At 38.1% G+C, this 72,089-nt stretch overlaps 1 pseudogene; it reads left to right on the forward strand.

Moving 5' to 3' along the window:
• Positions 1-22,210: 22,210 nt before the first annotated feature.
• On the forward strand, positions 22,211-59,071 carry LOC138378794 (ATPase WRNIP1 pseudogene; annotated as a pseudogene).
• Positions 59,072-72,089: the final 13,018 nt, after the last annotated feature.

Here is a 72,089-nt window from a genome sequence, read left to right on the forward strand (position 1 = left end):
ACTGGCCCTGCTCTTTTGATAATGGAATGTCAACTTATGGTGTAGGTATACCAGAGCCAAAACTGCAAGTCATGTTGCCTGGGCATGTGCAACAGAGAAAGCTTTGGCCTCTAATGACACCCACAACCAATGTTTCATCCCCACAGAACAAAGAAGACCAGAACATGACTGAACCTTGAACTCTGGAACCCCTTCAGAAGTGAGGAGTCTGTTGACCAGGAACATCTTGTGCTAAAATGTCTGCCTCAACATTCCTTACTATAAATGGTCAAATTTGAAGCCCTGCAATCAGGCCCTGCCAAGCCAAAATTCCTAATACTATCCCTTGTTAAAACTTGTCCCAGACCCCCAACTTGAGGAGACAGATTTGAGCTGTGCCTCCTATTTCCTCAATGGTATCCTTACAATAAAGCTTGCCATTTCTCAAAAGCAGGTGTCATAGTTATTGGCTTCTAAGCTAGGTGGGCTGTGACCTCATCACTCTATAACACCATGAGTTCCTATGTAAGCAAACTAGAACCCAGCTCAGTATAAATGGTCACATTCTAGGATTATACAAAATCCCCAGCAAACCTCTAACTTGGGGCTTTCCCAAATAATGCAACTGAACCGCTTTAACCAATCAAATATTTTCTTTGCTTTGATTTTATGTTCACCTTATAAAGCATTCCTCGTGCCTCTTTGTTTGAGCCCATTACCACTTGAAGTCTGGAGCTACCTGATTGATAAATTGTGAATGCTCAAGTAAACTCTTTAATATTTTAATGTGCCACAGTTTCTCTTTTAACAGTCAAACTTGTAAACCATTCAAATGTACTTTAATAAGAGAAGAGATAAATACTATGGAACAGTCATACAATGGAATACTACTCTGCAAAAAAGAATAATCAATAGACACACACAATATGCACATATCTTCTAAGATTGCATTTCACAAAAGGAACTCGATGTTAAAAAGCACATATTGTGTGTGTACATTTCATGTGTTCATGTGCTTCAAAGACAGATACATAGATACAGTCAAAAGACAAGATTATAAGAAACTTAAAGATGCTTGGCTTTTGTTAGTGATTATGGAATTGACCAATATCTCATGCTGTAATATAATGTAGAATGGGTGTTCCAATGAGCTAAGAAGTGGAGGTTGGGTTTTAGGCAGAAATTGGCTTTAAAAATAGAAGAAACAAAGAAAACACAGATTGGTCATTTCAAAGTTTCTTTCCTTCTAAGAGTAAAACAGAGGATACTTCTTCATCATGCTCTCTAAGGTAAACTGGGCCCCTTCTGCTTGGTTGCTATGAATTTCTGTTTGTTTGTTTGTTTAAACTGGACCATGTCAATTTGATGAGTGACTTCATTCTGATTTAGTCTGGTCTGTTGGGGCCTAGTGTAGGAATCTAGTCCATAGTGATGGTCCATCATAAATTTCATTTAATGGTATATACACATACACATATATATACATGTTTCAAGAACAAGCAAATTAATTTATGATTGAAATAAGAATGATATTTTGGCCAGGCACGGTGGCTCATGCCTGTAATCCTGGCACTCTGGGAGGCTGAGGCGGGTGGATCACTCGAGGTCAGGAGTTCGATACCAGCCTAAGCAAGAGCGAGACCCTGTCTCTAATAAAAATAGAAAAAAAAAATAGCGGACCAACTAAAAATATATAGAAAAAATTAGCCAGACATGGTGGCACATGCTGTATTCCCAGCTACTTGGGAGGCTGAGGCAGTAGGATTGCTTGAGCCCAGGAGTTTGAGGTTGCTGTGAGCGAGGCTGATGCCATGGCACTCTACCCCGGGCAACAGAGTGAGACTCTTTCTCCAAAAAAAAAAAAAAGAATGATATTTCAATATTTTTTTAGTAGGGGTGAAGGATTATCTGGAATGAGACAAAAGAGAATTTTCTGGGGTGATGGATAGATTCTATACCTTTATTAGATTGATAGCTACATGAGTATATGAATTTCTCAAAAGTTACTGAATTACATACTTTTGATTTGTAGATTTTATTATGTAAAATTATTATATAAAAAATTACAGTGCTAAGAACTTACTTGCATTATCAATGTAGTATAACCCAATGATAAATGTCTCTTTTTTCTGAAAGTATACAATAAGACATTCAAATCATGTGAGTTATATGGAAAATATATGAAAAAACTTATAGGGTAAAAAAATACAATAACCCCATTAAAATTGAGCAGAATACATGAACAGAAGTTTTTCAAAAGAAGGTAGACAAAAGGCCAACAAACATATGAAAAAAATGCTCAACATCACTAATCAGGGAATTGCAAATTAAAACCACAATGAGATATCACCCCTGTTAAAAATGTTTTTTATTAAAAAGCCCCACCAAAAAAAAAAATAGATGCTGGCATAGATGCAGAGAGAAAGGAATGCTTATATGCTGTTGGTGGAACTGCAAATTAGTACAACCTCTATGGAAAACAACATGGAGATTTCTCAAAGAATTACAAGTAGACCTATCATTCTATCTAGTAATGCCACTACTGGGTAATTACCCAAAGGAAAATAAGTCATTTTATCAAAAAAATTACACCTGCACTCAAATTTTTATTGCAGCACAATTTGCAATTGCAAAGATGTGGAATCAACCCAAGTGCCCTTCGATGCATGAGTGGATTAACAAAATGTGCTGTATGTATACCATGGAGTACTATTCAGCCATAAAAAGGGTGAATTAATGCCTTCTGTAGCAATTTATATGGAACTGGAGACCATTATCCTAAGTGAAGTATCTAAAGAATGGAAAAACAAACACCACATTAACTCTCACATAAATTGGAACTAATGGATGGGTACACATGTGCACAGAGGGAGGTAAAAGTCACTGGAAATCAAGCAGGGGAAGGGGCAAAAACCTACTTAATGGGTACAATGAACATTAATTGAGTGACAGGTACACTTATAGCCCTGACACAAGCAGTACCAAAGCTATAAATGTAACAAAAATTTTGTAGCTCCTTAATATTTCCAAATGAATGAATGAATGAATGAATGTAAAGAGGCTTGGCCCTGGGGCAAGGTAATTCACTTTTCTATGGATTAGTTCACTCATTTGTAAAATGGGGATATTAATATTAATAGCAATTGCCTTATAGTGTTATAAATATTAAATTAGTATTGTAAAACTCTTTAAAGACACTCTGGCACATAGTAAGTGCTCAGTAAATATTAGCCATCGTCATCATTATTATTATAAAATAAATAAAATATATGGAAAACCTTATGGGGTTAAAAAAAATGCACCACTTCTCTTTCTATTGCCAATCACAACTTCATTGCATTTTGCATTATTTAAACTTTGATATACATATAGATAGATAAATAAAGATAGGTATGTATATATATAAATTCACAAATAGACAAATACATTTTGTTAAAAATCAGTTAAGAAACATTGCTGGCTGGGCATGGTGGCTCACGCCTGTAATCCTAGCTCTCTGAGAGGCCAAGGCAGGCAGATCGTTTGAGCTCAGAAGTTTGAGACCAACCTGAGCAAGAGCGAGATCCCGCCTCTACTAAAAAATACAAAGAAATTAGCTGGGCAACTAAAAAAATATATATATTGCCTGTAGTCCCAGTTACTTCGGAGGCTGAGGCAGGAGGATTGCTTGAGCCTGGGAGTTTGAGGTTGCTGTGAGCTAGGCTGACACCATGGCACTTTAGCCTGGGCAACAGAGTGAGACTTCGTCTCAAAAAAGAAAGAAACATTGCTGATCTTGGTTTGCCTAATTTGATCTTCAGAGTCTTGAAGAGACAGTTAGATGCTATTAAATAAAATATTATGTATTAAAATTACTTGGAGAAAAATAGAAAAGTTTATGAAATTTATAAATATTACATAAGGAGACACATAGCCACAATTTAAATGTATAAACATGTACTATTTATCAAATTAAATAACACATGATCATGAAGGTCTGATAAAACAATCCACATTTTTCACTAAACAAATAGTAAAAGCCCTTTACAAAATATGTTTAAGGAAATGTTTTCTGTTTTTCTCTGTTATGGGTTCTAACTCTTCTGTTAGTTTTGATTGATCAAGTTCTGCATATGTAAGCCCATCTACTACATCATATAAATAAGGCTGTTCATTTCCATTATATTTGGACCTATTTGAAAACAATGTTATTTTCCTTGGTTGGCCAGTGGTTATTTTTTACTCTAAAGTGACATGATTTTATTACAGTATTGTTTATAAAAGTTATACTCTGGAATTCTTTGAAATGTGCTGGCTGACTTTGTGCTTAATCACAGACAATGGCTCTTTTGTGATAAGTTTTATAACTCTGATACAAATGCATGTTGCTCTCTTAGACTACATTCCTCTACAATTAGGGTAGAGGAAAGGGAACTTTGAAATAGGTCTTGCACTTAATGATAAAAGAAAGTAAGCACCACAAAACCAGTGCCTACCTCCAAAGTGAGGTATCACAAGAATGGAAGAATAGGCACCACATGTACTCGCCATCAAACTGACACTGATCAACACTAAGGTGCTCACACGGTAGTAATATTCTTTGGGGGTAGGGGGTTTGGGGGTGAATAAACTCACAACTAATGGATGTAGTGAGCATTGCAGCAGGGAAGGGCACATCTCAAATCATGGTTGGGATGTGGCAGAGTCATAACATGTAACCAAAATGTTTGTACCACCATAATATCCTGAAATAAAAAAAACAGTGCCTAATGCAAAGACTGACAGAAAACCTAGAGAATCTAATGCATTCATGGATTTGTTAATATAATTCATAAGCAAGAAATCTTCATATTAATATAATGGGTGAAATTGATACTCTTTAAAAGTAAAATTTACCATTGAAACAATATAGGCCATTGCATATCAATGTTACATATGCTTATTTAATGCCAAATTGTAGTTTGTTTATGTTACATCTAAATTTGTTATTTAGTATCTTGATGCTTCTGTTATGAGGCCTTTGAAATGCTATGCATACTTTTCATATGACTGTCCTATTTTACATGTGATTTTTGAATATTAATTCACCTCAAACCTTATTTGGCAAAATAGGGGAATAAACTAAACTTATAAAGATGATATCAGAATGATATATTTTGGTAATTATATGAAGTCAACAGTCAAAGGCAATGGTAGCATACCATCTAGCCTGTAATGACTTTCTCTCTTCTCTTTATTATTTAGTTGTCATTTCAACCACAGCTTCTGTGTCAGTCTCTAAAAGAGATCTCTGATGCCCAGTGTTTGATGCATCCCTTCATATGTGATTATGGGTATTTGATGCTTGCCTATGTCATTCCTTGCATTGTGTTAATTAAGAGATTAGGCTCTACAGTGTTGACTTCATCAACTGGAGTTTAAATCCTCATTCCATTAGGTTCTCTCTCTGTGTTCTTGGGCAAGTTATTGAAACTATTTCTCAGACTCTATCTTAAAATAATGACATGAATATCCATTCCCTAAGTTTATTTTGAGGAATAATTCAGCAAATATTTGTAAAATATTTAGATTATTATTTCCTAAGCACACATTAAGATTTTAATCATTTTACTTAAATATCATAGTATTGACCATTTCTTTTTCTTAAGTCTGTCACACAAGATTGAACTTTTCAAATATATGACCTTTCACTTAGGTAGCCACAAAATGAAATAAAGCAACACACATAGTAAACACTTAATCATATTTTAAATGAATAAGAACATACATTCTTTCTTAAAGTAATCTAAATTGTAGTACATTAAAAAGTATCTCATAAAAGGTAGTTTTTTTTAAACCAAAGATTTCTATGCATCAATATGGGATTATGGGACTGCAGAGGCAAGAATTGAAAGATTTAGCAATTCTTGAATATTTAAAATATTTTTATGTATATTGACCAATTTTATGCAAAAAATTAATCTTACCTTTTATACACATGAAAAAATTAAGTACTCATAAAATATTGAATAGATTGAGCATATTTTTAAAGAGTTCTAATTTTGATTTCTTCACAGTAATTGTTTCTCAGTTTTTATGTTTAATGTGAACTTTTATCAACTTGGGTTGGATTATAACTTTTGACTGGCAGCCAAAAAGATCATAGATTACCAGGTTTCATGAAAATAGAATAATCTGGGCACTGAAACTTATTCTTAGATGAAAACTTCATAGAATATACAAACGTTTGCCAGTAATGCCTATATAATGTTTTGTTCATATCTTAAGATATTTTATTTTTATTTTTTTTTATTTTTGAGTCAGAGTCTCACTCTGTTGCCCAGGCTAGAGTGCCATGGTGTCAGCCTAGCTCACAGCAACCTCAAACTCCTGGGCTCAAGCAATCCTCCTGCCTCAACCTCCCGAGTAGCTGGGACTACAGGCATGCGCCACCATGCCCGTCTAATTTTTCTATATGTATATATATAGATTTTTTAGCTGTCCATATAATTTCTTTCTATTTTTAGTAGAGGCAGGGTCTCACTCTTGCTCAGGCTGGTCTCAAACTCCTGAGCTCAAACAATCCACTTGCCTTGGCCTCCTAGAGTGCTAGGATTACAGGCGTGAGCCATGGCACTTGTTTTTGGTATCATGGCCTAAAATCATACCATGTTAGAGAGAGCACACTAACTTCATGTTTAGCAACAGCCCTCATCTGCTCTACTGGCTACATTATCAGCCCTAGAACCCAAATTAAAATCACAATAACTTTCTTTTCCAGGCCAACAAATCAGATTTAGAGGGTGGAAGAAATTGGCCAGTGAAAAGATGCTATGCTAAAATCTTACTACAATCCTTAATTATCTTAACTGCAGCTCATACCAAGTAGGAGCAAAGAGAAGAAAGATTCGAAGTGCCATCCTACAGCAGTTGCCCACGTTTAGGATTATGAAACCACAACTTTGTCAAGACAGTGATTCGCCTTCTATGACTTTTTCTCTCCACCCATTCCCTTTCTAACATTTTCCAACACTAACAGGACAAGAGCCAAAACAAAAATTATCTACTGGGTAAGTCAGATGGTAAATTACTGCTAATGGACCTTGTCATGAGCATAATGGACCTGGATGATCATTATGATTCTAATAAGTAAGGGATCTTTTGCCCAGGTTTTGTTTGTTGTTTTTTTTTTAAAAAATTATTAGGGGTACAAAATAGTTGTATATATTTATGGGGAACATTTGATGTTTTGACACAGCTGATTTTTAAATATCTAGTTGATTTTTAAATACCCAGTCCCTGAGCATGGGTAAAAATCCCATCCAAATGCATCTCCACTAAATATAACTTTCACTATGTGTGAAATTGTGTGCTTGTCTACATTAGAAAGAAAATTTGGGTCAAAGAAATGTCTACCACCTTTAGTGCATGTTCAATTCCATACCACACCAATAAAGCAAAATCACAATAAAGTTTTTCACACAGAGAAAGAGAAAAAAAGAATGTGAAATAGTTTTTATTATTTTATAGAAACAGAAAAGAAAATAGTCTTGTAATTTCTTTCTTATTGTTCCAAATTTCAACTGATGATATTGGTAACATATTTGAAAATTAAATTATAGAATTAAAAAGATACCCAAATATAATTATAACAATGTTTGCTTAATTCATTTGAAAATTTGATATACCATATGCTGCTGTCTAACTTATCACATATATTTCCAATTTTTTTAATTTATGTATTTTGGAGATGCCCCTACAGTTTTCTCACTTAATGAAAAATTGTTCAACATGCTATACAATAAAGAATATTGATAAACCTGAAAAGTGGAGTTCTCCAAGATCAGGTATAAATTTATTCTGTTTTTCTACATTGCATCTTGGCTAAAAAAAAAAAAAAAAATACATATATATGAAAAGGTAACTTTTATCTTACCAGGCAAAGTTTTCATAAATCCAAGGAATTTAGAATCAGAAAATTTCATATAAGTTCCTCCTCTGGCAATTGGTAAATATACATATTTGGACAGGTCTCTGCTGCACTTTCATAAAAAAATAACTGAAAACATTGAGTTTTTCACTATATTAGGTGACAAAATGTACATGAATTTCTACATGCTTGACATGGGGTAGGTCTTCAAATTGACAGGTATCTAAAACAAAGCATAAACAAACAAACAAAAACAAAAGAACATCTTAATGTAAGTATTTAGGGGCAAAGGTGTTAGAAAATCCCATGTGAAGAACCCCATCATATGGCACAGATTGGGACCGTCCAGGCTTCTCAATTATCTCTCCATTTTCTGATGCATCTGTTGTTCAGCCTGTCTAGTCTACACCCCCGTTTGTCTTTAACTTGTGATCTATATCATGGAGAACATTAGTCTTGAGGTATTTATCTTTCTCCTCAACTTGAAAATCCATGCACAGATCTTTATTTTGACATGTGCTTAGTTTAGGTGACCACTGCCTATCACTGGAAAATGTTACAACTTGTTAACTGGCGCCCCTACCTCCAGTCTATTGTCTTCAAATCCCACATCACTAAAATCTAATCTTTGCCCTGTGACCAGAGCGGTGTTTCAAAATGCAACTCTCGTTCTATTATTCCCCTTCTTAAAACTTTTAATAGTTCTCCATTGCCCTACAAATACAATCCAATCACTTAGCATAATACACAAGCCCTCTATAAATTGTCTTTTACTCTTTTTTCATCTATAACATCTTCTCTCCTCCTATGCAATATATTCAACTAAATAACATGCAGGGGCTAGAAAGAGTTATGCCATGTTTCTCTCTCAGCTCAGTGTCTACTCGTCCCTTTTGTACATTTTCATCTACTTAACTCTTACTTCTTCTTGTAGGGTTCGCTTAAACATTTTTCCATTTTTAAAACTGGGTTCAGTGTCCCTCATATGTATTTTCACAACATCATCTATCTTGCTAGAACATATGCTATACTGCAATAGCCCATTTTCTTTTTTCTACCCTCCAACAGACTATAGAGGTTTTGAAGGCAGACACAGTATTTTATAAGCATTTAGAGCTCAATAAATATTTGTGAATTTATAATGAGTTTGGGTTACACAAAAATATGTACTTGGGCACTACTGTGCTGTCAGTCCTTATGAAAAAACTACTAGCACAGAACCTTCTTCTGAATAAGTTAATTAAGAAGGGTCATATTTGTTTTTGTACAAAATAGGAAAGTATGACTTACTATTTGTTTTTAAGATATATTTTTCAAGAAATATCAAATATCTTACCATTCATATGACAGCTCAGTTTAACACTATCTGAAATTGCTGTTGAGCAGAACAAAATTTTAAATGCCATAAAAGTATAAAATGGTGACATATAAATTCTTTATAAACTCATACACAGAATAAGAAAAATGGACTGCTTAGAAAAATAACAATTGCCTGAGAGAGTCCAGTGGATCCATTTCTAATGAGTTAATGTCTATAAGCACCCTGCAGAAAAATTGGCTTATATAACTGCTTTATACAATTGAAATATATTTGCAAAAGCTCTAACTAGCAGTTGTAAAGTGTTAGCTTCTTGACCTCTTTAAAAATAAAATTGATTTTGTTTTATAATTTTACTTTGGCTCAAAGCATCTAAAATTTTTCTTTGGTGTTTTGTTTTTCTGATAAATTTCACAATGAAACATATAAATATTTCAATATGTTTGTATATGAGTGTATATATATGTTAAAATATGTATATGCAGTGTATATGCCTATACATATAAAGTTAGCTTTTAGAATTAATATAAAATTTTTTGACATCTTAATAATTTGACAATAAATGTTTCTTGCAAAAGAAACTGACAATGAAGTAAAATATAAATTTTGAGAACAAATATTAGACTTCTAATCTACTTATAGGCAACCAAATTATACAAAATTTAACACTTAGGATAAAATTTAGGAGCAAAATGTAGAAAACACAACCAACAGGGACTTATAGAGGACTAATTTCCCATCCCCCCAACAAGAAACTCAAAGGAAGGTGAATCCTTGAATTAGTTTTCTAGTTCAATAAAGTCAGAATGAATGATTCCCCTTGCCTTTTCCTCATGTTCTTGTCGAGCTGCAGACAAAACATTCATCTTGAAGATCAGAGTGAAGTGATAAGCATTCAGTGAAGACATCTGGTACTTTAGCTGAGGAAATAAAATCTTTCAGAGGGTCCCGAGAAATCCTGATGCATCTCATTGATAAGGATTGTTTCTTAGGTCATAGCTAGATGCAAATGAGATAAGAAAAGTCAGCATTTTTAACTTTTTTCAAGAGAATGTCTTTCAGCACAATTGCAGTATTTTTTTAAAAACAATAGTTTCATATTTTTTCCCCACCCCCCCTTTCCCGAGTCAGCTCCTTCAAGTGTTACCACTCCCCAAACGGTGCGCAATGCACTCATTGTGTAGGCATACCCCCATCCCCTCCCCCACCCCCCACCTCAGTCTGATGTCCAATTGGTGTCGTTTCCAGATTTGTATTTAGGTGATGATCAGGGAAACCAATTGTCTGGTGAGTACATATGATGCTTGTTTTTCCATTCTTGGGATACTTCACTTAATATAATGGGTTCCAACTCTCTCCAGGAGAACCATAGAGATGTCGTATCTTCATCATTCCTTATAGCTGAGTAATATTCCATGGTATACATATACCACAGTTTACTAATCCAATCATGTATTGATGGGCATTTGGGTTGTTTCCACATCTTTGCTATTGTGAATTGTGCTGCTATAAACATTTGGGTACACGTGCCTTTGTTACAGAATGACCTTTTTTCCTTTGGGTATATGCCCAGTAATGGGATTGCTGGGTCAAATGGCAGGTCTACTTGAATCTGTTTAAGATACCTCCATAATGCTTTCCACAGGGGTTGCACTAGTTTGCAGTCCCACCAGCAGTGTATTAGTGTTCCTGTCTCTCCACACCCACGCCAACATGTGTTGTTTTGGGTTTTTTTGATAAAGGCCATTCTCACTGGGGTTATGTGATATCTCATTGTGGTTTTGATTTGCATTTCCCTGATGATTAGAGATGTTGAACACTTTTTCATATGTTTGTTAGCCATTTTTATATCTTCTTTTGAAAAATTTCTATTCATGTCCTTTGCCCACTTTTTGATAGGGTTGCTTGATTTTTTCTTGCTGATTTTCCTGAGTTCTAAATAGATTCTTGTTATCAGTCCTTTATCTGATGTGTAGTATGCAAAAATTTTTTCCCATTCTGTAGGTGGTCTGTTTATTCTCTGGACTGTTTCTTTGGCTGTGCAGAAGCTTTTTAATTTAATCATGTCCCATTCATTTATTTTTGTTGCTGCTGTGATTGCCTTGGGGGTCTTCTTCATAAATTCTTTGCCTAGGCCAATGTCTGTAAGAGTCTTTCCTACATTTTCTTCTAGAATTCTGATTGTATCACGCCTAAGGTTTAAGTCTGTTATCCACCGTGATTTGATTTTTGTGAGAGGTGAAAGCTGTGGGTCCTGTTTCAGTCTTCTACAAGTGGGTAACCAATTCTCCCAGCACCATTTGTTGAATAGGGATTCTTGTCCCCAGGGTATATTCTTTCCCGCTTTGTCAAAAATTAGGTGACTATATGAGGATGGTTCTATATTTGGATTGTCTGTTGTGTTCCACTGGTCTGTGTCCCTGCACTTGTGCCAATACCAGGCTGTTTTAAGAACCACGGCCTTGTAGTATTGTTTGAGGTCTGGCAAATTAATACCTCCCATTTTGTTTTTGTTGCTTAAAATTGCTTTTGCTATACGGGGTCTTCTTTGATTCCATACAAAATGTATAATTATTTTCTCTATGTCTGTAAAGAATGATGTTGGTAATTTAATAGGGATTGCATTGAATCTGTAGATCACTTTGGGTAGTATAGACATTTTAACAATGTTGATTCTTCCGATCCACGAGCATGGTATATTTTTCCATCTATTTGCAAGTTCTGCTATTTCTTTTCTCAGTGTTTCATAGTTTTCCTTATAGAGGTCCTTTACCTCTTTAGTTAGATATATACCTAGATATTTTATTTTCTTTGTTGCTATTTTGAAGGGTATTGAGTCTTTAATTTGGTTTTCCGATTGACTGTTATTGGCATATATAAATGCCTCTGATTTGTGTATATTAATTTTGTAGCCTGAGACTTTGCTGTATTCGTTAATCAATTCCAGGAGTCTCTTGGTTGAATCCTGGGGGTTTTCCAGATATAACATCATATCATCAGCAAAAAGTGAGAGTTTGATCTCTTCCTTCCCTATTTGGATTCCCTTGATTCTGCCCTCTTGCCTGATAGCTCTCGCAAGGACTTCCAATACTATGTTGAAAAGTAATGGAGACAATGGGCAGCCCTGTCTGGTTCCAGTTCTAAGTGGGAGTGCTTTCAGTTTTTCCCCATTCAGTATGATGTTGGCTGTGGGTTTGTCATATATGGCTTGTATCATTTTTAGGTAGGTTCCATGTATGCCTATTTTGTTAAGCGTTTTTATCATAAAAGGGTGATGAATTTTGTCAAATGCTTTTTCTGCATCTAATGAGAGTATCATATGGTTTTTGTTTTTGCTTCTATTTATGTGGTGAATTATATTTATAGATTTACGTATGTTGAACCACCCCTGCATCTCGGGGATGAAGCCCACTTGGTCGTGGTGGATTACTTTTTTGATAAGTACTTGGATTCGATTTGCTAGTATTTTATTGAAAATTTTTGCATCTATATTCATGAGGGAAATTGGTCTGTAGTTCTCTATTTTTGTTGTGTCCTTTCCAGGTTTTGGTATTAATGTTATATTGGCTTGGTAGAACGTGTTGGGGAGAACTCCATCCTTCTCAATATTGGAGAATAGTTTATGTAAGATGGGCACCAGTTCTTCTTTGTATGTATGGTAAAATTCAGGTGTGAACCCATCTGGACCAGGGCTTTTCTTTTTGGGAAGGTTTTTTATTGCTGTTTCGATTTCAGTTCTTGATATTGGTCTGTTCAGGTACTCTATTTCTTCCTGCTTGAGCCTGGGAAGACTATGTGTTTCTAAAAATTTGTCCATTTCCTCCACGTTCTCCAGTTTGTGTGCATAAAGATTTTTGTAGAATTCATAGATGATATCTTGTATCTCTGTAGCATCGGTTGTGATTTCTCCTTTCATGTTCCTAATGGAGGTTATTAGAGATTTTACTTTTGTGCTCTTGGTTAGTCTAGACAGAGGTGTGTCTATTTTGTTTATCTTTTCAAAGAACCAACTTTTTGTTTTATTAATTTCCCTTATAGTTTCTTTGTTGTCCTTTTCATTTAGTTCTGATTTGATCTTAGTAATTTCTCGCCTTCGGCTGGGTTTGGGATCGTTCTGTTCTTCTTTCTCCAGCTCTTTGAGTCTATTCGTTAGGTTGTCTATTTGCATGTTTTCTGTCTTTTTGATATAGGCATTTATGGATATGAATTTTCCTCTCAGGACTGCTTTAGCTGCATCCCATAGATTTTGATAAGTTATATCTCCATTGTCATTTAATTCAAAGAAATTTTTGATTTCCATCTTGATTTCTTCTTTTATAGAATAATTATTCAGGAGAAGGTTATTTAGCTTCCATGACTTTGAGTAAGAGTGAGGGTTTCTGTTTGTGATCATTGTTGCTTTTATTCCGCTGTGATCTGAGAAGATGCATGGTATAATTTCTATTTTTTTGAATTTTTGAAGACATGATTTATGTCCTAGGACATGGTCAATCTTAGAGAATGTCCCGTGAGCTGATGAGAAGAATGTATATTCTGTGGACTTTGGGTAGAATGTCCTATAGATGTCAGCCATGCCCATTTGTTCTAGCATTCTATTTAGGTCCATTATGTCTTTGTTTATTTTCTGTTTAGAGGATCTGTCCTGTACTGTCAGTGGGGTGTTAAAGACTCCAGCTATTACAGTATTGTTATCTATCATTTGGTTGAGATCTAGTAAGGTGGGATTATGTGAAGAAACCTAACTTGAGAGTTATTGGCATTCCTGAGGGTGAAGAAGATAATAAGGAAGGGTTGGACAAGCTATTTGAAGACATAATCGAGGAAAATTTTCCAGGCCTTGCCAATACTCTAGACATACAGATTCAAGAAGCTCAAAGGTCCCCTGGGAGATTCATAGCAAATAGGAAAACACCACGCCACGTAGTCATCAGGCTGACCAAAATATCCACTAAAGAGTCCCTTCTCCGAGCTGTAAGGAGAAAGAAACAAGTAACTTACAAAGGAAAACCCATCAGAATTACGCCAGATTTCTCAGCTGAAACCTTACAAGCAAGAAGAGGTTGGGGCCCCATTTTCATGCTTCTGAAACAGAATAATGCCCAGCCTAGAATCTTGTACCCAGCTAAGCTAAGTTTTCTATATGAAGGAGAAATCAAGACATTCTCAGATAAACAAAGATTGAGGGAATTCACCAAGACAAAACCAGCCCTCCAAAGAGAATTACACACGGATCAGCACAAGAAAGATCCACGAATGTAAAACTACTCAAGAGCTAAAGATCAAATTCCAGATACCACAATGGCCCAGGAGAGAGAACATCACAATGAAGTTCTACCCAACAAGCTGAACAAAAAACTGTCTAACTTATCAGTTGTCTCAATAAATGTGAATGGCTTGAACTCCCCGCTCAAGAGACATAGACTGGCCCAATGGATAAAAAAATACAATCCAAGTATCTGCTGTCTTCAAGAAACTCACCTAACCTCCACAGATGCATTTAGACTGAAAATAAAAGGATGGAAATCGATATTTCAAGCAAATGGTAACCAAAAGAAAGCTGGTGTGGCAATCTTAATTTCCAATAACTTAGCTATCAAACCAACAAAAATAATAAAAGACAAAGATGGCTACTACATACTGATTAAAGGCACAATTCATCAAGAAGCCATGACTATACTCAATATATATGCACCCAACCTAGGTGCACCTAGATTCACAATTGCAGTATTTTAACCTTCTATATTCTCTCTCATGTTTTGCTTGATAAATAAATAGTACAATATCCTGGTGAACCAAAAGATGACTGGTGGAGACTATTGAACACATGAGACATGAGGAGAGGCAATGCCTGCTGCTGAGGCAGCCACCACTGGGGAAACAGGATGAGCCTCGGGTGAATGCACCCCCTCCCCACTGGCTATTACATTCCAAGTTGCTCACAGTAATCTGGTAGGGCTGGATGTCAGACTGCAGGAGTTGAGGAGATTTTAAGATACATAACAAGGGACACCCTTGCTCCTCCCTTGGTAAGATTATGAGCTGCTATGCCATACTGTAACTCAGTGCCAGCTTAGTTTTTATGGTTGATGGTAGCACCTATCCCTCCTTTGATGGAGGGACTGAAATACAAGCACTTTGGATAGACTAAGTCAGTAATAAAATTCTCCACATCAACAATCCCATTGTTGGGAAAGCAACAGTCCTTCCAGGATATATCAAAGACCTTGGATCTAAATCTTGCAGTTGACCAAGATTGATTGTCTAAAGAGCTGAGCAATAATTTGTTTCAGTAGAGTGTTGCAGGAGGCCAATCTTCTTCCGAGAGGCTAGGGTGCAAGGGATAAGTTGATTTTGAAGGAAACAATAAAACAATTTAAACATGATATTTTTAAATATCAGTTTTCTAAAAAAAAAAAATACTTTAACTGATTTTAATTATATTACTGTACACCAAACATGAATACTGGTACATATAAAAGGTTTTGTGTTAAAATTGCTCAAAATTTCATCTGTTTTGATAAAATTTTTAAAATGTATTGCAGAAATGCATAAAAATTATATTTCTGGTTTCTGTGAAAGTTAAAAGCTTGTATATTGGAGAAATGAAATAAATCATGCTACACTGAGAAAATGTAAAAGAGAAAAGGAAAGTAACATTTTCTTATGCAGCATTAGTTTAGAATTAAAGTCATCTTCCTTTACTGAGACACCAATATATTTTAATTTATGGTATGAGTTTTATATCACTATTATTATGATTAGTTATCAAATAATCACTATCATAACTATCTAACTAGTTACTAAAAACTAACTTTTAAAATGTTATTAAAATGGTTGTTCTCCTATAATTTAACTAGTTCCTAATAATGTTTGTGTCAATCTTAATTCAAGTCTCCAGTTACTCCTTGAAACTTTAACAAAAGTATATATGATTAATTCTGGTTTTGCATATACATTACAAACAGCGTTAAATTTCATTGACATTCCCTAGAGAAATATGATCTTTATTATCTTAGCATAAATCAAAATGGCCACTAAAGAAGCACCGTAAGTCATTACCTCCTATATTTAATAACTTGAGGAGATGTAACTACAATTTTTAGTTCAGGCGAAATGGCTTTTTCCCTTCAAATAAATGATACTCTCCTTTGGAATACTGAGTATCTTGTTGAATTGTTTTATTACCTCTTTTTTTTTTTTTTTTGGAGGCAGAGTCCCACTCTGTCACCCTGGCTAGAGTGCCATGGCGTCAGCCTAGCTCACAGCAACCTCAAACTCCTAGGCTCAAGCAATCCTCCTGCCTCTGCCTCCAGAGCAGCTGGGACTATGTGACATGCCACTGTGTGTGGCTTGTTTATCTTTTGGATATCAGCCCAAGCATTATTTCCTCATAAAGTTTTTATTTTTAATTGCATAATAGTATATTATCTAACTGTATTGCTTTTCCTAAATCATCTTTTTCAGTCAATAATCACCGATACAAAAGTGTGATATTTTGATTACTGTCCTCTTAGCTGCCCCATGTGAAGCCCATAGCTGATCCTGGCTGTGATAGAAGACTCACATCATTCCTACCAGAGCATTTGGTCTGATCTCAGTAATTAGTTTGTTTGCTTTGTTGATTAATTCCTCCTTTTTCCTGAAGTGGAATTAGAAAAGAAAATTGAACTATGAAAGGACTGGTTTATAAAAATAGTGTCTGTCCTACTATCTGATCTGAAAGCTGTGTGCATCACTATTGAGGTGGTACAATTTAAAATATAATGTCTTGAGCCCAGAAAGCTAAGGGAGAGGACCCTTAGTTCCGCCAGCTCACCAAGGCAACCGATAATGTTTAAAGTCTCTTAGTAGCCAAATTCTCACAAACTCACTAATGTTTCTTCTTCAAAAATGCATTACCCAGTTACCTTTTTTTTTTTTTGCTCTATGGTGACAATAATACAAAATGATCTACCACCAAGTCATTGTAGATCCTTGAACTTATAGTTTTATCTCTGTATATTTTCGTATCCACTTCCAGCAAAAGAAAACAAATAAAAAATTGAAACACTTGGATATCCTCTTTAAAAAAATACTAAATCATATTTTTACCTTTAAAATTCTTGAATGATAAAAAATTTATTATTTTAACCATTCTTCAGTGTACTTTAAGTGCATTTACATAGCTGTACAAATATTATCACCATCAATCTCCTGGGCATTTTTTATCTTTTCAAATGGAAACTTGGTCCCATTAAACAATAATTCCCATTCACTCCTTCTTATAGCCTCTGGTAACCAACCACTAATCTACCTTCTGTCTCTATTAATTTGTTCTAAATAAGTGAAATCATGTAATAATTGCCTTTTTTGTGCCTTATTTCACTTAGCATAATGTTTTCAAAGTTCATCTATATTGTGGAATGCGTCAGAATTTTATTTCTTTTAAAGGCTGGTAAAATTCCATTGTATCTGTATATTGCACCACATCTTGTTTATCCATTCATATGTTGATGGACACTTGGGTTGCTAGAAGTTTTTAATTTTAGATGTCCAACTTACTTTTTTTCTGTAATGAATAGTGCCATTTATGCTGCATTTAAGATGTTATTGAGAATCCAAGATCATCTAGATTTTCCCTCATGTTATCTTCTAAGATTTATAGTTTTATTTGTTTTACATTTATTTCTATCATCTATCTTGAGTTCATTTTTGAAGGGTGTAAAGTGTGTGTCCACATTTTTTTTTGCATGTGGATGTCCAGTTGTTCCAGTATTACATTTTCAAAAGTCTATCCTTAATAGAATCGATTCCAGCTCTCTCCAGGAGAACCAAAGAGATGCCATATCGCCATTATTTCTAATAGCTGAGTAATATTCCATGGTATACATATACCACATTTTGCTAATCCATTCATGAATCAATGGGCATTTGGGTTGTTTCCACATCTCTGCGATTGTGAATTGTGCTGCTATAAACATTCGGGTGCAGGTGAAGTATCCCAAGAATGGAAAAATAAGCACCACATGTACTCACCAGCAAACTGGTTTCCCTGAGTGCAGATTTGGGATTAACACCAATTGGGTATTGGTCAGAGGTCGGGGCTGGGTGGAAGGGATGGGTGTATACCTACTTGATGAGTGCGATGCGCACTGCCTGGGGAATGGACACGCTTGAAGTTCTGACTGGGGGGGATGCGGTGGGGGGAGGGGAGGGGTGCACACCTACATGATGAGTGTGATGTGCACTGTCTAGGGAATGGACACAACTGAAGCTCAGACTCGGGAGGATGGGGAGGCATGGGCAATGTATATAGCCTGATCTTTTGTACCCCCATAATGAGCTGAAAAACAAAGAAAAAAAAAAGAATACATGACTTGCAGCAAAAAAAAAAAAAAAAAAATAGTATATACAGTATTAGGATAGTGAAAGAACTGAGTAAGGTACTGAAAAAAAAAAAAGTCTATCCTTTCTCTATTGAATTGCCTTTGCTCCTCTGTGGAAGATCAGTTGACTATAGTTATTTCTGGGCCTTCTATTCTCTCCCACTGATTTATTTGTCTATTCTTTTGCCAACACCACACTATCTTAATTATTGTAGTTTTATAGTTAGTCTTCACATTCAGTGTTGTCAGACATCTTTATTATTCTTCAATATGTGTTTTCTATCCTGGCTTTTTTGCCTCTCCATTTAAACTTTAGAATCAATTTGTCGATATACACGAAATAACTTGCTGTGGTTTTGATTGAGATTGTGTTGTATTCTAGAACAATTTGCTAAGAATTGACATTTTAACAATGTTAAATCATCGTATCCATGAACATGAAATATATCTTTTGTTTAGTTCTTTGATTTCTTTTTCTCAGAGTTTTGTAGTGTTTCTTATATAGATCTTCACATATTTTGTTGATTTATACCAAGTATTTAAATTTTTTAGTGCTTATGTAAATGGTATTGTTTTCATTTCCAACTCTGATTGTTAATTGCTGGTACACAGGTAATGAATTACTTTTTATATTAATCTTGTACCCTGCAGCCTTGCTATAATCACTTATTAGTTCCAAAAGTTTTTTTTTTTTCTGTCAATTCTTTAGAAATTTTCTATATACCCAATTAATCATCTGGGAAATGACAGGTTTTTTTTTTCTTTCTACAAAATCTATATATCTTTTATTTATTTTTCTGATCTTCAACAGTCCCTGGTGGTCTAGTGGTTAGGATTCCTTGCTCTCTCTTTTTCAGATCTTTTTGTATTAACATTAGCTAGGACTTCCAGGGCAATGTTGAATAAGAATGGTAAAAGGGCATAAACTTCCTTGTTCTGGATATTAGTGGGAAACCATCTAGTTTCTTACCATTAAGTATGATGTTAGCTAAAGGATTTTTGTAGATGTTCTTTATCAAATTGAGGAAATTTTACCTCTATTCCTAGTTTGATAAGAGTTTTTTCATGAATGGGTGTTTTATATTGTCAAAGGATTTTTCTGCATCTATTAGTGTTATTGTGTGATTTTTCTTATTTAGCCTGGTGGTGTGATGAATTTCATTAATTGACTTTCCAATATTGAACCAGCCTTGTCTATCTGGAATAAATCCATTTATTCATGACTTATAATTCTTTTTATGCATTGTTAGATTTGATTGCAAAGTTTTATTAAAGATTTTTGCACCTACATATATGAGAAATATTGCTCTTTTGTAGTTTTCCTTTCTGGTAAAGTTTTTCTCTGATTTTGGTGTTAGGATAATGCTGACATCATAGAATGAGTTCTGGAAGAGATTATAAAGTATTGGTATAATTTATTCCCTAAAGGTTTGATAGAATACATCAGATAACGTCTCTGGTTCTGGTGCTTTCTGTTTTAGAAAGTCAATAATTATTGATTTTATTTCTTTAATAGATATAGGTACATTCTAATTATCTATTTCTTCTTGTGTGAATTTTGGCTGATTGTACCTTAAAAGAAATTGATCCATTTTTATCTATTAATAGATTATCAATTTGCTAAGGATGAAGTTGTTCATAATATATATGTTTCTAGTGTCCACAAGATCACTAGTGATGGCCCTCCTTTAATTTTTATACATGTCCGCTCTCTTTTTTTCTTAGTCAGTCTGGCTAGAGATGTATCAATCTCACAGATCTTTTCAAAGAACTAGCTTTTGATTTCATTAATTTTCTCTATGAAATTACTGTTTTCAGATTTATTAATTTTTTTCTGTGGGGTTGTTTTAAGATGTTTGCATTATTCTATTTCTTAACTGGGTGATTGTACAAATTTATTAAACTAGCCAATTAGTTTGCATGCACTTTTCTATATACATGTCATATTCCCAAGAAAAATTATTAAAAATAATATGGCTGAAGAAGTGATAACTTAGCAGAGCCGCAGAGATTAACAACTGTCATCAGATGGGTATTCAAGTAAGAAACAGGGCGGCAGGGGGCTTGGGCTATGGCATAGCAGGCGATGGCCGAGAGGCCTTGGTGAACCCAGATGGGGCACACGGGGCGGAGGCGGCGCTGAGCCCGGTGGAGCCATCTGGGGCCTGGCGAACAGGGCCCTGTGCACTGTCCTCCATGCGTTGTATAATTATTTGGGGGCAGCGAAGAGCCCAGCTTTCGAAACGCGTTTTCAGGCTGGGCTGGGCAGCATGCCCGCCTACAGTCCCGCCGCCCAGAGCGCCGTAGCCGCCATCCCCACCTCCGCCTCGGCTTCCAGCCCAGCCGCCACTGCAGTCCACGAGGCTGCCGCGCTCCACAGCCTGGAATGCAGCCGATTCCGAGCGCCACTCGCCTCCTGGGGGCCCCCAGCCTGCCCAGGCCCCAGCCCACGACCCCGCCGCCTCAGGCTAACCGCGCGCTAGGGCCACAGCCCTGGCACCCGCACAGCGGCTTTGGGGAGCCAGGGAGGCGTCTGCTGGGGTGGCACAGCCGCCCACCATGGAGCCCCAGCTCTGGGAGCTGCTCGCTCAGCGTCAGCTGGGCCTGGCCCAGGCCATGACGGGGATGGAAGCTGTGCTCAGGCTACTTGAGGACAGGGGAGCGCTCAGCCCCAGGAGGTGGGAGGCGCCCAGGCGGAGCCCTGTGCAAGCTGCTCTTGGCCAAGGAGTGGGACCAGTTCCAGGACCTGCGGAAGTACCAGGACCTGGAGAAGACTCACCTGCTGCCCATTCTCTACTTGAACAGCGTCGTGGGACCTCGCAGAACGCTGAGGCTTCCGCCTACAAGGGCTCCACCTACAGTGTCCTGGCCACCATGTCCTCAGGCTCGGGGAACAGCAGCTCCCTCAGCAGTGTGGGCGCCACAGGGAAGGCGCCATCCCCACCCCAGCCCCTCACTGTCTGGCAGTTGAACGAGAAGGTAAAAAACTCCCCATCCAGCTACCCCAATGACCCAAGAGAGAAAAAGGAGCTGCACAAGTCCCTGCCTTTGCAACGCATGGGTGGCCTTCGACAAAAGGTCCGTCGCAGGCTGAATCCCCACTAGGAGAGGGTGAGGATCCAATGCACACTGGTGCCCGCAGAACCAGCGCACCAACGCCCTGAATGGAGAGGTGCAAGGAGGTGGCCAAGGAGACCGACTTCTACCACACACTCTGCAGCCAGCCACTGAGTGCCGAGACCCAGCTGAAAGATGACACTGCGGGAGCGTGGCCTGCTGCAGCAGTCGCAGGAGGACAAGGAGCGACTCCGCGAGGAGGATCAGAAGACTGGAGACCTCTGGGCCCAACAGCGGGTGTTGAAGCACAATGGGTCATCCGAGATCCTCAGCAAGCTATGGCCATGGACAAGCGGGAGGTAGTTAAGAAGGACTATGGTTCCCTGTGGAAGAAGTACGGAAGACAGCTGAAAAAGTCGCCATCTACAACTCAGACCTGAGCCGCTTGGAGCAGCTGGGGGAGGAGAACCAGCGCCTGCTGACCTTGACCCAGCAGAGGGACACGGCCCCCCAGATGCAGCACCAGTAGCGCCCTCTTCCTGAGGAGGTTGGAGGCATCCACCATGAGCTGAATGAGGCCCCAGCCCAGAACAAGGGCCTGTAATGGGAGGTGGAGCTGACAGAGCTGAGGACCACACAGGTGAAGACCCCAAGGAGTCAGAGAAATACGGGGAGGAGCGGGCTGCCGTGTACAGCAAGCACAAGCTCATGATGAGCCAGTGGGACCAGGTCATCTCTGAGCTGGGCAAGCTGCAGACGTGGAGTTGGCTGAGTTCAAGCTCAAGAGAAGCACGTCTGAGATGGTCAGCGAGGAGATGTAGGCACTGTGGCAGGTAACAGTGCACTGAATAATGGCAGTTTCATACAAAGGGTGCAAGACTTTTCAGAACATCGAGGTAAAAGCTAATGTGAAGAGGAATATTTACTTTGATGAATTTTTCTTCTATCTCCTAAATCTTAACTCAAGCTTTGATGAAATTTTTGAAAAGACTATCATGTGAATACATGTATAATAAGTAATGATAATGCATTAGAACTTTGTAATTATCCTAGAAAAACCACCAACTCATTTTCGCATCCTGGTATCTGACGACGTAATTGTTGGAGGAAAATGACATCAAATAAGAAAAAGAAAATGAAGAAAAAAAACTTTGAAAATGACTGAGTTAGTAACTACCCTAAAATGTCACAGAATGTCAGATACATGAAAGGTGAGTCTGGGATAGGACAGAGCACATGTATGGAGGGTTTTCTTTTTTTGTTTGTTTGTTTGTTTTTTTGAGATTTTTGAAGTTAACTGTGAAAACTGTATAGAAATGTGGAAAGCACAGAGAAGGACGAAGAACACCTGAATTCTCCAGCGATAAGATGCTGAGGTCTCATGTCTAACAGCAGCTGAACACCCCTCCCGGCACTGAGGCATGCCCTTCAGCCTGAGGACTGGTTCTGGCCTCTGTAGGAGATTTTAGCTGAGCATGAAGTCCACCTGTCAACTGAGGCAGGAATTTCTTCCAGGCACTGTTCCGAGTCAGCAGGCAGGAGAGAGGAAACCCGCCCCACCCCCTTGCAGTATCCAGAAATGAATTTTGGGTTTTAGTATTGTATTTGGTTGTTATAATTGGCTGTAAATTAGTGACAACAGTGCAGCTTTAGAAACAGGAACAAACTGCCCTAAAAGTTCTACAACTATGGACAGGGGTGCCATCAACAAACTTTATGCTAGATTGATTCTCCAAGTTATATTTGATAAGAGATATTCTTAATCCTATGATGACAGTTTTACATGTTCTTAAGAATCTGTGTCACAGTAGTCTTCTCAGGTGAGGCCTCTCCTGAGAGAGCTTTCCTGACTCCTGTCCCACAGCCCTTGTCCTCTTCACCAGAGCCTTCCCACCTTTGCAGAGATTTGCTTATTTATATACCATTAAGGGCAAAAGTTCCATGAGGATGAGGTTCCCATACCCACGCCTGGCCCTAGGCACTTAATGAATATTTATTGAAAGGGTGAGAAAATAATCTGCAAAGTAGATGATATTACCTTCCCATTTCAGGGGAAGTTCTTGAGATTTTACTCCTGCATGGGTCTCATCTTGTGTGAGTTCTTTTTGAGTTTTCCGAGACTCACATACCCCCGCATGTAGGAGTGTGGCCTTCACTACAGCACCTACCTGGAGAGAAGAGTGATTGGATAGATTGTGCACCCATTTCTGATGCTGAGGAGACATCATTTGTGCTTCATCAATCTCCATCTTCTTCATCAAGGGGACCCTGTCATTCTTCAGGGTCACAGAATGCTCCAAAGCCTTTCCCTGTGACCACCAGGAAGCAGACCAGTTGCACCTTAATTCATGAAATTTCTGAGAAGGGGATCACAGCATCAGACTCCTTGGCATCCTGAGGCCAACTGTGACCTGAGAAGGACACATGGGGACCTGCTACCAGGAAGGCACTTTGCAGAGAGGTCTGAACCCTAGGGCCCATCATTGCAGGAGGGCTCTCCTTCCCATAACAGTCATTAAGCCACTTCCAGGAAGGCATTTTTTGAGAAATTTAAATGAGGACCAAGATGTTCATCCCAACATTTTTAAAATCATAAGGAATTGGAAAAACAGAAATATCCAATAATAGGGGAGTGTGTGCCCTGGACCTTTTTCTCATGCATAATAACATTGCTAACATTTTCTGTTTAAAAATAGATTTGACTGTGACCTAGTGTTTTGAAACCTGCTTTTCCCCCTTCACAGACCCTCTACAAAGTCAATGCCATTCGTGGACTTCCTAATGTTTAGTGGCTGCTTATTTATTTAGTCTAGGACCCTATGTGATGCATTAAAGTAATGCCTTTTTGATGACCACACAGGTTGTTGAAATCACCTGGTTCTCTCTGAATCACTGCACAGACAAAACACGATCTTGAAAGAAACACACAGACTCATACTATATTCTTCCTTTAAAGTTCTGTATTGCTTATTTAAAAGGAATTTTCATTCCTAATTAGAGCTTTAAGTAACATTCTTTGTAGAACTTTTGGAAATTATAAAAATACAAAGAAACCAAAGAAATAAATTTTTCACATAATCCCTATAAGCAACACCCCATTCTTAATGTTTGGCATAGTTCCTCCAGGTCACTTTTTATGGACTTTAAATTTTGAGCTCATACCATACAACATTGGCTATAATTTTTAAGTTATCAATATAATTGCTATTTTAATAGTATATCATCTCACATAAGCATTTCCTCATGTTTTTTAATCCAATTTTTAATAAATGCCTAAGGTTCCAATGAAGGGGCATACATCATTTATTCAACCAATCCTCTATTATTGGACCATTCTCTTTTAATAACAGAAATTATAAAGAAGATTGAATTAGTTTTAGCTGGAAGAAAAGAAAAAAATATATAAGTAACCAAGGGAAAAGATAAAAAACACAATAGAAATAGAAAATGGAATTATTTACAGTCACTGCTATCTCTGTCCTGTCCCAGGGGGCTCTGCTGGCTTGGGCCTTGTACATCAAATTATGTCCTCCCTTCCTTCCTCCCTTCTTTCTTTCTTTCATAGATTACCTGAGTAGTGATCCACCTTCCATATTCAGAGATGTGTGGGAGGCCATAGACAGGAAAAATGCCTTTACCTCTCTTTCCTGCCCCTTAGTGTCATCTATAATATTAATCTCCTCATTATTCACCTTGAAAATGCCTTTGACTGGAACCTCATTTTTCTCCTTTGCTTACCTCAAGCCAGTACCCATATCCACAAAGCCCGTAGATAAAAGAAAAACAGGAAACAACTTAACAGGTAATATTTATTGAGAAGATTAATCCCTTCTGAAACTATGAGAAGGGAACCATAATTAACACATTTTGCAGTTGAGAAAACTAAAGCTCAAAAATGTGGTCCAGATCTCTGAGATAGAAAGTGGTGAGATCCAGGATATAAATCTGGGCGCCATAATTCCAGAATCTTGAACAAACCTCTATTTATACTGGCCTTGAAAGTAACTGGAAAAAAAATTGGATCCAATTTAGTAGATATGTGTCTTGAAGCATAGCATGTATGCCTAAATCTATGGGAATGGCAAGGACAGGTTGAGCATCCCTAAACCAAAAATTTGAAACTTGAAATGTTCCAAAAGCCAAAACTTTTTCAGAGCCAACATGACACACGTGGAAAGTTTCAAATCTGACCTAATGTGATAAGTCACAGTCATAATACAATTGCACAAGACACAGCTTATTCCATATCCTCAAGGGCAAAAAAAAAAAAAAAAAAAAAAAACCCTCTCAGTCCCCTTCAGCTGCAATAGCTCTTTTCTGTGCACACCCATATTTCCCCATGCAAGCAGGCCCACAAAGGGCAATACTTAATAAAATGGCATGTGTGCAGGCCAGAGGCAGCAATGGTATGTTCCCCATGGTGCCCCACATAGTTTCAAGACCTACATGTATTGCTTACTGTGTTTTTGCTTATTTTCTGCTTTGTGGTATAAAGATACATTAAATTGTCAAGTCTTGCAGATACTCCTATGGGTAACAATGATAAGAAAAGCAGGAAGCATTTACATTTATCTATAGCACAAAAAGTCAATCTACTAGAGAAACCAGACAGTGGCATAAGTGTAAAACATGTTACAGAAGAGGATAGTGTTGAAATTATCAACATATATGACCTGAAGAAATGGATAAAAAGTTAAAATTCTATGCTAAAAGTGGCAGACAGAAGTTAATGAACACTGCATAAAGCTAAAAATGAAGATCTTGATTGTGTATCGCAAAAGTAAATTGAGAGTCACAGTGAACACATGCCACTTAATTGTATGTTGATCATAAAACAAGAAAAGATCACAATAGACTAAACATTAAAGAGAACTGTAAGTATTCCAAAGGCTATCTGCAAGAAGACATCACATTACATTTTTAAAGATCTATAGTGATAAAATGTGCTAATCATGAAGCAGTGGAGAAATTTATTGATGTGTTTACCAAAATCACTGCTGGTAAAAATTTCATGCCAGAATGAGTCTACAATGCTGATAAAACATCACTGTTTTGATGTTATTGCCCCAGAAAGAAACTGACTACAGCTGACAAGACAGCCTCTGCAGGAATTAATGATGCCAAAGACAGAATAACTGTGCTGGAATATGTAATGCAGCAGGTATGCGTAAGTGTAAACTTGCTGTGATAGGCAAATGTGTGTTTCCTTGCTGTTTTCAAGGAGTGAACATTTTACCAGTCAAGTGTTATGCTTTAAAAAGGCATGGATTTCTAAGGATGTCTTTTCTAATTGGTTGAACATATATTTTGTAACAGTGGCTTATGCTCACCACAGGGAAACTGGACTGGAAAATAACCGCAAGACTTTGTTATTTCTTTTTTATTTCTCCAAATATGATGAACAATTTTGCTTGTCTTCCAGCTAAAATTTTCATTAAAAGTAATATTTATGCCATGTGCTTTCCCCCAACGTAATTTCATTAATTTAATCATGTGACCAGGATATTCTTATATCAATAAATAGTAAATATAAAAACACTTTCTTGAAGAGCATGCTAGCAGCAGCGAACACAGGTGTGAGTGTGGAAAGTTTTATAAAGGAGTTTAGCATGAAGGATGCCAATAGCTGTTGCCAACACTTGGAACACAGTTACTAAAGATACAATTATGCATGCCTTGAACAAGCTCCGGCCTGAGACTATTTTTAGTGGTAATGGTGAATAAGTTGATGACATTGAAGTTAGGCATATCAAAAGAAAAAAAAAAGTCTGAGCTCCTTACACATGCAAAGCATTTACTTTGGGAGACCATCAGTAAACTGGACAAAGTGGATATTAAAGAAGTTTATAACACTGATAATGAAGCTCCAGTTGTTTATTCACTGACATATGGTGAAGTAGCCAAAATGGCTCTGAATAAAAGTAATCATGATAATAAGAAAGATGAAGATGTTGTTAACAAAAGTTAACAACCTATAGGTGACATGGTGAAACGTGTGGCTGGATTACTGAAGGACTAAGAGTATTTTGCATTCTTACAAAACAAGAAATAATGATGGTTTACAAAATCAAAGAGACTACTGAGATGATAAGCACTGTTAATGAGGCAAATGACTCTGGAGGAAACATGTTAGGTGTTCAGCAGAATGCCCTCTCATTTCTAGAGGACCCACTTACTGGCGGTCCCTTGATTGCTTTGATTCTTCTTCTCAAATAAAAAGGAAAAGAAAAGAAAGTGTGCAGTAATCTTTTAATGAAATCACAGATCATATGTAAAAACTGCAAGCCTGCCATTATTTGTTGTTGCTATTGTTTAAAAGCTGAAACAGATATTCTGGTGATGCTACTGTGCTACGTAGCTACCCTGAACATATAATTTTTTTTTTACTTCATTAATGGTATATACTTTTCTTTAACTATAAATGTATAAGAAAATTGTTGATTATTAGTAGACAATTAGGAATGATGGTGACTCCATACAACCACAGATTGCCCACATGGATAGTTGAGATACTGACATTTTTGCTTTCTTATGATTTTAATGTACAAAAATTTTACTTCATGAAAAAAATTATTTAAACATATTCTATAAAATTACATTCAGGCCATGTGTATAAGGTATGCATAAAACATAAATAAATTTTAGGTTTAGACTTGTGTCCCAATCCCAAGATATCTTATTGCAAATATGCAAATGTGCAAATATTCCAAAATTTTAAAAATCTAAAATTTGAACCACCTCTGGTCCCAAGCATTTTGGATAAGACATACTCAACCAGAACATACTAATGAAGTATCTGACAGGAGCACACCCAGCTTCCAGTGGCCACAAGAAAAAAAATATATTACAAGCCCTCCATGAGATACCTCATATTATAATCCCAAATCCATACTTTCTTCCTCAATGGTAAAAAAAAAAAATCAAACTTCTGAATTTGGTTTGCTTATTAGCTTTTAATCAAATAAAATAATACAGAATGTACTGTTTTATGCTAGTCTAATTTCATGATATTTGCAAGTTTCATACATATTTTTAAAGTGGCTATAAATAATTTTTATATGCATATCACTTTTGAAAAGATATAAAATCTATTTTATTAATTATTTCTATTATTAAAGCAGAGTTGAGTTGTTTTGGATAGTCCGGTTTGGAACCTGAGAATATCTTTTGCCTGGTGCCTGATTGTTCAATTTGGAGGCCTGACCCCATATATGCTTGGCAAGCAGAAAGCTGGGATTGCATTCACATCAGCACATTTTGCCAGAGGTTGAGGAAGTGGCCAGGACAAATGTCTTGGTGGCATCTGGGGAACATCATGAGCAAACATCAGGCCTGTTTACTGTTAACTTGGCAATGAATGTTTAGTCCTGGCCAAAATGCTTGGATGCAGCATGGGCCCATGGAAAAATCCACCTCCCATCCTTTATCTGTTCATGAGGTGAGAGGGAGCCCAGTTCTTGTCTTGATGGGAGGCTCTGCCAGGGCCATGGATCACAACTCAGGTTTCTTTACAGCCGGCTCATTTGTGAGACCAGACCCAGGTCAGATCTATTCTTGAATGTATAGACAGGAATCAGCTTCCTAGGATGATGTGAGAGGGACAGCATTCAAATAAAATATGTTAGGAACCCCTGACAATAAAGAGTAAAAACACAAACAATATAAAAAAACAAACAGATGCAAGACCTATGAAAACATTTCACAGTAAAAAAAAAAAAAAGTGCAAATGGTCATTTCCCACACAAAGAAGCATCCAACTTCAATGGTGGTTGGAAAAAATAAATTAAATTAAAAATATATGTGTTTTGTGTGACCATCAGATTTTAAAATTAAATGGTTCCTAATCCTATATCTTTTTCTGATCAGTAGTTTGTACATGCTTACACAGAGTATAAAGGACCAAAGAACTTTTGAAGAATAATTAAGGAATATGTGTCAAAACTTAAAAGATGCATGCTTTTGCATATAGGATTCTACATCCTGGAAGGCATCTGATAAGAACACTTGAACATCTGCACCAAAGTGCCCACACTAGCCTGCTGTTGGTGGACATGTAAATAATAGCAAAAAAGGAGAACGAGGAGGAGGAGGAGGAGGAGAAAGAGGAAGAGAGAAGTACACATGTGTGAGGAATCCTCTTGGTCATCCTGGGTTTTTAAGATAAGCCGCACCCCAGAAGGTCACAGAAATAAAACAAATCAGGGAACCCATGAGGACCAAACGAGCAGGGAACTAGAGGGAAAAAACACCCTCAGAGTGCATTTCCTTTCAGTTTGCTGATGCTTCAGTTGAAGTCTCCTGGGAATCTTCCACAGTAGGATCTTCCTTTGCAGCTCTTCTTTCCTGTAGAACAATTTATGTTAAGTGTGTGGACATATCTCAACTTACTGTTTCCCTTGGGAGATGGGAAGAAAGAGTAGAGTCCTTGCTCATATTTGAAAGTGAAGGAAGCACTGAAGGTCTTGCAAACTTTGCCAAAGTTTCTCCTACCCTCATGTTATATCAGTACCCAACTCCAGGCAGTCCCCAACCCCCATAATGTTCTGATGCACAATCAAGATCCACTTTCATTTGGAATCCATTGCTATTCTACCTGCCATACACAGTTTCAAGATATCCCCATATCCCATCCAAAATGATCCTCCAGGTGTAGCATGTGCTCCTGAGTGAGGAATTCTGGAATATACTGTGCTCTTTGTGTATTTCTGCTGAGTTCCTCTACCCATGCTTGGAGAAGGCAGTAAACACAGAGTAAATGGGAGACACTGGGAGGTCCAAGGATGATTTCAGTCCTTCAGATGTCTCACCTTTGCCATTGTTTCTTCTGTCAGTCATGGTGTAGAGGCCCAGAGTCTGGAGTTGCTGGGGCTCCTTTGGCTGCATATTCACCTTATTTTTCTTATTTGCACCCAAGGGCTGTGGGACAGGGCCCCACCTGACTCTTCACTGAGCACCTCCATATCTTTATCATGTGCCCTAAAACCTGATAATCCCTCCACAGTCTCTGTGGGTTGAGAAGTAGGGAGGTCAGTAAGTCAGCATCCATCACAGGCAACTTTCAAAGGTTAATGTTAGGACAGGCTTTTTGGATTTGTGTATTTTTTTTTTTTTAGGACAAGACACAGACAAGTGGCCCATTAGGTCTCTGAAAACTCATAATGCAGTAGTCATATCCTCACCCGTTATGAACAGAAACACAAGGAAAATGTGCCAAAGGTGTAAGAATGATAATAATCCAGCTGAATTTATCGGCTCAGATTATGGATGATGAATAAATTCTACAGAACACAGTGGAACCCCGGGATGACTGAGGTAAGGTAGAGGGGAGGTTCCCCTTTCCAGCTGCACTCTTTGCTGCCTCTAGAATTAGCAGTCACTTAGGTTAGCATTTTTTGTTTGTTTGTTTTGTTTGTTTGTTTGTTTGAGACAGAGTCTCATTCTGTTGCCCAGGCTAGAGTGCCATGACATCAGCTTAGCTCACAGCAACCTCAAACTCCTGGGCTCAAACGATCCTCCTGCCTCAGCCTCCCAAGTAGCTGGGATGACAGGCATATACCACTATGTCTGGCTAATTTTTTTATATTTTTAGTTGCCTGGCCAAATTTCTTTCTATTTTTTTAGTTGAGACAAGGTCTCACTCTTGCTCAGGCTGGTTTTGAACCCCTTAGCTCAAGCAAGGGCAACGGGAGCCTGTATCTACCCTATAAAATACCTGTGTGGAGTTTCAGTCTTGGATATATTTTATGCAGGAAGAAATATATCAATCCGGATACACTCCTTTTATCTATTTTCATAAACCTTTACTTTATAAACTATATATTTGGCTCTGTGTATTTTTATTATCCTTATTTTACTTTTATTTCTGTTTCCTACTATTTTTTCATCCTTTGCGATGACCTCTGCCTGAGAGACCTGATCAGAAGAAAGAAAAAAAAAACCTCTTTGCGGGGAGCGTAGCTAACTCCCTGCAATATAGGCATTGTCATTTTCCTTATATATTGTTATATTTTATTGATATATTTTTATTGATAGTTTACACTAGGATCATGCAATATTTCAATATATAAATTCGCTTATTTTTTTATGTAGCAAAAATAAAAGCATTTGGCTCTGTTTTGTTCTTTGCCTGATAATTTCCATATTATAGAGGATGAGGTAAACATTCATATTTTCTGAATATTTTAAATTTTAGATAATTATGCATTTTATCCACATGTAATTTGTTTTAACTGCATGTGTGGCTTACAGGTCTGCTTTCTCTTCACTTCTTCTTCATCCCCACCATGGCTTCCCCAGAATGTGCAGCTTTTGTTGTAGTTGGGGAACAGCATTTTATTATTATAGTAAATGGGGGCAATTCAATGATATCATTGATTCAGTTTGAAACCACGACATGTCTTCAAATACAAGTGCCTACATGGGCAAAAAAATTAAAATTTACAAGTTAAAGTTGACAGGGCAGATGAAATTTTTAAAAAAATTGTTAAGTTAAATGGAGACCAGGTCTGAAGAATCCCTGAAATAGGCCTTATTAGTCACCTCAACCTTGCTTAGTTTGCAAACATAAGTAAAACTTAACTTGAGCCATTACTTGCAAAGGCCTATATTAAAAAAAAACACATAAATTAAGCTCAACCAATCAGAAGTAGCCAACAAAATTCTTATGTAACTATGGTCTTTCTAACAAGGTGTGAACTAAAATAAAATCTTAATTCCTCCCCCCCAGCTGACTGAATGGACCACCCCTCATTGGCCAAGATATTAAAAATAATAAGTGAAAATTTTTTGTCCTCATATGAACAGTTGTCAATGACCTATAGCTTGGAAAACAGTAAATTAAAAAACAATGTAGAATGATACAATTTATGTTAAATTATTTTTATATTTATAATTTCATACAAAGTATCCAGAAAAATAAACACCAACGTGTTAACAATAATTTTTTCTATGAATGGAGTGAGTTTGGAGGAAAGGGGAGACTTTCACTTTATAAAGATCTGTATAATTTGACTTTTTTTTTTACAGTATGCATTTCTTTATAATTAAAAAAAGACGAAAAAGTGTTGTTTCCATTTGGTAGGTGGGCAATAGTTTCATTTTCTTCAGTATCTGTAGCATATGTTAGTTTACAGTACAAACCTGTGAAAGCCCAGAGGAAAAAATAACACAAAAAAATCACACCTGCAAAAAGTGAGTGGTTTATCTTTGCATGACAGCAAATGTTCAAGGTGAAGACTGGTCAGGATCCACCATTGCTCCAGCTCACTGGATAAATCTAGCACCTGCCAGGGGGAAAGCAGAGGGCAGGGAAGGCCAAGCTACAGCTTCTTTCCTCCCCGCAACTCCTTTTCATGGAAGTTTCCTATTACTAAGTAGAAAATGGACTCAGAATGCAATGTGTACCTTTAGGGATTCAGGTAGAGAGACACAGAATAGAATATGAGGTCATTGAACACACCTAGAGGCAGAGCTCCAGGCTAAGACTCAAAATGCACCATGAACTTGTGTAAAGCTAAGATGTTACTCAACCTCCTCTCAGTGTTAATTTTCTAACCTATTAAATGAGAATTACATGCCTACTTGATTAATTTGATTTGAGGGTTAAGTTCATTAAGGTATTTAAAAGTGCCTTCTACAAGTGTTTCCATTATTAAAAAAGTAGTATTAGACTGCAAAACACACAAAAGAAATGATGTCAATGAGACCAAAGACAAGATGTCCAGCTTCCTAAGCAGCCTCAGCAGCATCAGAATGAGTGAGATCAAGTAACTAGAATTGTTCACAGCTCCACTGGAGTAGATGAACATGGGGCTACAACAAGAAAAATAGTGGCCAGTGTAGACTTAGGTAGTGAGGGTGGAATCCTGTGACACACAGTTACACAACTGGATCCCAGGAAACAACTGGAACAAACCAGACAACAAAGCAGATATTTCCAGGAATGAGGTGAGCAGGGTAGGATCAGAGCCACAAAATCTAAACAGAAGACACTAAGCCACAAGGAGCACCCAGCTCTGTGAACAGCAGCTGTGGTTGCATCAGGACTGAACTTCTGAAATAGCCACTGTGGGACTGCTGAGACCACAATCTTTGTAGCCACGCACCAAACAGCATTGCCTCTGAACACAGATCACAACACCCTCCTCTCCATTAATCCTTCCTTTAATATGGTGGATACTCTTATGTTACAACATCCCCATCCATCACTTGTGGGATGTTGGAAACTCCCACCTAAAGAGGGCTTAGGAAGGAGTAGGAAGACAATACTTGAGGAATAGGAAGAGATGCATGCCCTTCACCATACAGACTGTCTGCACAAGCCTTATTTAAAATCAGAAAGGAGCCTTAGTATTGTCCTGTGGTCTCCTCCTTCTTTTGCCATGCTTATAGATGACACGATGATTTCTTTCCCTTTCAATACAAAAGTGCTTATGAATGAACATGTAATTATTTCTAAAGAAGTAAACTCTTCACAGAGTAATAGGGTCCAATTTCCATGGTCGGGTTTTTCAATTCTTTTGATAGTATCCCATAGTCAAAAATTACAAATGAAAGCTATTGGAATGCGTACTATAAATAAGGTCTTATTTTCATGTATATTAACAGCCAAGTTTTTACAGATTATATATAACACCATGAAAGCTGGCACCATCTGGGAATTTTTTAAAAACTGTCCCTGAGGGCATAAAAATTTAGGGGCATCTATCATTAAGAGGCTACATGCAAACAGAAGTTCTTCTGGATGTTTCCTTTCTCTAGGCAGAAAAATTCAACAGAACAGGAGTTAAGGTACATCCCTGACTACTGTCATCCAGGACAGAGATATAAAACCTGACGGGCTTCAAATGCCCCTCAAATGCTCCATACCTTGAAAGTCACTTCCACAAAGCTGAAACACTTTTTCTGTTCTGAGGGATCAGGTCACTATCCGTGTCTCTGAGACACTGGCCAGTCAGGCCTGAGTTGAGATGAGGGGGATCAGTTTCAAGTGTAAAGAACTTGAACCATAATCACTTCCAGGTTGATTTGAGGCAGGGGAGGGCCTGTCCACGTAAATGGGTTGGTGAAGGTAGCCAACCACACATGCCTGGGAATTGGGGTTTTCCCTTCTGCTCTGAGCAGATCCTGGGTAATGCAATAATTAGCATGTCTCACCTTCCACATCTGGTTATCAGTGAGGGTGACAATTCCACAAAGGCACAGTCCATGTCATCCCCTGCAAAACTCTCAAGTTGTTCATAGGTGGGCCAGGTGATTGATTTCTCCTAAAAGCAGTGGAACTGTTGCTCTGGCTGGAGAAAGCTGGTGGGGCGTGGGGCGGGGGGCGGTCAGCAGCACAATGGACAGTGTAGTGGGCGTCACTCTGTTTCCATAGCAATTTAGGAAAGCAGGCGGCTCTGTGACCTGGAGGAGGCAAATAATCTGGAAAGATCCCCTGGTGCTGGTGGGAGAGTAAAAGGAGCTGTACAGCTGAAGGTGGAGCGAGCAGACCCACCAGATTAAGGTAAATGCAAGGTGTACTTCTCAGCCGCACACCCTCCTCACTGCCCTGCCTGGACTGGCCCTTTATCTCTGCCCAGAGTAGGTCATAAGGAGGGCGACAAAGAGGCAACAGCTAGCTTCCTTTGGAAAAGGCGAGGCACAGACTTCCCTGTCCCTCCTTCTATACCTGCGCACTGCCCCCGAGCCTGGCGCATGCTGGGATTGTAGTCCCACAGCTCTACAACCAAAGGCCTGGCAGCAGTGATGAGACTACAGCTCCCAGAATGCAGGGCGAGGTGTGCGGCTCCCTACCCCTCCTTCCAGGGGTGCGCGTCACCCCTGAGCCCTTGCATGCTGGGATTGTAGTCCGGCCTCCCTGCACCCAAAAGGCTGAGCTGGTAAAGGATTAAGATACCCTGCAAGCCCTGCGAAGTCCCAGCCTTTGGCCCACCCCAACATGCATGGACAGAGCATTTTCACCTGGTGGACAGGAACCTGGCTGTTCTGAAACCTCTCCTGTCTGTGGTGAGTGAGCATAGTCAGGGCGACCTGTCTCCCCCTATAAGTGTGAAACCACATCTTCAGGAGATGCCATTTTCTGACCTGTCTTGCCTGAAGTTTGATTCTGTACGGACCAGCTAGGGACCCAGGGGCTCTCTCAGTTTACTCAGCATTGCCATGGTTACAGTTGTCTTCCCCGCCCCTTCCATTCACCGTCCACTTGGTATTTCCCTCCACCCTTCCTCACATTCCCTTTTGTCAACCATGGCCTTTCCTGCCCCACCCCCTCTCCTCTGCCTTGCTCTTTTGGACGTGCACAATACTGTTCCTCCATAAGAATGGCACTGAAGGCCTATGGGCCTGGAAGTTCTCAGGTTTCTTGGGAACCAGGCAGAAAGTTCCCTGGTGAGTGCCTAATACTGTCAGTTCATTGCCTAAAATGAAAATACCTGGTCCCTGGTAACCTGGCACTTGCCTTTTCAATGCTCCCATTCTCTGTATTTCTCCAGGCTGCCACAAATCCCGCTCTGCACCCTGGGAGCACCCCTTGGATGACCAGATTGGCAGCATAACTCACATCTGGCTTAGGTCCCTTAGGGGGATGCTCCTGCCACTACCAGGAGGAAAAAACATAACAGGGGAGAAAGGTCTGACCCTTGATTGATACAGTTAGGAAACTCAGTCACATGGAAGAGACACCCAAAGCTGTTTGGAGGCCACATCTGCCACTTCTCTGACTCCCACCCAGGCTGGTTCCAAAGTCCTTGCCATTTTCTCTGCCCCTCCAAATACTTGGTCCCCATCTCCTGGCCTTCACACTTTCTTGATGAGCAGACCCTGCTTAGTGTGTTTCCTTTTGTGAAGATTTTTAAATTTTCTGTGGAGACAGACAAGAAGAATAAATTCAAATATAATGGGGACTAGTGCAAGTTCGATTTCCTTTTATTTGAGGAACAAATGTATCCACACTGCCTGGTGGAGTTTCCACTGGGCTCCTCTGAACCCTAAGGGCTCCATGGCACAGGAAAGGGAGCTTTGTGGAGGCTAAAGTAACTCCTCTTGGATGCTAAAATGGCATATTTACTTCTGATTAATGCCTGTTCTGGGAATGCCTCGGAGGTTTTTACTTTATCAACTGCTCCATGTGTAAGAGCACATATTACCATAAATCCAGCCCTTACATCAAAACAAACTTGAAGTTATCACACAAATTACAGGCCATGAAGTACACAGCATTGGTATTTTTGTCTTTTCCTGAAAGGTCAAATTTAATTGTCCTGCACCTTAACATGTATACCCTTTCCCTATAGTATATAAACACTGTATCTAGGGTGTAACAGCATGGGGATCCACCTGTCTTTTTCCTACCTATGACCATGCACCTGTCCATAAACCCCCCAGTAAGACCCTCTACTGTCAAACTGATTTGTCTGCCTCTTTATTTGGTTTCTTGACTTCTTCTGCATTTGGACATCACTTTGCATGTGTGGGAATTTCACAAAACAATTGATGAGCTAGCCACCACTAGTCCAATAACCAAAGTATAAATATGAGGAAGGAAGTTTTGGAGTGGAAAAACTGGGTTGTTACTCTTCATCTATTTCAGGTGGTGTTGCCAATTTGTGAGATGCATGTGGACTACTGAGTACAGGGATGCTCCTAAAATGCCAGAGGGACTAAACAAGTTTTTAGTAGAAAAATGCATTACACCCTAGAGTAAGGAAGATAACCACGTGGCATTAACCATGGATTGGCCATTACTGGGAACTTTGCAAGTGATCACAGAAGCCAGTTATCAGCTGAGATGAAGGTACAAAAGCTAGGTGAAGAATTACTGTTAGAAAAGCATATGAAAACCTCCACATTCATGTTATCAATCAGCTTTGTGGATAAGTTTGAAACCGAGAAGCTACAGCTAGAAACTCTATCTTCCTGTTTTGTGCAGCTTGAAGGATGGAGGTGTGAGCATATGACAGTCCATCTATGCTCAACAATTTCAGGGACAATAAAATCATATAATTACTCTAACTGAATAAGCAGAAAGTTAAAAAGACAGGATTTGTATGAAGGGATTCTGCACCCTGGAGACATGAGATTTGCAAGAAATAAATTTAATGTACAGCAGAGAAACTAAGTTTGCTTTGAGAATTTGTAAGGTCCAGTTTGCTAGTACATCATCAACTCTTCTGAAATTTGTTTTGATCATTGTTTCCATTTTCTTCTGAAGATAGGTACACACACACACACACACACACACACGCATTTCTTCCTCTATAGTTCTCTTATACAGTTTATTTTTAGCTTGAAATATTGTATACTGCATTCAATGTAAATCTAAACAAAACATCTCTAGGTGTTCAACTATCCCAGAAAAGGACCATGTGCAAAGAAAAATATTGCATAAAATTTTATGCATAGTGATTTAAAATTTAAAGGTATGGCTTTGAATTATGCTCCCATATACTCTTTATTGTAACTATATCAACATACCCATAGTTATAAAAAAGAGAAAAAGGACACAAAATAGTAACTATGAGAGCAATATTACAATAGTATTGAAAGTTTAGGTCCTCAAAAAAAAAAATAGATTACTAAAGAAGTTATTCCATTGTGTTACCCAAATACTACATTATTTTTGTCTGTTAACTACAATCTTGGACAACATAAGATAGTTTAACATTGGTGGCAAGGTAACATTTGACTCATTGCACATCACTGTTAAAACATTAGAAACCATTTAGTTTTACTAATCAAAACAAATTAATTAACCCAGAGACTAAATAAAGAATTTTAAAATCCACTATATGCTCCTAGGTCACAAGCACTCAAGAAAGATTATTTTCTGTCTACTATAGTGATCTTAGAGTTATGTTTTCTTTAAATTTAAAGATTGAGACTAACTATTTAGTGCACATTGATTTTAATACATAATGCAACCTTTCAGATAGGAGTTATCTTCACTTTCCTCTGATATATGTGAAGATGTTCTTATTGCTATCACATCAAATAACATTCAATATTTCTATGTCCTCTAGCACATCAAATAGTATTTAAGACTTCTATTTCATTCTATTGTTCAGATATGTCAGTATTTTAAATAATTGGCCAGTTTTTTCTTATGTAAGGAGCAATTGGTAAAATGATTTATTTTGAAAATTTAGGATGTTTTTCTCTTACTTTAATACAGAAGACAAAAACTGATTACCTACTGTACACTTGCACATATCATTATTTTATGCTTCCAACACCAACATCATCTTTCATTATATTTTATTAATTTATTTTACATTTGCCATTAAACTTTCATTAAAAATTGATATTCATCATATACACCTAATATTGAATGGCCTCTCATAGCTCTGATGAAGAAACATCAGAACACATATTTTCATATAAACATTAGGAATGAAGGTATCATATAAACTAATTTAAGAATTGAATTACATTAGGCCGGGCGTGGTGGCTCACGCCTGTAATCCTAGCACTCTGGGAGGCCGAGGTGGGCGGATCGTTTGAGCTCAGGAGTTCGAGACCAGCCTGAGCAAGAGCGAGACCCCACCTCTACTAAAAATAGAAAGAAATTATATGGACAGCTAAAAATATATATAGAAAAAATTAGCCGGGCATGGTGGCGCATGCCTGTAGTCCCAGCTACTTGGGAGGCTGAGACAGGAGGACCGCTTGAGCTCAGGAGTTTGAGGTTGCTGTGAGCTAGGCTGACGCCACGGCACTCACTCTAGCCTGGGCAACAGAGTGAGACTCTGTCTCAAAAAAAAAAAAAAAAAAAAAAAAAGAATTGAATTACATTAATATTTGCTTTGCAAAAATGTCAAATGCTGTCTATGCGAACTACCCACTGAATATAATTATGCCTGTCTAAATATCAATGTTCTTGTTCTTTTGAAAAATATGATCAGATAAATTATCTAATTGCTTTGACTTCACATTATTCTGTACAATAAATACTCTGGGTTAGTGTAAAATCTGAAAATGTGCTTCAGCTTTTACTTGTGTGAATCCCCTGATGAACTTAGACTTAGGTTTGGATTAAATACTTCCATACATTGCACCTGTAAAGTTTCTTTCCCTATGAACTCTCTGGAGATGTCTAAGTTGTAGATATATTTGGAATAAAAGATTTTTCACAAGTATTACACATATTGGGTTTCTGTAGTATGAAGTTGTTGATGTTGAGTAAGGTGTGAACTACAGTAAAAGATATTGTCACATTTTTTACACTTGTAAGGTTTCTGTCCAGTATGAATTCTCTGATGTTTTCTGAGGCTTGAGAACTGAGTAAAAGTTTCACCACATTCTTCCATTTATAGGGCTTCTCTCCAGTGTGAATTCTCTGATGTTGAGTTAGGTCTGAACGACGGTTAAAGGCTTTATCACATTTGTCATATTTGTAGGGTTTTTCTCCAGTATGAATGTTTTGATGTTGACTAAGGTTTGAACTAGAGTGGAAAGGCTTTGGCACATTCTTCACATTTGTAGGGTTTTTCCCCAGTATGAATGAATTCTCTGATGTTGTCTAAGGTTTGAAAACAGAGTAAAAGTTTTGCCACATTCTTTACATTTGTGGAGGTTTTCTTCAGTATGGACTGTGTTATGTTTTCTTAGATTGAAGGACTGACTAAAGAGTTTCTAACATTTATTATGTCTGTATGAATATTCTCCAATATGAATTCCCTGATTTTGAGAATATTTCCCTGACTGGGAAAAAGCTTCTACACATTCATTATATTTGTAGGAATAATCTTGAATATGGATATCCTCATGGCTAACAAGCTTTAAACATTGATGAAAGACATTCTCACATGTTTTACATTTGTACTGGTTCTCTGGATATTGACCTTTCTGATATTTTCTAGAGCATGAGACTGGGTTCAAGTTTTTTTCAGGTTTGTTGCATTGATAATTTCTCTCATCAATATAAATATCCTGGTAATTCTTTAGGGTTTTATTGGACATGTAAGTTTTTCCCAATTTTTTATTCCCTGATATTGATTAAGCAATGATGATTGGATATACTCCTCACTATACTGATCACAGCTGTAGATTTTGGCATCTGGTGGTAGTATTTGTTGGTGGAAGAATAATAAAGTTTCAATGAAGGACTCATCAAATTGATCATATTTAGAAATATTCTCTTCAATTTTAAATCTCTGGTCTTCAGAAATATTTGAGTGAACACTTAATCCAATCTTATATCCAAAGTCCTGGGTTTCTCTGGTTATTTCAAAAGACTGCTTATTGCTTCCTTTAATATGTAGTGCTGAAAATAATTCAGATATAGTTTAAATGGCAGGCTGACTCTAGTGAGAACAAAGGTTAACAACAATTACAGCAACAGAGAGAGTGCACAACATATGGAATTCATCATGGAAGGTAAAGATTGAGCGCTTTTAACAAGAAATAGGCAAAGCTTTTTAGTGGGAAAATATACAGAGTACTCCAGAGAAGATACATCCTGCCAACAATTTGGAGAAGTGCCCAGAATGTCCAGTGTGGCTGTATGGTGCTAAATTTCCCCTGAACAAAGCCATTCAATAAAAGATGGAATAGGCAGCTTTTTTTTAATGACCAAAATCTCATCAAAAATGAACCAAGACGTCAAAATAACTAAGAAATATAGTCCAATAAAAGGACAACAATAATATTCAAGTGACCATAAAGAAGTGAAGATCTATGAAGTAATTTTATTTTTTTAATATTATTTTATTTCAGCATATTATGGGGGTATAAATGTTTAGATTATGTATACTGACTTTGCCCCAGCTGAATTAGAGCTTCAAGCATGTCCATCCCCCAGACGGTACGCACCGCACCCATTAGGTGTGTATATACCCATCCCCTCCTCCCCCTTCCCATCTACCTGACACCCAATGAATATTATTACTATATGTGTACTTAAGTGTTGATCAGTTAATACCAAGCTGATGGTGAGTCCATTTAGTGCTTGTTTTTCCATTCTTGTGATACTTCACTTAGTAAAATGGTTCCAGCTCTATCCAGGATAATACAAGAGGTGCTATATCACCATTGTTTTTTGTGGCTGAGTAGAACTCCATGGTATATGTATACCACATTGTATTAATGCACTCATGTATTGATGGGCACTTGGGTTGTTTCCACATTTTTGCAGTTGTGAATTGTGCTGCTATAACCATTCTGGTGCTAATGTCTGCTTTATAGAATGCCTTTTGTTATTTTGGGTAGATGCCCAGTAATGGGATTGCTGGATCAAATGGTAGTTCTACTTGTATCTCTTTGAGGTATCTCCATATTACTTTTGACAGAAATTGTACTAGTTTGCGGTCCCACATAAGGTAATTTTAAAAGTATTTAAAATAACTTTTTTAAAGATGCCCTGCTGGCTTAATGAGAACACAGACAACTAAATAAAAAGAAAAAAAATGCATAAAGAAATTGAGATTATTAACAAAGAGATTTAAACTTGAATAAAACCCACAAACATAAAGTATGGAGCTGATAAATATAAAAACTGAATTTAAAGATTCACTAATGCAAGAGCAGACCTGATGCAGAAGAAAAAAACACCCCAGCTGCTTAGTAATAGGCCATTTGAAATTATAGACAAGAGAGAGAGAGAGAGAAATGAGCAGGGAGCATACCTGAAGAAATAATGTCTGAGAACTTCCTAAAGTTGAAGAAGATAGCAGAAAATTTAAAGAAGCTAAAACTACTCTAACTAGAAACAACAGAAAAAGACCCAAAACAAGACACATCATAATCAAAAATTTAAAAGATACTAAGAGAATCTTTAAAATCAGCAAGAAAAAATGTGACTTGGCATGTACAAGGGCACTCCTATAGGATGATCAACAGATTTTTTAGCAAAAAAAACCTTGCGGGCCAGAAAGGTATAGGATGATACAGTCAAAGTGTTGAAAAAATGACAACTAACAACCAGAACACTATTGCTAGCAAAAATTAAAATTAATATTAGTTAAAAATTAAAAATTAGTTGAAAACAAAAAATTTCAAAGATCAAAAAAGCTTAAACAATTTATACTCAAGGGACATACCCTACACAAATTGCTAAAAACAGTGAGTTCTTCATAATGAAAAGTAAAATATTAGCCACATAGTTATGTGAATATATCAAGTTCCATGGTAAATGTAATTGTGTGCATACATATAGTATTCTGTGTTATCATAATGATGGTGAATAAAATACTTTTAATTCTGCTATAGATTTGAGTAGGCAAACCCTTAAAATAACTACAAATTTGAGTTAATGGATACACAATACAAAAGCATATAATCTGTGATATCAATAGAATGCAATGTAAAAAGGCAGGGACTTTGTATTCAGTTAAAGTTTTCAGCTTAAAATAGTTTGTTATAATAGGCAGATGTTTAAAAATAATTATAGTAAACACAAACAAAATATCTATGGTATATACACATCTCAGTGCTCTTGGGGTTTTAAAGAAAAAAGAAAAACATAATAAAATATAGTAGATACACAAAAGGAAATGAAAAAGGAACAAAACCATGTCACTACAAAAATCAGCAAAACACAAAGGAAGACAGTAAAAGGAAACAAGAACAAGATAGCTATAAGACTTACAGAAATAAATAAAATGCAAGTTATTCCCTTTTGTTGAGCCTAAGAATACTGAGTTATAGAAATGCCCCTTGTATTTCTGGAGACAAAATTTGATTTCAGAAGTCAAATAAGGCTTTGCCTTAAAGAAAAAATAAATGTGTTAGTTGAAAAGCTGCCTCGTCTCAGGAGGGCGTATCGCTGGTCAGTAGAAGCTGCACTTCAAAGAGACAGTTGTAAACTGGGCCTTTGGTTCTAATCTGTTTTGAAAGACAAGGCAGGCCTTTCCCTTAGAACCAAAAGGTTGCCTGAGCTGACAGGCGTAGACCCCCAGAGATGAGATCTGATGAGATAGATATGCTAATGCCCAAGCCGGGCCCAGAAGGAACCATGCGGTTAAAGTAATTATCACAAAGCACAGCTCATGTTGACTTCTGAGATCATCTCTGTCTCCAGGAACACAATCACCGGAGCCAAGATGTCTCTGTATTTTGCTAAAGTAATAGCCTTATCATAAAACTTAGAAGTTTGCCCCAAGAAGAATTTATAACTCATTGTTCCCCTAGTTAGAGTTAGTTAAAGGATCTGTAGTAGCCTTTTAGGAGACTTTGACCCTACAGCAAATTGCCTGTTAGTATGAAAATTCTGTTGCCGTTGGCAACCGGAGCCTGTATCTACCCTATATAATACCTGTGTGGAGTTTTAGTTGAGAATATATTTTATGCGGGTAAAAATATATCCATCCGGATACCCTCCTGTATCTATTTTCATAAGCCTTTACTTTATAAACTATATCTTTGGCTCTGTGTATTATTATTGCCATTACTTTATTTTTTATTTCTGTTTCCTACTATTTTTTTCATCCTTTGCGATGACCCCTGCCTGAGAGACCTGATCAGAAGAAAAAACCTCTTTACAGGGAGTGTAGCTAACTCCCTGCAAACTGGTGTAGTCAACTTAGAGATCTGATCAGAAAAAAGAGAAAAAAACCTCTTTGCAGGGAGTGTAGCTAACTCCCAGCACCCTTTCAGTATTTACTTTCTCGAAAATAAATTAAATCAATCAAAAGACATATTTTGTCTGAATAAATTGGAGAAATAAGATCCAACTCTATGCTTTCTACAAAAGACCTACTTTTTGGGGGTGGGGGACAGAGTCTCACTCTGTTGCCTGGGTTAAAGTGCCGTGGCATCAGCCTAGCTCACAGCAACCTCAAACTCCTGGGCTCAAGTAACCCTCCTGCCTCAGCCTCTCGAGTAGCTGGGACTACAGGCATGTGCCATCATACCCAGCTGATTTTTTCTATATATTTCTAGTTATTCAGCTAATTTCTTTCTATTTTTAGTAGAGACAGGATCTCGCTATTGCTCAGGCTGGTCTCAAACTCCTGAGCTCAAACAATGAGAGTGCTAGGATTACAGGAGTGAGCCACCACACCCGGCAAAAAACTTACTTTAGATGTAAGGGCACAGAGGATTGTAAGTAAAAGAATTGAAAAAAGTTATTGAATGCAATGTCAAATACTCCCACATTGACAAAATATATGTTACGTCAAAAATTGTCATAGGGGACAGCAAAGGGAATTATATAATGATCAAAGAGTCTATTGATCAGGAAGCTATCACAAGTATTAATCCTTATGCATCTACCACTACAGCTCCCAAATATATGAAGCAACTTTTTACAGAATTGAAGCAAGAATCACACAATATCACAAGAACAGTAGTATAATTTGATAACATCCTTTCCATAATGAAAAGAAGTCAAGAGACAACAAAACAAAATGAAACAGAAGATGTGAACACTATAGATTACATCTAAAAGTCTTATACTGAACTCTCCACTCTACACACTATTTTTAAGCAAACATAGCACATTATAGCAGATAGACAACCTGCTAAGCCACAAAACAAGTCTCAACAAATTTAAGCACATAAAAATCACACAAAGTATTATTTCTGACTACAATAGAATAAAACTAGAAGTAAAAATCAAAAGGAAAGTGATATGTCCACAACTATGTGGAAATTAAACAAAAAACTACTTGAAACACTTATTTTTTCAAAAGCTAAAAGATTTAATATTATTAATATGTCAATGCTACCCAAAGTGATCTACAGATTTGATGAAATCTCTGTCAAAATACCAATGCAAATTTTTACAGAAGTGTTAAAATATTCTAAAATTTCTATGGAATCTCAAAGATTAAAAAAAAAAAACCAGAAGAAACAATATTGTAATAGAAAAACACAGAGGCAACAGATTTTCCAATTTCAAAACATATTACAAAGCTATGTTATTCAAAACAGTGTGGTGCCGGCATAAAGACAGACAAATAGATGATTAAATACATTTAAAAACCCAGAAATAAACACTCATGTATAATAAATATATTGACAACTTATTCTCAGCAATTCTCACCAGAACATCACAGTGAGGAAAGGACAGTCTCTTCAATAAATAAGGTTAGGAATACTGGAAATCCAAACTGGACAAATTAAAGTTGGACCTTACCTTGTACTACACACAAACAAGAACTCAAAATAGACTGACTTATTTTTTGTAGCCTTTCTAAATTGAATTTTTACATTTCTATTTTAGTTTACTGTTAGTGTAGAGAAATAGTATTAGTTTTTATGTTGATTTTGTATTCTGTAACTTTACTGATTTTTTAAGAGTTCTAACAATTTGGGGTGTGTGTGTAGTTTCTTGGGTTTTTTTTTTAAATATAAGATCACTTTGTCTGCAAACAGGGACAATTTGTCTTCTCACTTTCCAGTTTAAATGATTTTAGTTCTTTCTCCTCTTTTTCTCACAATGGCTTCCAATACTATATTGAATAGGACTGGGGAAAACAGGTATTCTTGTCTTGTTGGAAATCTCAGAGAAAAAGTTTGCAGCATTTCCCTGTTCATTATGTTATCATTTTTTTTATATATGGCCTTTATTGTGTTGATATACATATCTTGTATACCTAATTTGTTGAGTGTTTTTATTATAAAGGAATGTTGTCAAATGCTTTTTCTGCATCTACAATAGCTGTAAAAAATTAAGATATCTAGCAATAAACTTAAAAAGCTGAAAGATATAGATACTAAAAACTATAAAATAGGGATGAAGAAATTGAAATACACATGAATAAATGGAAAGTTACCTTTTGTTAATGGATTTGAAAAATAATTTTTAAATGGCCATACTACCCAAAGTGATGTACAACTTCAATGTAATTTCTATCAAAATACCAATGACATTCATCACAGAAATTTAAAAAAATTCCTAAAAATGTATATGAAACTAGAAAATGTCCTAAATAGTGAAAGCAATCCTGAGCAAAAAGAACAAACCTGAAGTCACAGTATATGACTTCAAAATTTACTAAAAAGCTATAGTAACCAAACAGCATGGTACTGGCATACAAACATGGATGGATCTAAAGGACATAATGTTAAGTGGAATAAGCCAGACACAAAAAGACAAATACTGTATGATTGTACTCATGTGTGGTATGTTTAAAAAAAAGTTGAGATCATAGAAGCAGAAAGTAGAACAATGGTTACCAGAGACTAAGGGAAGGGGACGATGAGGTGAGGTTGGTTAACAGGTACAAAATTACAATTAGAAAGAAGAAACAAGTTTTGGTTTTCTATTGCATAGTAAGATGAATATGGTTAAGAGTAAGGTATTGTATATTACAAAATAGTTAGAAGACCAGCTTGTGGATATTTTCACCACGAAGAAATAATAAATGCATGAGGTAATGAATACACTAAATATCATGATTTCATTATTATACAACATATATATGTGAAACATCAAATTGTATCCTGTAAATATGCACAATTATAAGTGTCAATTAAAAACATAGACAAAGACTTAAATGTAAGACCTAAACTCCTAGAAGCATATATAAAAGGAAAGCTTCATTACAATTACCCTTTGTAATGATTTCTTGGATATAATATCAAAGTTATCACACAACAAAAGCAAGAATATGCACATGGTACTACATCAGTGTATCCAAAATATCTCAAACTTATTCAAAGCAAAACATGGAATAGATATTTGCACATTTGCAAACATTGCAGCATTATTTACTAAAGACAATACCTGGAAACAAACAAAATGTCCCTTTATCGATGAGTAAATAAAGAAATTGGCATATACATATAATGGAATATTATTTAGCCTTAAAAATGTTCATCTTGACACATATTACAGCAAGGACAAAATGTTGAGGATAATATGTTAAGTAAAACAAAGCAGTCATAAAGAAACAGTCACTGTATTATTATACTCATAAAGTATGTGAAGTAGTCAAACTCACAGAAAGAGACAGTAGAGTGATGTTTTTCAGGAGCTAGAGAGAGGTAGAAAGAATCATTTCTTGTTTAATGTCTATTCACTTTTTGTTTAATAAGATAAAAATGATCTAGAAATATGTTGAAAAACTATGTGAATATACTTAACACTACTGAACTGTATACTTAAAAATGTTTTATATAACAATTTTATGTATTTTACCACAATTAAAAATTTGGCTACCTAAAGAGATAATTAGAAAACTTTTCAAAAATCACCTTCAAATAACAAAATTGTTTCTCTCATAAAATAACATAAATTCAAACAATAAATACATTGTGAATTTAAGACTATTTCCTTCACCACTCACATAGATAGGATAAAGCAATCACTGATAACAAACCAGCACATGCACGTACACACACACACACACACACACACACGCACGATAAGTCCTGAACAAGCATGGACCATATAAGTCCTGAACCATGTATGAGCAATTTTTATAAAGTCAAAACACACACAGATATTTTATAGGCAACAGACATATGCCCAAAGTATATAGAAATCATGTACCACATTATTTTAAGTGTACAGAGCTAAACATTATCATCCATTTCATAATATTCAGGCTCAAAATAAAAAATACAATGCACTCATCTGAGAAATCATACACTCAAAAGAAACACAGTAATATGGACTTGAAAACAAGAATGAGAGAAATTGAATTCTGGAAGATGGCGGAATGGTGGTGACCTCCTGGATTCGTGCTCCCGGAGTGGAAGGCATGGGTCTCGGACTGCCACAACGCTAGAGGTTCACTCCCCCACAAGAACGGCGGCGTGAACCCACGGAGAATCAGCGTGGGACAGAGAGAGAACGAGAAAGGACTGAGGTGATCGGGAAATACAGCGCGAAAAACTAGAGAGTGCGGAGGGTCATCAGAGAAGGGAGCGCGGGACGGTTGTACGCACCCCACCAGAGAGTGGGGTGGGTTCAGCCCCACAGGAAAGCATCTTGTTCCCCCTCTGACCTCCACACCCACTCAATTGGGGATTTGCCCAAAGTCGGCGCAGAATTGCCGCGGGAGACGTGAGCTCTGCAGAGGAGACATTGGCGGGAGGCTTTTTGGACCCTAGAACGCTGTGCGCTGTGCGCGGCTGAGGCGCCTAGCAACTGTCTCCTATACGCGGGCTGCGGGGCTGCCTCCCTCCCGGCTCGAGCAGACGCCGATCTGTCTCGTTTAGGCGGGGCTGGGTTCTCCCGGTCTCGGCTCCTCTGGCCTCTGCCGGTCGCTGAGCGTTCAACCCCAGTGACAGTGCTGCAGACGGGCGGTCGCCATTGTTGGGTTTTGCACCCTAAACCCGGTGAAGTGATTGGGTACCGGGCGGCTCCCTTCCCTAGTCCACGGACCGACTAGGAGCTAAGCCTTTGTGTGAACACTGAGTGGTTCCCCAGTCACGAGAGAGTCGAGCGTGGACCTTGCGGACATTGGGGCGGGGAGGACCATCGCCCACGGGAACTGCAGCGGCTGGGGCGCTGGGCGAACGAGGGCGCCGCTCCCCTCCCCCTATCCACTGTCTTTCTCGCAGAGAGAGACGGAAACCACCTCGGGAGAGGAAGAGGAGCAGCCCCCCCAGCGGAGGTAGCAAAACCCTGAACAACACGCGAAGGGCTCCCCCTAGCGACAGAGGAGGCAGCTTACCTGGCGCTCACGGCCTGCCCCTTTCCAGACTAAAGCTGAAAGAAGGAATCTTAAGGATTCATCCAGATGGGAAGGGCTCAGCGAAAGAACTCTGGAAGTATAAAGAATCAAACTGAAACTTCACCCTCAAAGAGGATTACTAGTTCACCACCAATTAACACAAACCAGATTCCAAATAGCAACATGTCACAGGAAGAATTTCAAACATGGATCATAAACACGCTGAACAGCATGCAAGTAAAAATGGATAATCAACATAAAGAAACCACAAAAAAGATCCAGGACTTGGAAGAAAAATTCACCAAAGAAATTGAAATACTGAAGAAAAATCAAACTGAACTCCTGGAAGTGAAGAATTTATTCAAGGAGCTACAAAACACAGTGGAAAGTCTCAAGAGCAGGGTAGATCAAACAGAAGAAAGAATCTCAGAGATCGAAGACAACACTCTCCAATTAAATAAGTCAGTTACAGAGCTGAAACAAACAAACATGAGAATTAACCACAGTCTACAAGAAATGTGGGATTATGTGAAGAAGCCTAACGTCAGAGTTATCGGCATTCCTGAGGGTGAAGAAGACAATAAGCAAGGGTTGAATAAACTATTTGAAGATATAATTGAGGAAAATTTCCCAGGCCTAGCCAAATCTCTAGATATACAGGTTCAAGAAGCTCAAAGAACCCCTGGGAGATTCATACCAAATAGGAAGACACCACGTCATGTAGTCATTAGACTGACCAAAATATCCACTAAAGAGGCCCTTCTTCGAGCTGTAAGGAGAAAGAATCAATTAACATAAAAAGGAAAGTCCATCCGAATCACGCCAGATTTCTCAACTGAAACCTTACAAGCAAGAAGAGATTGGGGCCCCATTCTCACTCTTCTGAAACAGAATAATGCCCAGCCTAGAATCCTGTATCCAGCTAAGCTCAGTTTTATATATGAAGGTGAAATTAAGACATTCTCAGATAAACAAAAACTTAGGGAATTCACCAAGACAAGACCAGCTCTCCAAGAAGTACTCAAAACAGAGTTACACATGGTCCAGCACAAGAAGGACCCTCGAATGTAACACTAATCAAGAGATAAATATAAAAACCCAGTTATCATAATGGCTCAAGAGAGAAAACAGATCAATGAAATTCAACCCAAATTGAGGAAAAGCAATCTGTCTCACCTATCAGTTCTCTCATTAAATGTGAATGGATTGAATTCCCCACTCAAGAGACATAGACTGGCCCAATGGATAAAAAAATATAAGCCAAGTATCTGCTGTCTTCAGGAAACTCATCTAACCTGCAAGGATGCATTTAGGCTGAAGATAAAAGGATGGAAATCAATATTCCAAGCAAATGGAACCCAAAAGAAAGCTGGCGTGGCGGTTCTAATCTCCGATAACGTAGTTTTCAAATCAACAAAAGTAAAGAAAGACAAAGATGGTTACTATATACTGGTGAAGGGTACAATTCAACAAGAAGACATAACTATACTTAATATATATGCACCCAATCTAGGTGCACCCAGATTCATAAAGCAAACCCTACTTGATCTCAACCAAATGATAGATAACAACACGTTAGTAGCCGGAGATTTTAACACGCCACTGACAGTTCAGGACAGATCTTCCAAACAAAAAATGAACAAAGAAATAGTGGACTTAAATACAACGCTCGATCAAATGGGCCTGACTGATATCTACAGGACATTCTACCCAAAAACCACTGAATATACTTTCTTCTCATCAGCTCATGGGACATTCTCCAAGATTGACCATATCTTAGGTCATAAAGCATGCCTTAAAAAATTTAAAAATATAGAAATTATACCATGCATCTTCTCAGATCACAGTGGAATAAAAGTAACAATGAACCCTAACAGAAATCCTCACTTCTACTCAAAGTCATGGAAGCTAAATAACCTTCTCCTGAACAATCATTTTATAAATGAAGAAATCAAGTCGGAAATCAAAAGATTTTTTGAATTAAACGACAAAGGAGATACAACCTATCAAAATCTGTGGGACACAGCTAAAGCAGTCCTGAGAGGAAAATTTATTTCCATAAATGCTTATACCAAAAAGACAGAAAACCTACAATTAGACAATCTAATGAATAGACTCAAAGTGCTGGAGAAGGAAGAACAGACCGATCCCAAACCCAGCAGAAGGAGAGAAATTATTAAGATTAAATCAGAACTAAATGAAAAGGACAACAATCAAACCATAAGGGAGATTAATAAAACCAAAAGTTGGTTCTTTGAAAAAATAAACAAAATTGACACACCTCTGGCTAGACTAACCAAGAACAGAAAAGAAAAATCTCTTATAACCTCCATCAGGAACACAAAAGGAGTAATCACGACTGATGCCACAGAGATACAGGATACCATATATGAATTCTACAAAAATCTTTATGCACACAAATTAGAAAACCTGGAGGAAATGGACAAATTTCTAGAAACACACAGCCTTCCCAGGCTCAACCAGGAAGAAGTAGAATTCCTAAATAGACCGATATCTAGATCTGAAATCGAAACAGCAATAAAAAACCTTCCCAAAAAGAAAAGCCCTGGACCAGATGGGTTCACACCTGAATTCTACCATACCTACAAAGAAGAACTGGTGCCCATCCTACATAAACTATTCTCCAATATAGAGAAGGATGGGATTCTCCCCAACACTTTTTACCAAGCCAACATAACCCTAATACCAAAACCAGGAAAGGATGCAACTAAAACAGAGAACTATAGACCAATTTCTCTTATGAATATAGATGCAAAAATCCTCAATAAAATTCTAGCAAATCGAATCCAAGTGCTTATCAAAAAAATAATCCATCACGACCAAGTGGGCTTCATCCCAGAGATGCAGGGATGGTTTAACATACGCAAATCTATAAATGTAATTCATCACATAAATAGAAGCAAAAATAAAGATCATATGATACTCTCAATAGATGCAGAAAAAGCATTCGACAAAATTCAACACCCTTTTATGATAAGAACACTCAAAAAAATAGGCATAGACGGGGCCTATCTAAAAATGATACAAGCCATATATGACAAACCCACAGCCAACATCATACTGAATGGGGAAAAACTGAAAGCATTCCCACTTCGAACTGGAACCAGACAAGGCTGCCCACTGTCCCCATTACTTTTCAACATAGTATTGGAAGTCCTTGCAAGAGCTATCAGGCAAGAGAGCAGAATCAAGGGAGTCCAAATAGGGACAGAAGAGATCAAACTCTCACTCTTTGCTGATGATATGATGTTATATCTAGAAAACCCCAAGATTTCAACCAAGAGACTCCTGGAATTGATTAATGAATTCAGCAAAGTCTCAGGATACAAAATCAATACACACAAATCAGAGGCATTCATATACGCCAATAACAGTCAAACGGAGAACCAAATTAAGGACTCAATACCCTTCAAAATAGCAACAAAGAAAATAAAATATCTAGGAATATATCTAACTAAGGAAGTAAAGGACCTCTATAGGGAGAACTATGAAACTCTGAGGAAGGAAATCGCAGAACATGTAAATAGGTGGAAAACCATACCATGCTCATGGATCGGTAGAATCAACATTGTTAAAATGTCTATACTGCCCAAAGTTATCTACAGATTCAATGCAATCCCTATTAAATTACCAACATCTTTTTTCACAGACATAGAAAAAATAATTTTACGCTTTGTATGGAATCAGAGAAGACCCCGTTTAGCAAAAGCAATATTAAACAACAAAAACAAAATGGGAGGTATTAATTTGCCAGACTTCAAACTTTACTACAAGGCTGTGGTTCTAAAAACAGCCTGGTACTGGCACAAGTGCCGAGACACAGACCAGTGGAACAGAACAGAAAATCCAAATATAAAACCATCCTCATATAGCCATCTAATCTTTGACAAAGCAGAAAAAAACATACTCTGGGGAAAAGATTCCTTATTTAATAAATGGTGCTGGGAAAACTGGATATCCACATGTAGAAGACTAAAACAGGACACACAGCTCTCACCCCTCACAAAAATCAAATCACGTTGGTTAACAGACTTAAACCTTAGGTCAGAAACTATTAGAATTCTAGAAGAAAACGTAGGTAAGACTCTTACAGACATTGGCCTAGGCAAAGAATTTATGAGGAAGACCCCTAAGGCAATCACAGCAGCAACAAAAATAAATAAATGGGACCTGATCAAATTAAAAAGCTTCTGCACAGCCAAAGAAACAGTCACAAGAGTAAATAGACAACCTACAGAATGGGAAAAAATTTTCGCATACTACACATCAGATAAAGGACTGATAACAAGAATCTATTTAGAACTCAGGAAAATCAGTAAGAAAAAAGCGAACAACCCTATCAAAAAGTGGGCAAAGGACATGAATAGAAATTTTTCAAAAGAAGATATAAAAATGGCTAACAAACATATGAAAAAGTGTTCAACATCTCTAATCATCAGGGAAATGCAAATCAAAACCACAATGAGATATCACTTAACTCCAGTGAGAATGGCCTTTATCAAAAAGTCCCAAAACTATACATGTTGGCGTGGGTGTGGAGAGACAGGTACTCTCATACACTGCTGGTGGGACTGTAAACTAGTGCAGCCCCTGTGGAAAGCAATGTGGAGATACCTTAAACAGATTCAAGTAGACCTACCATTCGATCCAGCAATCCCATTACTGGGCATCTACCCAGAAGAACAAAAGTCATTCTATAAAAAAGACACCTGCACCCGAATGTTTATAGCAGCACAATTCACAATCGCAAAGATATGGAAACAACCCAAATGCCCATCGATTCATGAATGGATTAGCAAAATGTGGTATATGTATACCATGGAATATTACTCAGCTATTAGAAATGATGGCGATATGGCATCTCTTTGGCTCTCCTGGAGTGAGCTGGAACCCATTCTATTAAGTGAAGTATCCCAAGAATGGAAAAACAAGCACCACATGTACTCACCAGCAAACTGGTTTCCCTGAGAGCACATTTGGGATTCACACCAATTGGGTATTGGACAGAGGTCGGGGCTGGGTGGAAGGGATGGGTGTATACCTACTTGATGAGTGCGATGGGCACTGCCTGGGGAATGGACACGTTTGAAGTTCTCTCTGGGGGGGATGGGGTGGGGGGAGGGGAGGAGGGCACACCTACATGATGAGAGTGATGTGCACTGTCTAGGAAATGGACACAACTAAAGCTCAGACTCGGGGGGATGGGGAGGCATGGGCAATGTATATAGCCTGATCTTTTGTACCCCCTTGACGAGCTGAAAAACAAACAAAAAATAAAAAAAAAAAAAAAAAAAAAAAGAATGAGAGAAATTTTGATACATAAAATACTGAAGATAACATAGATATACTATTTAAAAATAATTCTTTTGTCTTTTCTCTCTGTACTTTAATGGATGCAAATAAAAATAATTCTTTAGCAATAAATTAAGACCCTATCTCAAAAAAAGTAATGCTTTCGATATCTACAATTTTTAATTGCATGCTGCCATGAAGATTGGTACTAGTTTTACATAAAATATAGAAGCAATAATACAGCCTTCTGAAGTTAAGAAATGCTTGGCATTTCCTAATGAACAACATAAATGTTGTAAAATATGGTATAAATTACTGAAATAAAAAGTAAGGTTTTGGGATTAAATTATGCTATCATTTAAATATAGTCTGAGAAAATGGATATTAATTTTAATGATTTCTTCTTGCCTACAATAAACTTGAACTTAACTCCAAACATTTTAATAAATATTTGGTGCCCACTAGTAATCTAATTTGCTTCGTACATAACAGGTAAATTTAGCACTTTATTTCAGAACTTTTGAATCTAAGAACCATGAACAAATTTGACATATATTTCAGAAAGTGAAGCATATAGCAGAGTAACATAAGCGAGATGACAGAATAGGAGGTCTCCCAGTTATATCCCCACAGCATAATGTGATAGCCATGCTCAAACAAAGCAGCCTTGATGGGAGTTTTGCACTCCAGGTCAGAGTTTTTGATACCCTGGTTGAGCCCAAGTTTGAGGAGGGCCATTTTGAGAAAGCCAGACCATGACCAGGTGGCAGACTTGCCAATAATAGTCCTGGCAAGAGAATAAAAAACGACCACATCCCACTTTAACCTAAGCTATAGCCCATTTGACCTTGATCTTGCCACTAGCACCATCTGTCAAGATACACAGGAAGATTCATATCCACCTGAGTCTCAGGTGAACAGGCCTGCAGACCTTGGTCCTATCTTTGGCCACTGAATCAGCCTAAAACCCACCTTTTTCACCTCTCAGCCATGGTATGGGAAAAATCCTGCCCACATAGGAACACTCAGGGAAAACACTCATCTGTGCTCCTGAATATAGAACCACTAAGAGAAAAAAAAAATAATAACGTTACCTTTGGGGCCCTGCTGACTTCTTAAAATACTATTGAAAAACTGCCATTTCGCTCCTCATCACAAACACCCATTCCTGTGACCCTCTGCTTTTGTCTTTGCCTCGACAACTCAATTCCAAAAAGCCAAGTCAGAGCTGGAAATTATTGTGGGAAAGAATAAATGGTGCAGACAAACCCAGGCACACCTCGACCCTCTGTGAAGAAAAACCACAAGATAAGCCCCCAATCTTCAAGTGAAGTAAGGCAGGATTTACCTCCGCCTGCCAGCAAGAATTCAGTTCAGGAACATTCAGCCATTTTTCATTTTGTTGCTCTTGGAATCTTAAATGTTTTAACAGAACTATTATTATTTTTCAAAGGTGGCAAAAAAATGAGTCCTAAAGGACTGGCTTTCTGTAAACCTTAGAGAACCAAGGCAGATGTTTAGGAAGGTCCAGGAGTCTCCACACAAGGGGCCCCTAAAAGCCCGACTAGCCGACAGTGGGTAGTGGGGAAAGAGCTGGCCCTGGCCCCTCCCTGTGCCCCAGGCTTTCTTGCTGACCCTGACAGGCCATAAAACTCCATCCCCAGGGTGGCTCCTCTGTGGTCCTTCACACCTCCCCAGTGAGGAGGAGGAGGAGGAAGACCACCCCCCCGTCCCATTTGTTGCAGGCTTCCCCCACTCCCCACAGGCAGTGGCCCTGGGAGCAGGACTGCAAAGGAGATGGGGACACGTGAATGATGAGCAGGATTGACTTTTTAAAAATATGCTCATGCACTAAAAAAAGTGAGACATGAATTTTACATGTTGTGCGCACAGAAAGAAAGCAGCAGATAGGCACTTTCTACACATCTGGAAACAAGAACATGAAATGCTGAGACAATGCACTGGACCAGACACGTGAACCTGAGAAGGCCAAAGGTTCAAAGAGCCCCCAAGAAGCAAGTGTGCACAAGAGCATGTGCCTGTGCGTTTACACGTGCGTGTGCGCAGTAGCTGTTACCATCCATTAGCGCCTGTCATTTGGCGGATACAGACACATTAGGAAGAATAGAAAGATTGTGATTCTGTTAATTAAAAAAAAAATCTCTTTTCTTCTGATAGGTCATAAGCCATGGTAAATTTTCAATTTAACCCTCCAGAAAAATTAGAATCCTAGCAGGTTAACACAAATCACCTCTAAGTGGGATGTCAGGGAACTTCACCCAAATCATTTCAATTCCTTTTATGTCCCCATAACGCTGGTGCCTGCAGACCTCGAATTCTGTCCTCTTCTCACCACAGAGAGAAAAACACGTATCAAAATGCCTACAATCTCTATTCCTGTAGCTTGCAGAGAAATTAGCAGAAGATGGCCTCACCTTTGTCTATTTCTGAGGGATCTTAGTGTTTTCTCTTTTAATTTCTCTTAGTGTGGTCAGTGGCTGATTACATTTTTATGATAATATTTATAGTTGAACTGTGAATGTCCTGAAGAATGTTTTCTATTTTAAATTGCCTGTGCAGCAAGGATATAGATCCAATTTTTAGGAATGTCTCCCTTCATATTTTGGTTAAACAAGTAACACACGTTGACCAGGTGCAGTGCCCGGTGTGCCAGCAGATGTTGCCCGCCGCGCACATCAACTCGCACCTGGACCGCTGTCTGCTGCTCCACCCTGTGGGGCACGCGGAGCCCGCAGCCGACCTGCACAGCGCCAGGGAGCGGGCCAAGGGACCCTGGCCGCCAGCGCCAAGAGGCGGCGGCTGTCGGAGAGCTCCACGCTGAAGTAGCCGGACACCCTGAAGGCGGCTGAGAGCAGCAAGGGGGAGGGCGAGGAGGGCGATGATGGCGGCGAGACCCAGAGCAGGGAGAGCTACGACGCGCCGCCCACGCTCAGCAGCGCCCGCCCCATCTGCGACTTCCAGGTGGCCTGCTCCAGCAGCCCCGGGAGGAAGGGGTCCGGAAAGGGGCCGGCGGCCGCAGCTGCTACTGTGGGCAGCGCGTCTCCCCACAGCTGGGACGAGGCTGAGGCGCAGGAGGAGGAGGAGGCGCTGGGCGACGGCGATGGCGACAGAGATGCGGACGGGAATGGCGAGGACGACCCCGGGCACTGGGACAAAGACACCGCTGCCACCGCCGCCACCTATGGGGCCAGCGGCGGGGGCTGTGGAGGAGATCCGGCAGATGCTGGAGGGCAAGCCACTGGCCAAGATGCGTCCTGACTCGCTGCAGGACTACATGGGGCAGAGCAGGGCTGTGGGGCAGGAGACCTTCTTCTGCTCGCTCTTGGAAACCAACGGAATTCCCTCCTCGCTCATCCTTTGGGGGCCACCGGGCTGCGGCAAGACCACTCTGGCTCACATCATAGCCAACAACAGCAAGAAGCATAGCACAAGGCTTGTGACATTGTCTGCAACAAATGCCAAGACAAATCATGTGCGAGATGTCATAAAACAAGCTTAAAAATGAAAAGAGCTTTTTCAAAAGGAAAACCATCCTTTTTATTGATGAGATTCATCGGTTCAATAAATCTCAGCAGGACACTTCCTTCCTCACGTGGAATGTGGGACGATCACCGTCATCATGGCAACCACTGAGAGCGCTTCCTTCCAGGTCAAGGCTGCTCTTCTGAGCTGCTGTCAGGTGATTGTTCTTGAGAAACTTCTAGTAGAGGCAATGATGTCTATTTTAATGCGAGTGATCAACTCACTGGGAATCCACGTCCTAGACTCTAGCTGTCCCACTGACCCTCTGGGCCACAGCAGCAGCAGCAGCTCTGAGCCCTCCGTGATCATAGAGGACAAAGCAGTAGACACTCTGGCTTACCTCAATGACGGGGACGCCCGGGCTGGGTTGAATGGACTGCAGCTGGCTGTGCTGGCCAGGCTAAGCTCCAGGAAGATGTTCTGTAAGAAGGGTGGGCAAACCTATTCTCCCAGCAGAGTTCTGATCACTGAGAATGACCTGAAGGAAGGCCTGCAGCAATCCCACATTATGCATGACCGTGCAGGAAAGGAGCACTGCAACTGCATCTCCGCCCTGCACAAGTCCATGCGGGGCTCTGACCAGAACACCACCCTCTATTGGCTGGCTCGCATGCTCAAGGGAGGAGAGGACCCACTCTATGTGGCAAGGAGGCTCGTGAGGTTCGCCAGCGAGGACATAGGTCTGGCAGACCCGTCTGCGTTAACACAAGCAGTCGCTGCCTACCAAGGCTGTCATTTTATAGGCATGCCTGAATGCGAGGTGCTTCTGGCCCAGTGTGTAGTCTATTTTGCCAGAGCCCCAAAGTCCATTGAGGTGTTCAGTGCCTACAGCAACGTCAAAACCTGCCTGAGGAACCACCAGGGCCCTCTGCCCCCGGTGCCTCAGGGCCTTCTGCACCTGAGGAACATGGCAACCGGGCTGATGAAGGATTTGGGCTACTGCAAAGGCTACAAGTACAACCCCCTGTACAGCGAGCCTGTGGAGCAGGAAGACCTGCCTGAAGAGTTGAGAGGAGTTGATATTTTCAAGCAAAGGAGGTGCTGACTCTTTTAGGCTATGACAGCAGAAGGATATTTCTTTTTTTAGGAAGGGCCAGAAAGAAGGAGTAACTGGACTGTGAAGTTGGTTGCCTGGTAGAAGTTAAAACAGACCAACATTTTGTGCCAGAAATTTAAGAGTTCTGTAGGTGGAGGTGCAGTTACTTCAACTAAATGTGTGACATTGAAATTGTGTTCATTTGCACTCTGTGCAATGGTTATGCTTATGAAAATATCTGGCAGCTTTGTGCAATGAATTAATGTTATAAGGAATTATCTATTTGTCATAATATTTAAGTCATAATGTCATTTCAGAATTCAGTTCTGTAGGATTTTTTTCTTTAAAAAATGTATATTCTGGGTAGTTTTAATTGGTGAAAAAATGTAATTGTGATTTAATACTGCATAGTGTTTTGGGTATTTTTTTATATGCAAAGGTCTTACAAGCCGATAAAACTATTTTAAATAAAAAAAAACAAGTAACACACGATAACTTGGATGGAAAATCATAATTCAAAAAATAGAGATGAGAAATAAGAAAAAAAAAGATAATAAAAAGTCAACATCCCACCCTCTAGAGGTAATCACTGCCAACATTTTGTGTATGGCCTTGGGGACTATGCATATGCGGGGGTCTGTACATGTGCACACACACAAAATAACACGTGCACTGCAACACTGTGCCCAGGACTTTGTATACGATGCCCTATTTTCTGCGTACAAAACCCCAAGGCTAGGAAGGATCACAAGGCAAGGAAGCTGGGTCTCCGGCAAGTTCATAACAGAAGGACTTGAGGACCCAATGTGACCACAGTCTCCTGATGTCACCATCCCCTCTGCTCCTGAGGAAAGATCAGGGGACACTTCCTAGAATTTCCTTCCCCATGTGGTCCAGGAAGGAGTCTGCCAGAGAAGCACTGGGGCAGTTGGGAAGAACAGTCTTCATCCTCCATCAGCCCTTGCATGTAGCTGACCGCCCCATGACTGCATGATTTCTGGGTCCTTTCTCTTCGTGGTGTGTCCTAGCTGAGATTCGCAGCTGGCAAACCCGGGGCTAGTAAGTGATGGGGCAGAGGCCAGAGGTGGGAAGGAAGGTGGGCGGGACAGACCCCCTGCCCATAGAGGAGCACAGGGCCCACCACGCACTGTTACATGGGAGTCCCCTCACACGTGTAGAACCCGGCTTTGTGGATGGCAAAGCTGTGAGAATGTGCAATTGGCCCAAGGCCACACACGGAGCCAATCCATGTCAGAGTGAGGACTCAAGCCCAGCACTCTGGCTCCAAAGCCACTGGGGCCCCGGGAGGCTTCCCTTACACAGAAGGCGCCAGTGGGCCTCACGGTGTGGAGGGGAGAGAGACAGCTGCAGAGTTTCAAGGTGAGATGGAACAGCAGTCAGAAGGAATGCAAGGGGAAGAATGCAAGCCTGCAGAAGAGGCAGTCACGGGGGGGGGCGGGGGAGTGACTAAAACAACTTCTAAGGCCAGTCCCAGAAGCACAGGGACAAGATACCGGGTCAGGGAGCCTCCACCACAAAGGGCTCTGCCACCAGAGGGAGAGCCAGCCCTCCTGGAGCTTGCCTTGACTCAGGCCCTCTTCGTAGGGGAGACCTAGATACTCAGTACCTAGGTCTGACTCCGGGTCCCAAGGAGCCGTATTCCAGCAGGGTGTTCCAGGAGGGCTGGCTGAGCCTCACACTGTCCTAGACTTACTGCTTCCTAAGTGTGTCCCCTTGAATTTGAATACTCGTGTGCCTGAACTTTTCTTCTTCATTTTTGTAGTTCTATAATAATTTGAGTCTTTGACTTGTAAAATTAGCTTCTGAGTCATTTTTCCCCCTCAGTGACATCTCAGCATTTCCCGTCTCCTAGCTGTGCAGCAAATGCCGATTCCTGTCCTAGACCAAAGGCCACAGGGGGAAAGTTCTGACGAGGGACTGAATCAGTCTCCCGAAAGTTGGAGCAGGTACCAACAGGAACTTGATCTTTATAGCCATGAAAAGGCAACCTGATTTTTGAAATAGCTATTGCCAGGATCCCAGAAGATGCAAGGTGGGGATGAGGCGCCCTTGCATGTGACACTGACTGTATGTGCTGTGTCTGCATCAACCGAAGGGTCTGTACGTCCACCGGCTCCCCCCTCTGCACGCGTCTCCATGCGGTGGGCTGCCTTCGTCTCTCTATCACCCTTCTCCTTTCCCTTTTATCTGGTCGTGTTCCATCACTGGAGTACAGATTTATGAATTTTAGCTTGGTCTTTGTTCCCCATTCTTTAATTTAAATTTACAATGACTAGAGCACTTAATTTGCTTTTTTTTTTTTTTTTTTTTTTTTGAGACAGAGTCTCACTCTGTTGCCCGGGCTAGACTGAGTGCCGTGGCTTCAGCCTAGCTCACAGCAACCTCAAACTCCTGGGCTCAAGCGATCCTCCTGCCTCAGCCTCCCAAGTAGCTGGGACTACAGGCATGCACCACCATGCCCGGCTAATTTTTTGTATGTATATATTTTAGTTGTCCATATAATTTCTTTCTATTTTTAGTAGAGACGGGGTCTCACTCTTGCTCAGGCTGGTCTCGCACTCCTGACCTCGAGCGATCCATCCGCCTCGGCCTCCCAGAGTGCTAGGATTACAGGCATGAGCCACCGCACCCGGCCTTAATTTGCTTTTTTAAAAAGCAAACAAAAGGAAGTACTTTTTATTAAATAACACTAATTGATTTTTCCTGCAGTGGAAAAGAAGCTCTCCTGCCCTGGTCACATGGCCTGTGATGAAGATGAGGAGGCCTGTTGTCATCTGTGGCTCTGCACAACCTGGGTCAAGGGTACCTTTCCAAAGAAGAGCATTTTGGAGGCATGCCAAGGCCTCGAGTCTTCCAGAACATGAGAGAACTGATCCCATTGTCCAGGTAACTGGCAGGGACATAGATGATCTGGGTTTGTAAAGAAAACAGGAGATGCAGAGAATCCTGTTCTCTGACGCTGTGATCCATTAAAAGAGATTTCCGAGTTCTGTGTGCAGAAATGGTTATCACTTCTGGTGGCAGAAAAGAATAAATACAAGCCAATTTAACAAGATGCCCTGAGGCCATTGGCAATGCAGAAAGATTATAAATCAATAGATTTTTTGTGCTTATACACCTTCCAACAATCTCATTACAAATAAATCCATAGATAAAAATTCACAAAGCATTCACCTTCTAACAGCTGCTAAAGTATTTGCCCTGATTAACAATTTAAAATAATGTTTACAAATAGGAGGCTAACTCTGAAAAACAGTTATTGGTAAACCTCAAAGGAAGGAGGAAGGGAAAACATTACTTCACTTTAGTTTTTAACTTCTATTTAGCATAAAATTATTCAACCTTCAAACTGTGGTAGTTGGTAATGGGGCAGATGGTGCTTTGATGCCATAAGATATGCATGGAGCAACTCTCTGAAACATCTGTTTTACTCAAAAATATTTAGGGAAGACTTTATATTTTTAAAAACCTGTCTATACTATAGCATAGGATATGTTATTATCCATATAAAATAAAATGTAAGATTTCAAATAAATTGCTATTTATTGTCGAGTACTCAGATGGAAACACATCCGAGTACCTGAGAGAGGAAGTGGCCATAAATGTACACATATATATGTATACGTAATTAACGGGGCTCGTTAATGCAGAGCAGCGACTACAACACAGTGCTCTAATCCCTGTGCATCGCAAATGTTTGTTCTCTGGGTTTATTTTCAGAAATGTTACAATGCTCTACTAACTCATAAGAAATCTATATACATTCCACCCACATTCAGAGTATATATTAAAGAAATGGAGGTATTTAGGGTAATATTAATACTTTACTAGCAACCTTAGAAAATTTTCCAGAAACAAACCTTTCACATGGATAGTAGATCCTTTTCCCTGAAGAATCCTGCAGCAGCTAACACAACACCAAATGAGAATCTGCCCAGTTGAGGGCCAAGCCAGAGAGTTTGGTGTGTGTTCTCAATTAGGTGCTCCAAAGACCAGAGACCAGGGTTTGCTTGTTAGGAACTGCAAAGTGGACACTTTTTGCCATTTTATTCTATTTATTAATTTAGTCTTTCATTCAATAAGTACAGCCTGGAGGGAGATCACATCTGTGTTTGGAGAGCCTGGCTGGGGTCCCAGTGGATTGCACACCAACAGCCTATATTTCTACTTTCCTGCTGATGAAATCTCAGCAATTTGACATTCCCAGGCAAGTCTCCTTCCCAGGGCATGATGTTGACAGGTATGACGCTCCTACTAAGAGTAACATAATCAAAGGCTACTCAGTATTGGACACTGGCATTAGGGTGAGAATTTTAATAGCTGAGTCTTGACTGGCCACAGATAAGACTTTTGGGGGAGAACTCATTGGCATCTGCACTCTGCACAATTCTGGCTCTTTTGTCCTAGTTCTCTGTGTCTACCAGACCTACCTGACATGACTCAAATGGTTACTTGTGTTGTGGGATTACCCAGCATTATTTGTGTTTGCTATTAAAAAAATGGGTTTAGTCCTAAAAGGAGACGATACACTGAACTAACATGGCATTGTGTTTGTGTCTTCTTGGAATCTTATGTTTCCAGTATGGTGCAAAAAGAGCCCATTAGAAGGAAAATTTCTTTCATTTTATTCATAATTCTGATCATTAACATTCCAAATACATGCAAAATACTTTTTAAAACGATGCAATAACTATTAAAAGAATGTGTGTGTATATAGAAAAAATGATAAATTACACAATTACAGGTAGGAGTTGTGTCAAAGCAGTGAAATTACGAGTGCTTTCATTTCTATTTCTCAAAATGTGGTTGGATTTCTTGTTGAATAAAATAACAGCATTGTAAACCCTTCCATCTATTTCCTTGACATCCCAGTCTGTTTGCAGAATTGTGCATTATGACTTTGAAGACTGTTGGAGACGTGCAATGAGGACTGTTGCACTGAGAGGCTGAATCATTCTTCTCAGGGAATGGAAAATGCTCCAGTGTTGCCCAGCTTTCTGTAAAGAATAGATAAAGAAAGAATTCATTCCCCAAAATAAAGTGGCTTACATGTACAGAAAAACGCCCCTGAAGTACAATATCTGAGACTGTCAAATAAAATATATATGCATATACTTATATTTCAAATGTGTGGTTGCCTGAGCACAAAAGTAAGAAATCGTTGGAGGGTATAGAAGGTGATAAAGTTACAGTAGAGAATTTCAGAGGCTCTTACAGCTGCATTTTCTGACGTTTCTCAATCCTGGTGGCTTAGACCATGGGCTTTCATGGCTGTCAGGACAGGAACCTCAAAAAGGGAGGTCATGTCAAAGATTCCTAGATAAAGCTAGATCCCTACTAGGTGACAGATCCACAAAGAGAGATGGCAAACATACTTGTCTGTTTTGATTTGGGCTCCAGGTGGAGGGATAATAAAGAAAAATTCCTAATGACAAGCCTCTCTTTATATGAGCTTAAAGTGTCATTTCATACAATTACTGTAGAAAAAAAAATTAAGAAAGCAAAACACTTAAGTGACAGTGTTTCTAGACACCTTAAAATTTTCAATGAATATAGTCACAAAGACCCTGAAGTCACAATCAAATATTACAAAAAATATAAGGAAAAGAGTTATTGTGAACAAGAGTTGGCAGACAAACACGAACAAAATGCAAAATCAACCCCACAAAAATTGCAGATATTAGAATGATTATCTTAAAAACTAATATAAAGGTGTTTAATATGTTTAAATGTGTATTTTACAAAGAATAAAAGTATGAATGAATTAAGAAGAGCTTTAAAATTTACATTGCAATGTTATGTCAACACATTTGGCAATTGGAGAAAATAACAAATTTCAAGGAAAAATACAAATTGTCAAAACCAACTCAAAAAGAAATAAAATAGTTTGAATTGTTATCTATCCATTAAAGATATTAGGGGCTGGGCGTAGTGGCTCACGCCTATAATGCTAACACTCTGGGAGGATCACTTGAGGTCAGGAGTTCGAGACCAGCCAGAACAAGAGCAAGACACCATTTCTATTGAAAACAGAAAAATAAACTAGCCAGACAACTAAAAATAGAAACAAACAAACAAACAAACATTAACCAGGTGTGATGGGGAGTGCCTGTAGTCCCAGCTACTCAGGAGGTTAAGGCAGGAGGATTGCTTGAGCCCAGGAGTTTGAGGTTGCTGTGACCTAAGCTGAGGCCACCACCCTGTAGCCCAGACAACAGAGCAAGAGTGCCTCAAAAAAAAAAAAAAAAAAAAAAAGATATTGACTCTGTCTCATAAAGAAAACACTAGTTTCAGATGGGTTTTATAGATAAATTCTACTAAATACTAAGATGTTCTAGAAGTTAGGTAATAATAATAATAATACCCAAATTGAAATAGCTCACAAGAAAAGTATTAATTGAGAAAGTAAATCTCTATAAATTACCCAAAATGCAGTTCACAAAGACAGACATATAGAAAATATGAAATAGAGGTTAAGAGACGTAGAGTGAGATTGTCTAATATGCATTTCATTAGAGTTCTAGACAAAGATAATAAATAGATGTGAGAGAACCAATACTGAAAGAATAACTGAAAATTTTCTAAAATTAAGAAAAGACAGAAATCTTTATATTCAGAAATCCCCACACATTCCAAGTAGTATAGTAGACAGATGTTCATAATAGGGACACCACAGTAAAATGATAGAGCATCAAAGACACAGAGGAGATCTTAAGTGACTAGGGAGAAAATATGTCTGTAAAATCAAAATAATTAGACAGCTAACTTCACAAAAGCAACAGTGGCAACCAGACAACAATAGAAATATATCTTCAAAATTCTGAGTGAAGATAAGTGACTCAGAACTGTAATAAATTTCACTTAGTAATTTTACTAAGTGAAACACATAGGATAAATGTGATTAGGCAACACGTAAGGATAACTAAAATGAAAACTTGATCTAATGAACATAATAAGAAATGCTGCCTTCAAAAACTAGAGAATGTTTATTCATTCTAAATATGAATTAAATATACATTTGAATATTGGCCACATGCTGGGCCAAAAAGTAAGACAAATTTTAGAGAATCAATATTCTATGGAACACATTTTCTAACCTAAGTTCAAAGAAGTTAGAAATCAAGGACAAATTACAACACTCATAAATAATTTGTTGATCAATATAAATTATAGTAGAAAATATTTAGGGCTGCATGATAATAAAATATTAGTGTTTTAAACATGTAGAATGTAGTAAAACATTAAATGGGACATTCATAAGTTTTAGAACTTATTAAAGAAAATAAGCTAAAATAAAATTAGCTAAGTATCCAACTTAAATTAGAAAAATAAAATTTAAACAAATCAAAGAACAAGAAATAATAAAATGAGTGGAAATAGAGGATCAAACTAGATAAAAGATGATTCTTTGAAAAGACAAAGATAAGTGACAAATCCCTGACAAAATTCATCAATTAAATAAAGCCACAAATAAATAAGAATAAATATGAAAAGGAGGCACAATTAGAGATGGAGGGGATATTGAAAAAATAGTCATATTAAGTTATAAACAAATTTATGCCAATATAGTCAAAAACAGGAAAAAGTGAACAAATTCCTAGAAAAATATAAACCACCAAAGCTGACTCAATAAAAAAATAAACAAATCTAAATTATCATATAACTATTAAAGATATTGAATTAGTTGTAAACATATTTCTGCAAAAAGAATAAACCATTTCATGTGGGCTTTGTGAGTAAATTCTAGCAAATAGTTAATGAATCAAGAATTCCAGAGCCAGGCACGGAAGCTCACACCTATAATCCTAGCACTTTGGGAAGCTGAGGTTGAACATTGCTTAAGTCCAGGAGTTCAACAACAGCCTGAACAGGAATGAGACCCTGTCTCTACAAAAAAATAGAAAAATTAGCTGGACATCATGGCTCACACTTGTAGTCCCAGCTACTTGGGAGGCTGAAGTAGGAGGATGGCTTGAGCCCAGGAGTTGGAGGCTGCAGTGAGTTATGATGACTCCAGTACACACCAGCCTGGGAAACAGAGCAAAACTCTGTCTCAAAAAATAAATAAATAAATAAATAAATTCCATCCTTACACAAACACTTTCAGAAGACAAGAAAGAAGAAATTCTCCCCAAATCATTTTATAACAATATATCCTTGATATAAAACTAGACAAAATAATTTTAAAGAACATTGATATTGATAAAAACAAATGCAAATGGAAATACAACACACCAAAATCTATGGGATACAATGAAAAGCAGTACTAAGAGAGAAATTGATATCAGTAAACCTCTACATAAACAAAAGTAGAAATATGTCAAATAAACAGCCTAGCAATGCACTTTAAAGAACAAGAAAGGAAAAACAAATGAAACTCAAAATTAGTAGACATAAAGAAATAAAAAATATCAGAGCAGAGATAAATGAAATTGAGACAAAAACACAATAAAAAGATTAGCAAAACAAAAGGTTAGTTTTATGAAAAGGTAAACAAAATTGACTAAACTTTAGTTAGACTAAGAAAAAAAAGAATATCCAAATACATAAAATCAGAGATAAAAAAGGAGACATTATAATTGTTACCACAGAAATTCAAAGGAACATCAGAGACTATTATGATAATCTATTATGATGCCAATAAATTGGGAAACGTAGAAGAAAAGGACAAATTCCTAGACACATACAGCCTACCAAGATTGAACCATGAAGAAATAGAAAACCTGAACAGACCAATAATGAGTAACAACAGAAAAACAGTAATAAAAAGTCTCCCATCAAAGAAAAGCTCAGGACCTGATGGCATCAATGCCGAATTCTATGAAATATTTAAAGAAGAACTAACATGAATTCTACTCAAACTATTCCAAAAACTTAAAGAAGAGGAAATACTTCCAAACTCCATTCTACAGGCCTGCAATAATACCTTGATACCAAAACCAGACAAGGACACAACAAAAAAGAAAACTACAGGCCAATATCACTGATGAACATAGATGCAAAGTCCCCAACAAAATACTTGCAAACCAAATATAACCATACATTAAAAAGATTATTCTCTATGATCACATGGGAGTCATCCTGAAGATGCAAGGATGGTTCAACACATGCAAATCAATAAGCATGATACATCACATTAAGGACAAAAACCATATGATCATGTCAATAGAAGACAAAAAATGTGTTCAATAAAATTCAACATCCCTTCATGATAAAAACTCTTAACAAAGTGGTTACAGAAGGAACATATTATAACTCAAAACAGTAAAGGCCATATATGACAAATATATGGGGGAAAATTGAAAGCCTTTCCTTTAAGATCTGGAACAAGACAAGGTTGCCCAATTTCACTGGTTTTACACAACAGAGTACTGAAAGTCCTAACCAGAATAATTAGGCAAAGAAAGAAATAAAGGTCATCTAAATTGAAAAGAAGTCAAATTGTCCTTGTTTACAGATGACATTATCTTATGTTTAGAAAAACCTGAAGACTGTGCCAAAAACCTTTTAGAACTAATAAATGGATTCAGTAAGTTTGTAGGATACAAAATCAACATATAAAAATCAGCAGTATTCCTATATCCTAACAGTGAACAATCTGAAAAATAAATGAAGAAAGCAATCCCCTTTATAATAGCTATAAAAAAAGTTAAAACAAAATACCTAAGGATAAACTTAACTAAAGAAATGAAAGATCTCTACAATTAAAACTATAGAACACTGATGAAAGAAATTGAAGAGGACACAAACAAATGGAAAAATATCCCATGTTCATGGATTGGAAGAATTAATATTGTTAAAATGTCTGTAGTATCCAAAGTGATCTACAGATTCAATGCAATCCCTATCAAAATACCAATGACATTTTTCACAAAAATAGAAAAAGCAACTGTAAAATTAACAGGGAATGACAAAAGACCCTTAATAGTTGAAGTAGTCCCAAGCAAAAAGAACAAAGCTGGAGGCATTCCATTACCTGATTTCAAAATATACTACCAAGCTATAGTAACCAAAACAGCATGGTACTAACATAAAAAGAGGCACAGATCAATGAAACAGAATAGAGAACCCAGAGATAAATCCATTCATTTACAGCCTACTCACTTTTTACAAAGGCACCAAGAACATACATTGGAGAAAGGATAGACTCTTAAATGAATGGTGCCAGAAGAACTGAATATTCCTACACAGAATAATGAAATAAGACCCCTATCTCTCACTATATACAAAAATCAAACCAAAATGGATTAAAGACTTAAATGTAAGACCTGAAACTATGAAACTACTAGAAAACACTTAGGAAACACTTCAGGACTTTGGTCTGGACAAAGATTTCTCAAATAAGACCTCAAAGGCACAGACAACCAAAGCAAAAGTTGACAAATGGGATTTTATCAAGCTAAAAATCTTCTGCACAGTGAAGTAAACAATCAACAAAGTGAAAAGAAAACCTATAGAATGGGAGAAAATATTTGCAAACTATGGATTCAACAAAGGATTAATAACCAGAGTGTATAAGGAACTCAAACAAACCAATAGCAAAAATCCAAATAATTTGATTTAAAAAGGGGCAAACGTCTGAATAGACATTGCTCAAAATAAGACATAGAAAATGCCAAAGGTATATGCAAAAGTACTCAACATCGCCAATCATTAGGGAAGTGAAAATCAAAACCACAATGAGAGATCATCTGACCCAAGTTAAAACAGATATTATCAAAAAAAAAAAAAAAAAACAGAAAACGAATGTTGGCAAGGATTGAGAGAAAGGGGAACATTCATACACTGTTGATCAGAAAGTAAACTAGTACAGCCACTACAGAAAACAGTATGGGGGTTCTCAAAAAACTAAAAATCAACTAGCACATGATCCAGCAATCCCACACTGGATATATATCCAAAAGAAAGGAATCAGTATATTGAAGCAATATCTGCCCTCCCATGTTTATTGCAGCACTAGTCACAATAGCCAAGATGTGGAATCAACTTAAGTGTTCATTAGTGGATGAATGGATAAAGGGGATGTGGTACATATATATATTGGAATAGTATTAAAGCCATAAAAAAGAATTAAATTCCATCATTTGCAGCAACATGGATGGAACTGGAGGATATTATATTAAATGAAATAAGCCAGGCATAGAAAGACAAATATAGCACGTTCTCACTCGTATGTGGGAGCTAAAAAAAAATTGATGTAATGGAGGTAGAGACTAGAATGATGGCTGGAAAAAGTAATGGGGATAAGGAAGAAGAGGGGATTAGTTAAAGAGAACAAAACTACAGTGAGATAGAAAGAATATGATCTAGCACAAGAGAGCAACTATAGTTAACAATATTGTGTATTTTACGATAGCTAGAGGAGAAAATTTGGAATGTTCCCAAAACAAAGAAATGATAAATGTTTGAGGCGATAGATATCCTAATCACCAGATTTGATCCTTGCACATCTTATACTTGTATTGAAATATCACATGTACCCTAAAAATATGTACAACTAGTATGTATCAATACAAATTAAAAAGAAAGCAAAAGATGAGGGAGGAAGAAACCTACTAAACCAAATGTTAGCAAACCAATTCTATAATGCATGAAAAGATAATGCCTCATGTTCAGGTTGGATTATTCTAGGAATGCAAGATGAATTTCATATTAGAAAATTCACTTAGATAATTTACCACTTTAATGTATCTTTAGAAACCACCCCTTGTATCTGACATTGGATTCTGGCAATCCAAATAAGACAATAAAAAAAATAAAGGATTTAAGTTTTTTTGAAGTTAAAAAATTTAAAAATATCTTTATTCACAAATGATAGTTTTCACTAAAAGATTCTATAAGGCAATTATTAAAAATGAATAAGAAAGCATGGCAAAGTTACATTGATATGCGATCAATTCACAAAAGTCCATTGTATTTCTGTACACCAGGAGCAAACTGAAATTCAATTTTTAAAACATACTATCTACAAGTGCAACAAAAAATAATGTTTCTAAGAATAAATGCAGCAAACGTGTACAAGACTTTAATGTAAAAAATCCTAAAACTATGTTAAAAGACATTTTTAAAAAAACCTAATTAATGGAAACACATGTCAGATGTATACGTGGGAAGACTGAATATTGGAATCACATCAACTCTCCAACAAATTAATTCATGGAAATAATTAAATCCTAATTAAAATGCAAATTAATGTTTCACAGAACTTGACAATATGATTGCAAAGTGTATATGGAAGTACAGGTTGCCAATAGTTAAGACACTTTTGAACAAGGAAAGCAAGGTGATGGTACCTGTGTGACCCAATATCAAAACATATTAACACAACCATGTGTAGTATCAGAGCCGGATTGGACAAACCAAGCAATGGGCCAAAAAGAGATCGAATAAACTGACCTATGAGTATGGTATGGAAACTTGATTTACTGCTGTTTCTATGGGAAAATCTGGACTGTTCACTAATTTAAGTGCATGAAAATGAATCCACAATTCACACCATACACATACAAAAAAATCAATCCAGATAGACCAAAATTTTTACTGTCAAAGGCAAACTCTAAGACTTTGAAGAAGGGGAAAAAAAACCACATATAGGCAACGGAACCTGCAAAAAACAGCTTGGATTCAGAGACGCAGCTCTGGTTGGGTTAGGGGCTGTGGCCCTGGAGTTTTGCTGCCTCAGTTCCAATCCCAGCTTCATCACTTCCTAGATGAGTGGTCTTGGGAAAATTACTGAATTTCCCCAAGCAAGTGTCTTTATCTGTAATAACGGGGTAATATTAACACCCCCTGCAGAGGTTTTTGTAAAGGTTCAGTGAGATCCTTTCTGTAAAGTGCGTAGCACAGGATCAGCACGTGGTAGAAGCTCAGGAATGCCGCCAGGACAATGACCTGGCCATTTGGACAACCGTGGGAGAATCCAGGGAGCCAGAGCCACATTTCCTGGAGAAAAGCAGGAAATTCAAGATTTGATGCCCTGGTGAAGGAGGCTGAGGATTTTGTGATT

This window comes from Eulemur rufifrons, chromosome 30 (assembly GCF_041146395.1).
Source record: "Eulemur rufifrons isolate Redbay chromosome 30, OSU_ERuf_1, whole genome shotgun sequence".
In the NCBI taxonomy this organism is placed as follows: domain Eukaryota; kingdom Metazoa; phylum Chordata; class Mammalia; order Primates; family Lemuridae; genus Eulemur; species Eulemur rufifrons.